General features: G+C 42.1%; 2 protein-coding genes and 1 long non-coding RNA gene across 5 annotated transcripts in view; 2 read left to right on the plus strand and 1 right to left on the minus strand.

Moving 5' to 3' along the window:
• Positions 1–11231, plus strand: part of nnt (nicotinamide nucleotide transhydrogenase) — a 21609-nt gene extending 10378 nt beyond the window's left edge. The window contains exons 13-22 of the mRNA XM_088281868.1: positions 1499–1644; positions 1836–2031; positions 2288–2521; positions 3017–3177; positions 3966–4145; positions 4426–4585; positions 7316–7397; positions 8711–8829; positions 9507–9622; positions 10778–11231. Of these exons, the coding sequence (XP_088137994.1) occupies positions 1499–1644; positions 1836–2031; positions 2288–2521; positions 3017–3177; positions 3966–4145; positions 4426–4585; positions 7316–7397; positions 8711–8829; positions 9507–9622; positions 10778–10921 (1538 nt within the window). The 3' untranslated portion in view covers positions 10922–11231. The remainder of the gene's footprint in view (positions 1–1498; positions 1645–1835; positions 2032–2287; positions 2522–3016; positions 3178–3965; positions 4146–4425; positions 4586–7315; positions 7398–8710; positions 8830–9506; positions 9623–10777) is intronic.
• Positions 11232–40563: 29332 nt separating this feature from the next.
• LOC148319284 (uncharacterized) lies at positions 40564–46994 on the plus strand. Of its 3 annotated transcripts, XR_015839702.1 has the most exons (5): positions 40564–40642; positions 43091–43194; positions 45765–45861; positions 46308–46410; positions 46532–46994. It is a non-coding gene; the product is annotated as an uncharacterized LOC148319284 (long non-coding RNA). The 3 variants fall into 3 exon arrangements; XR_015839704.1 differs by lacking the exons at positions 40564–40642; positions 43091–43194 and adding an exon at positions 45511–45554; XR_015839703.1 differs by lacking the exons at positions 40564–40642; positions 43091–43194 and adding an exon at positions 45578–45683.
• Positions 42704–56834, minus strand: fgf10a (fibroblast growth factor 10a). Its single transcript, XM_088280749.1, has 3 exons — positions 55644–56834; positions 46272–46375; positions 42704–43365 (listed from the first exon to the last, which is right to left on the minus strand). Exons 1-3 carry the CDS (start codon positions 56107–56109, stop codon positions 43165–43167), a joined length of 771 nt encoding a protein of 256 aa, XP_088136875.1. The 5' UTR covers positions 56110–56834; the 3' UTR covers positions 42704–43164.
• Between the last annotated feature and the right edge of the window lie 15037 nt (positions 56835–71871).

A 71871-nucleotide genomic window follows, 5' to 3' on the forward strand; every position in this document is an offset into this window, starting at 1 on the left:
ATTCCGTGGAAGTTGCAATCATCATATCGAATGTTGACCAATCACAAGATTTCGTTGGATATTTTGGGACCATTGACGATAAAAATGCCCAAAATAGTATCCAGTGTTCCCTTGTTGTGTCATGGTTCATCAACCACAACCCGACCATGTGGCCGATTTTATTGTGCAATGCGTTGTCATCCACTTGTTTACTACACACATCCTCGCTCTAAATACATAACTGTGGTTTAGGGCGAAGAGAGTAATTAATGCCATTTGTCACAAGTTTTGGAATAGAAAATACGTGCGCTGTCACGCTACGTACGAGATGCAGCCATGTCATTGTAAATAAGATTTGCTGATCACAACCATACCTTGGCCAACGCATGGAGCCGTGGAAATGTGGCTTTATTTACGAAAGGATGTTTCGCCTGCTTTGGGAAGCCCCCGCCCAGGCCCGACCCCCATAGTCCTGTTTGGGGAGTGTGGGAGATTTTCCAAATCTGGACGCTTTTGCCTCTGAGGCGTTCTTCTATTTTGACTTGAACCACTTTAGCGTGTTAAATACTCAAAAGTGGTGCATAGATACACTCGTTTACCCTTAAATTCATCAATGGTTACAAATGTACATCTTAAAGTGGTTTACCGCATGAGCCACAAACCTCAAGCAGCAGCAAAACTTGACCAATTCAGACGAGCTCTGTCGGTTGAATTTGCGCGCCTTTTTTTTGGACGACGGCACTTATTGTTCCTGCAGGGATGTAAGTCGGGCAACACGACGTCCAGTCAAACTTAAAAAATCCCAATGCAATTCAATGTACATTTTAAAGGGGAAGTCAAGTCACAAGTTCTTCACGATAATTTGTTCTACGCAACCCCACGAGTGTAAACGCAGTATCCTGGTTCATGGAAAATGAATTACGCTGCAAAATCTGCCCGTTTTAAATCCATCTCGGGGGTTGCTGTTGACTGAAAATGACATCACAGTTTTAAATGAAAAATTATTTGTGAAACTCACTTCCCTTTGAGTCGGCTACTGCCTGTTCAGTTGACATTTTTAGAAAGCAGTTACAAATATATATATTTTTTTTAAATTAGGCAACACTAGTTTTTTATTTTTGGTTTTGATTTTTTTTTCTTGTATCAACTGTATAAATTGAAATGTTTTTGTGTCCCGCTGACTATTCTATCACAAACTAATTTTTCATCAGGACTAACTCAGTCATTTTATTGTGTTTTTTGCCTAAATTGTCGGCGGTGAGTATCGGCACCTCCACGAGTACCTAATACCTTAAAATACGTCTAGTATCGGCCCGATACCGATACCTGGTATCGGTACTCACACATTCTTATTCGTACGGCATCAGCGCAAGCTTCAGTTAGCCTCCTAGATTGGCCAAACTCAGCGTTAACCTCACACACGTACGGATTTGTAATCTTATTTAAGCCCAATTATGGTTTCTGTGCATACCCTGCATGAGTTAATTTTTTTTTTTTTTTTTGTCTATTTTGCCAAAAGGTGGTTTCCTGGTGACTCAGAAGATGTTGGACATGTTCAAGCGTCCCACCGATCCCCCGGAGTACAACTACCTCTACCTGCTTCCGGCTGGTGTGTTCGTGGGCGGATACGCCGCAGCGCTACAGTCGGGCTACAACATTGAGCAGGTGGAGAATTTTGATCGTATAAAATGCTGCGTCCATTTTAAGAGTCCATCAAAGTTGCACACTGGCATGTGAAAGTTAGGTCATCATCCTTTTTATGTGGTCTTTGTTTGTCCAGATGTTGAACACAACCCGTCCATGTAAACAGTCCTATTTTTTTTTTTTAAGCATTATACATCCCCTCCTCTCACCAGATGATGTACTTGGGTTCCGGAATGTGCTGCGTCGGCGCCCTGGCTGGCCTGTCCAACCAATCCACAGCCCGCCTGGGTAACACCTTGGGTATCATGGGAGTCGCCGGGGGCATCGCCGCCACTCTGGGGGCGCTCAAGCCGAGTCCTGAGCTCCTGGCGCAGATGAGCGCCGCGATGGCTGTCGGCGGAACCGCCGGTGAGTCTGACGTGATGTGCCACGTGGGAGGTGTTTTGTTTGGATGTGCACTGTGTGTGTGTGTGTGTGTTTGTTGTGCGCGCGCGTTGTCGGCTTGGATAGATTAAGCGGCAGGTGTGTAGCGTGCGGAGGAGGTTTGTGATCGGCGCATCAAACGGAGTGTGCCTCATTTGTTGCGGGACTTGGAGGGTTGTGTGTGTGCGTGTGTGCGTGTGTGTGTGTGTGTGTATTTAATCATTTGTTTTGCCCTGTACAGGTCTGACCATTGCTAAGAGAATCCAGATCAGCGACCTGCCCCAGCTGGTGGCTGCCTTCCACAGTTTGGTGGGCTTGGCGGCCGTGCTGACGTGCGTGGCCGAATACATGGTGGAGTATCCTCACTTTGCCACCGATCCTGCGGCCAATCTCACAAAGATCGTGGCCTACCTGGGCACCTTCATTGGCGGAATCACTTTCAGCGGCTCGTTGGTGGCTTACGGCAAATTGCAAGGTTCGGGAAAAGTTCATGGTGGGCTTTTGGCTGAGTAGACATCACTATTCCCAAAAAGTTAGAGGTATAGTCTTATAACACAGTCTTTGTTATAAGTTTGGATAAACTATTGCAATATTTACCACAAACCAACATTCATACTCAACTTTTCTGTTTTTGTCGGATTCTTTTTTTTAATCCTGTCTAATGAGTTCTGAAATATTTGCATTTTCTGGTTTCTGCCAAATCGAAAAATCCGGTCATGCCACACTGAATTCGAGACGTCAACGCATTGCCTCTTTAAATTGGGCGGTAGCCTGAGCAAATAGCACACGACTGCCAACATTTCTCATTTAAGGGGGGGAAAAAAAAAAAGATAATTAATATGATAAATTATTGCCATGCCTGGCTCAAATAATAATGGTTGATTTTCAGTCTGGGTTTAAATAAACCATCCATCGTCAATCCAGCCGAAGTGATTCCATTTCCTCATTCTCTTTTTTTTTCATCGCCCAGGTATGCTGAACAGCGCCCCCCTGATTCTTCCCGCCCGCCACGCCCTGAACGCCTCTCTGATGGCCGGCAGCATCGGGGGGATGATCCCCTACATGCTGGACCCCAGCTACGTCACAGGCATCACATGCCTCGGCTCCGTCTCCGCTCTCTCGGCCATCATGGTACGAATCGCGTGCAAGCGTTTCTGGAGCGCGGTCGCGTGCGCACAGCGGAGCATTCATTTTAACGCCGACTGAATCGGGACGTGTTAACGCTGACGGACGGCGTATAGAAGAATGTTGATTTCGTAGTTTCATCAGGAGGGCGAGGCGGAGGGAGGCAAGTCAATAAGCGGCCGAGCAATCTGTTAATCGTCTGGCAACCATCGTGGCAAAAAAAACAAAACAAAAAAAAAAAGAACTTTGTGCAGCTTCCTTCTTGTACTTGAATATAATTAAAGTCAACTTCGCCACGGTAACGTTAACCTTTTGAAAAAATTCCCCGAGAGTTTCACACCATTGACCAGTACTTATGAATCGAAAGCTTTCCAGCTTTAAAATCCATCGTAAATAGCGGAGAAGGCCAACTAACGAAGCGGAACGCATATCAGTCATTCTAATAAAAAGATGTTCCATCGGCGGCTTTGCAAATGAGCTCTTAGCCAATCCGCACATCTGCAAGTAGCCCCAACGGATGAATCGGGGCCTCAGCTTGGCTGAATATCGAATCGTCTCCAATCAGGCTCTTATCGTCTCGTGCATCATCTTCGTTCGAGGAAGACCATGAATAATGGATGATGACGAGAAAGCTGCGGCCTTTTCGTTTTATTGCTTCTTTGCATTTTCTTTTAAGCGGCATCCAAGCTTAGCACTCTTTTGTTTCAATGCATTAAATCATCCCCTTTTTTTTTTTTTTTTTTCTGCGAATCGCAGGTGTCTTGGCCCTAACATATTTTTACATTTTCCTCCAGGGAGTAACCTTAACGGCGGCCATCGGTGGTGCCGACATGCCGGTGGTGATCACCGTGCTGAACAGCTACTCGGGATGGGCCTTGTGCGCCGAGGGCTTCCTGCTCAACAACAATCTCCTGACCATTGTTGGGGCGCTCATCGGTTCATCCGGTGCCATTTTGTCATACATCATGTGTGTGGTGAGTTGGGATGGTTTTAGATGAAATGCAAATGACGCATCTTCTGTCATGGCTTCGATTTGAGAAAAAGTTGAACTTGTTTAAGAATGTTGGTAAAATTGTTGTTCCTCTAACGTCCACTAGGAGGACCTCTCATGTTATCATAGTGGCTAAGTCGTTAAGGCGCTAAACCTTCAGGCCTCACATGTGTGCTGTTCACGACGATTTACCCTCGGTCCTGACAATAAATAAAGTTGACACATAATGAGACGATAACAATGAAAGCAACTTTTCCCGTCAGGCCATGAACCGCTCGCTGGCGAATGTGATCCTGGGAGGCTACGGCACGTCTTCCACCGGCACTGGGAAGCCCATGGAGATCACAGGGACGCACACCGAGGTCAACGTGGATCAGACGGTGGACATGATTAAGGAGTCCCAGAGCATTATTATCACTCCAGGTAACATACACACACTCCACAGAACTTGTACGCAAGTCAAAAAAAAAAAACAAAAAAAAAACACGGCACTTTGCCAGTCATCCCCTTTGAGGCTTTTGCAAAGTGTGTGTTCTGTTTATTTAACCCTTTCTTGACCCGTGTTACATCATCGTTTCGCTAGGCTAATTGACAAGGTTGGGCCCCCCCCCATACACACTTACAATGACAGGAGCACACATTCTTGGGCCCTTGTGTGGTCGTGTCTGGTAAAATTCTACAACGCACTGCGTGCTCTCATGTCATTGAAAGTGGCCGGAAAATTAGGTGTCATGCAAAATGTGCGAAAATAAAATTTTGCACGATTATTCTGTCGTATTTTCAGTAGGCTGCTTGATTGCTGAAATATTTGACAGCTGCAGCCCGACATTCTACTGCCCAATTATCTTGTCATGTTTTTATTGTTTAATAAAACCCTTTCTTGGGGGGGGGGGGTGTTACACATGTTCATCCAAATTGCTAATTTGCTCCTCAAATGAAGTCATTGATGAGTAAAATTGCTCATCAAAGAAATGTTATTTCATGCCTTGTGTTAAAATAGTTTTACCACCCGTTTGTCATTTCCAGCTGTAAGAAACTCCAACAGCACATTTAAGTGAACTTTTACAAAGTTCTGAATAGTTTGAGCCTGATGTGTGTGTATAACGTTGTGATACAATATTTGACTTTTGTGTAACTAATGGACGACATCGATGATCGTATCAGACAGCCTGACCAAAAAGGGGCCAAAATAAAGTCTGAGTTGGACGGAGTTGCGGGAAAAAATGGTTTCGATTTGTTTTTCTTCAACTTTTCAACAAATCGAAAAAGATAATTCCAGAAATATTTGTCAAAGTCAGCATTAGTCAAAATCGGAGAAATTCAGAATTATTTGAGCAAAGCCTATCAAAGAGAGTTGGACTGTCAAGAAAAAAAATAAAAAAGTCAAATGTTTTATTTACGGGTTTGGTCCAAGCAGCTTTAACTTTGATACGTTGACTGAAAGTATCCAGTGTTAAGGTTTTACTACTGCTGATGTCATCATTGCTGGAACACGGTGTAATCAAAACGGCTGATTATTTTCTCTACGGCAGTAATCAGCACTAGACTGCAGCGTGCCGCCCTTTTTCGTCCGTCCTCGTGTTTCCACTTGAACTATTTTCGACCAATTTCAGCCGTCTGTCACCTCACCTCATTGACATTTGGGGAAAACATTAAGAATTCAAAATGTTTTGCCTGCTTTGTCCGGCCCATCTCCCTTCAGCTTTCTTTTTTCTCTCCAAAATGTGGAATGTTGGGAAACAACTGTGCTGAATAATTTACGTGTTTCTTTTGCCTCCATTTTTTTTCCTCTACTGTTGGAAAATCTGGACCGTTTACTGCTAATTGGTGTAGCCGAGCAAGATGTTTTGTGATTGGTTGAGGTTTTCGTTGGCACCCACGTCATTCACTAGGCGTGGGTGCACCTATTAACTCATTTAATCCCAGAAATTTTCATTAGAGGAAACCCCTCAATTCCAGCGTTTTTCTGGATTTTAACTGATTTTGCGAGGCCAACAGAATTTTGTGTTCTAATGCTATAAAAACACAGAGTATTGGTGCAAAAAAAAACAACAAAAAAAATGTATAAATACGTCTTTGGGAGGCGGGGACTACGTTTTTGAAAACGTATGTTTGTCTTTATGGATTGAATGAGTTAATGGAAAGTCAAATTGCATCCAATTAATCAATGGGATGGTCCGTAGAATAATCAATTAAAAAAAAAAGTTTGCTCACTCTGGTCCTTGCTACTTGGTTACTGCACGTTAAATAGCAAAATGTGGGAAAATGTTGTCCGCTGGTGAATTGACGAAATGGATCATCGCAAATATAAAAATAACAACTACAGTTGCGGTCACTTGGTACACACGGCATTCTCACGTTTCAATTGTGCTTAAGGACACGATGCTTCACCACATCTAGACGAATACACATCGACGCCGGTGCCAGCATCCAACGTTTTATTGCTGATTTGGCAAAATGCGACCACTGGCAGTGGAGTTCTTTTGAAGTCGGCTGGTTCCCTTTTTTTTTTTTTTTCCTTTTTCTTTTTAAGTGTACGTGCTCGGGCACTCTAACTCGAGCACAACCGCATTAGCACGTTCTGTGGGCTCGTAAAACGCATTCACGGCGGGTTGTCTGCGAGCGGTTGAGGGGCGAGGAGGGTCAGCTGCAGACTGCACTTCAAAAACCATCCTGCCGTGTTCATGCCTGATCACGCTGGTGGGTTTTGAACTGCCAATCACGCTTCTGCTATAAATAGGCCGCGTACTTTCGTAATCATGATTTATATTTAAAAGGAGACTTTTCGGTTTCTAATATTTGTGGTGACCTCATTCCGTGTGTGCGTATGCAAATTTCAGGAAAACCAATTTAAACTAGATTAACAATAATAACCTCAATGAAATTATGAAATATAATTTAATTTTTGATGGAGCTCTTGTATTAGCTCCTCCTACTTGCATTAATAATTCTATTTTTTAATTTTATTTTATTTGACATTTTATATGAACATGCGTTTTTGATCATATTATTTAGCAGATGAATACCCGTCATGAGCAATTTTATTGTTTCATATTTATGAGTGATGAATAGCTATTGTTGCTCTGGCACCATTTCTGTCACAAAATAAATAATAATTATTTTTTTTTTCTTAATTAAATTTTTTTCTTGCAGGTTATGGTCTTTGCGCGGCGAAGGCACAGTACCCAATTGCCGAGTTGGTGAAGAATCTCAAAGATGCTGGCAAGGACGTCCGGTAAATTCCACACCCCCGAACTCCACCCCGGCCGTTCTTCTTCTCCAAGTTAACATTCTTTACTCCCAACGATGATTATCGTTTTTGGCACGTCACATGCACCACCCCTGTTGCGCTCTCCAATATAAACTCCATTAGAATAAACCGTCGAACAAACAAGCTAATGTTTGTCGTAATTGTGTGCTAAAGTGGATGATGGAACCCCGGGGCACTCGATACTTTTCAATGAATTCCAGTAAAACCTCCGTGTTCATGTGCCGCAAATGATGTCAATTAGCGAAAATTGCATCAAGGCCAACGAAAGAAGAAAGGGAGGAGGTTGCGACTTGTGTCGGTGGAAGGTCGTTGACCAAATGTCAGCGCAACAAGAAAGGACAAACACGAGAAGGATAAATGAGGAAAGGCTGAGCGGAAGCCCGTGTAATTGTCCCACCTCCGTTCTCCGCTGCTCGCGAGATATTTTGGCGCATTTGTACTTGATTAGAGAGAAAGCGGGTGGTCAGAGTTCAAGAAAAGGAAAGAGAGCATTTTCCCTTCGCTTTACTTTGCTCCGTTTTCTAATTCTTAATGACTGTAATCCCATTTAATCTTACATTCCAGGTGTGCTGTCTCCCACCCCCCCCAAAAAAAAAAATTCACTCTCACTTCCATCGCGTTGACCGCGTCCAAAGTGTCTTTTTTGAAGCCGCCGCTTAATATATCCCAGATGGCGCTGGCCGCCTGCTCTCTGCTCCTGCCTACAATCACCAAACTAATACGAGTTAATCCCAATCCAAACGGCGACTGACATTACACCACATGGTGGCTTTATTCTTGTTCCCCCAAACTAACAGTAGGAGAAATAATTATTTGAGCCTCTGCTGAATTTGTAAGATGTGACTTTAAGATGCTTCCTTTGGCTTTCGTCTTTTTCCGGTGGATTTGTCACACCGTTGCAGTTTTGGGCAGAGCTGCAGTCTTGTTCCTGACAATTCCCTGACAGCTCTTTAGTATATTCCGATTTTAACGTATGAAATGAATTCCGATGCCGAGTTATGATTACGGGTTATTGATATAGGTTGAATTTCCAAAACTGTGAGCCACGTGGGCATCAGCCAATCTGCGGGAGACAGAATTCCGCCTTGCGTTGTTGGGGGATCAAGTAGACAATTTACATTTGATAACTTTTATATTGAATATTTTGGACTGATATTTTGTCCATTACCATAATGAGTCAACAGGCATAAAATTGGAGACAAAAGAATTTATTTATTTATTTTTTAAAGGTTATGTTGATGGTTATCAAAAATAGTAATTGCATTATGTTGCTCCAGGTTTGGGATCCACCCCGTCGCCGGCCGTATGCCCGGTCAGCTCAACGTGCTGTTGGCCGAAGCCGGCGTCCCGTACGACATTGTCCTGGAGATGGACGAAATTAACGAAGACTTCCCTGGTAAGATGAGCTGCGTCATGCAAGTAGGAATGCGCAGAACAAAATGACATCCAATTATAGGACGTGTCCATCGTATCAGGGTTCTCGTAGTTTGATTTATTTAATTATATATTTATTTTAAATAGTCATTTTTTTTATTTTATATTCATTCAGTTAGCTTTTTATTATTTTTATGAGCAGGTTTGTTGGGTTGTATTCATTTGTATTTTTTTCAAAATACTTATTTTTAGTTTAATTTTCATTAGTTTTAACATTAGTTTTAGTTTTTAAAAAAAAATATATATATATATATATTGTATGCAAGATTTAAAAAAAAAAAAAAAAAAAGTTCACTAATGGTGTACAATTCTCCGACGACACTTTGACCTTCCTTCTATATGGACGTGCAGCAATACCAAAATAAATACATTTAAAATGTAGAAAATGAATTGACAAAGACAAAAACCAAGGCCATTTTATTTTGTTAAGTTTTCATGAACTATAATGATGTTGGTGCTCACAGACGTAAAGAATTTTACCTTGAAACTTGCAACCTTTGTCAGGCCACTGGAACTATGACGCAAATTTATTCCCAAGAAAGAAAGAAGATTGCACAACAACCACTAAACGTTCCCACTTGAACGTGGGAGTCATAAGGCGGTTCCTACTTAATTGAATATTCTCGTGTGTCCCATCAGAGACCGACCTGGTCCTGGTGATCGGCGCCAACGACACGGTGAACTCGGCCGCCCAAGAAGACCCCAACTCCATCATCGCCGGCATGCCTGTGCTGGAGGTCTGGAAGGCGAAGCAGGTGAGGCACATCTGGCACACGCTCGCTCCGTCGTAACATTTACGTCCTCGGGCCCGAATAGATAAAAGAGCAACAGATGAGTTGATGTTGCGAGAAACACACACGCATAGCCGGCGAGACGCTTCCAGCTCCAGGTGCAGTCCCATCCTGATCAAATTAGAGGTGACTGTGTCCCTGTGGAATGGCATCGCTCCGAGATCTGGGATTGATACCATTTGCCCACAGCGGTCTTAACGAAACGTTGCCATCGTAGGAACTGACCTAGATGAATTTGTTGAATTAAATTTGGCCTTTAACTTTTTCCATCTCACTGTCAGAATAATTATTTATTCTTAAAAATTTCGTTCCTATTTTTGAACATGGTTGCCTTTCTACTAAGTGAAGTGTCGCTATTGATGTGAGATGATGGGCGTGTATGTAAAAGATTTTCTATGTTATGAATAAGTTCACAAATATTTACATAAATTGAATTAAGATGTCTCTCACACACACACACACACACACGTGTACTACATCTATGTGTTGAATATGAATGACGTCAATATCTGCATTGACGTGGTTGCTCTGCATGTTAGCGTCTGCTCCATGCTCCTTGTGAGTATTGTCATTTCTATGTTTGGAATTTTATATATATATGTGTATGTATATAGATTTAAAAAAAATCAATACATAAACACCTTAAAAATACAATTCTGTCATAACCTGAGGACTGCCTCCACCCGAGGGAAATAGAATGAGGCGGTCCACTTAAACGCACACACACACACACACGCAGACTAACATGAGCATGCACTGTTTAGGAAAACGCTTTTAAACAGTCTGCAAAGTGAAGCTTGAATAAGCCATTTGGGAGGATAAACTTCCTGAACTTTTCCGCTCAAAACAGCAACAAAGTGTGTTTTTGGCACCGACGGGATTAAATTATCACCTGAAATGAAACAGGGGGGCGGAGGGAATTCATGCGGCAGATGTTAGCGAATCCTGGAGCGGCAAGGGCTTCGCAATTAGCATGCAGTGCTGCCGCGCGTCCCTTGACTTAGGAGTTCAATTTGTTCCGTGACCATGCTTGTAACTCAAATCACACGTCTCTCAGATTTACTGACACGTTTCAAATACGAAAAATAAATGTTTGTGTTCTCTCCCGTTTTGCCGCAGGTGGTGGTGATGAAACGCTCGCTGGGCGTGGGCTACGCCGCCGTGGACAACCCCATCTTCTACAAGCCCAACACGGCCATGTTGCTGGGCGACGCCAAGAAGACGTGCGACGCCCTGCAAGCCAAGGTCCGCGAGGCTCAGTGAGGCACGCGCCGCCCTCGCACAAAAAAAAAAAAAAAAGAAAAGGGAACCACTCCGAGGCTCCGGCGGCATCTTTGCACGTGTCCCGTCAAAAACGACTCTTCACAATTAGACAAATGGTAACGGATCTCGTACGTGTGGTATTTGTGCAGTTACAGATTTTTGTTTTAGCGTCTAGATGAAGGAAGATATGCGAAATGAAACTTTTAGTCAATAGATATTGAAAACGCAAGTTTATTTTCTTTTTAATAACCGAGAGAATGACATTTCTGAGAATCCATTCCTGTTTTTTTTTTGTTGTTTGTCATGTTTTCCGACAATCCCTTTTTAATGGTTCACATTTTCATTACTCGCTGGAAAACATAAGCAATATGATCCAAACAGTTTTGCAAAGGCCTTTCTTTGACAGTTTTATACTGTTGACAAATTTTTAAGGTTATTCATGCTTCTTGAATTATGATTTGGGCCTTGTAATGGACCTTTCAAATAACACTTTTTGACTGTCCAACAAAAAGACGTTTTCCAAGTTATTTCTTCATTTTGTAAAAACAACAACAAAAGATATATTTCAGCCTCAGATAAAGATGAAAAATGTCGCAACTTGCTTTTCATTGGACAGCGATGAGATCTTGCATTCGGATATTTAAAGCTGTATCTGATTTCGCCAAGTGTGTAATCTGGCATTTGTGTTATTGCCTCTTAAGGAAGTTTCACAGCGAGCTTGTTAAACAGGCCCCATTCGGTAGCTTGCGGGCCACGTCGAACCTTTTTCGGCTGGATTTACACTGCAGGTGCATGATTCGATTAAGTTGTGTATGAAATAAAAATGTGCCTCAAATGTTTCAAAATAAACACGTATGAAAGATTAAATTCAAAAGTTTTGAACTCAAGTAAAATACAACTGAACTGTACTTAATCAGTGATTCCTTTACTTGCCACTAGATGGAGTACTACAATTTGCGAAACGCGGCAAGCCAACCATTTTTTTTTTTTTTAATTACATTTATGCAAACTGATAGCAAAAAATGAGAATTGTCACTTGCGGTTTAAATCCAGCTCATAGCGCTTGGCGTTATTTTTCCCGGTTTGAGGAACAATAAAAGGGGTCACGCCATTTCAAGTCTTTTAAATGTTCTGTGAGACCCGCTGATGTGTACTAACCCCTGGGACCGTTCCGCCATGTTGACCACCGTTTTCGCTCTACCTCCTCTCACACACACACACACACGACCAATACCGTTTTCACGATATTTCCATCATTAATTTTTATGTGTCGTTGAACCACCTGACCTCATTTTGCCGAAGTCTTGTTTGAAGTTTTGCTAATACTTTGTGTACTTACATGGAATTGCATGAAAGCTTAATGGCGTTAACGCTGTGGGCGAAACATTTAGATCGACTCAATATTCGGAGCTTGTTTCCCTAAACTAAGAACCGCAATTTAGAAATTTCTCTGCCCCCACCGCCCCCCCCCCCCCTCCCATGGAAAATATTTTTGTAATGTGATATTTGTGAAGCACAGCTATTGGGATTTGAAACTTCATTGCGCCATGATAGGGAAATGTACTGTGAATGTTCTTTTCCGCTTTTGTTGATCATGGAGCGTCATCCCTAATAAATAAACTTGTATTTACACTAGATAGCAAACGTTGTGTGGTGGGGATTTTTTTTGTTTGTTTGTTTTTTTTTTGGGGTTGTTGTTTGTTCTGACTACTATCTGCTGGGACTTTTCCATGAAAGTCCATTTACAAACTAGTATCATATAGTGGAACATTTTTGTTCTGCTCCTAATAGTTCACAATTCGAACATCTGCTGCTGACTGTGTTGCACCTTAAAAGTCATCAGAATTTAGTCAGTCAAAAATTGCAATTCGGCATCATTAAGGCAGCATCTCTCTGAGTGGAGGAGACTTGCGGGAATGTTTTTTTTTTTTGGGGGGGGGGGGGAGTATGATCTGCGCTTTAATATTAGTGTAAATAATTTTTAATTCATAGGGAAATGTTTCTAGAATAATTGTAATAATTCTAATTCCCTTTATTTTTTCAAATGTTTTTTTCAATTTTATTTTAAAATAATTATCGTGTGTCCAAGACAATCTGATAAAATGACTGGAGTTAAAAAAATAAAATAATGTACCGTTAGTCATCACTTTTTTTTTTTAAGTATTTCTGAAATGTGAATTCATTTCTATAAGCAACTTAATGTAATTGTGAATTTAAAAAAATAATATTGCATTTACTTACCATAATAAAACTGTTACAATTTTGGTTACAATTTTGAAAGTCGGAAGTGCCTTAAATTATATTTTTTTTATTTCAAATCTTTGCAGATGCGAGTTTAAAGCTCTTTATGACAGCTTTGCAGAGTTGAAATAATGCTCCACTTGGATTTGTAGTGTGCTCACTTGGTGCTTAGGTAACTCTCGAACCCTCCAGCGTGTGTGTGTGTGTGTGTGTGTTTTGTGATACAAAGGGATTGCATGAGTGGGCCATGGGGGTTGCGTTACTACCTAAGATGTAAATACAAGTTTGTGTGACATCTTCACCTCGGAGCGCCACTTGATTTGCCATTCCTCATCGACGAACCGTCTGGTTCGGGCGGGTGCCCACAGAGATGAGACGATAGGACGATGAGTGCATGCGTGTGCCATGAGGGCGGCTTCATCCCGTAACAAGTAGCACTCAGACGTTCTCTTATCTGCGCTGAGGGTGCACAACATCTGAAAGGGAGCTGTCACTCGCCACAGTGGCGGTGAGATGCGGCGATAGGGATGGAAACATTTTTGCCCCAAAAGTTTCCGATTGTGAGATCGTCTATCGTCTTTAAGGGTCTGGCCGGTGTCAGTGTTAATGGTGAAGCGCCACTTTGTGATAACAGCTAAGGTGACAGCCTCCTGCCCCCCCCCCCCCCCCCCCCCCCGGTTGTCACTCTGCCACTATTTATCCTCAACTCAGATGGATAACCCGCATGCCTCTGCCACAATAAGCCTCCATCCTCCACTCTTTGGCCTGCGACTATGCGTGCACTTTGATGAGGATGCAAATTATTTGCGGCGAGTGTGTTTTGGGGAGGCAAGCGTTTGATCGTGAGTTTGGCTTCATATTTTGTCTGCTTGCTTATTAAAATACAGCATGTATTCTATTTTAAAGACGAGTCGCATTTGGCCGGGATTTTGCTTCGTCTTCTTAAAATATGACCCAAATGGTTCAAATAATTAACTTATTTCAATGAAAAGGAGTAAACGAACCTTTCAGTTCGCTTTCATAGATTTCATAGCAGCAAAGTGGGCAGTAGAATAAAAAAAAAAAAGAAAACAGTACCAGGAAAACATTTGAATTACTATACAAATATGCTCTATAAAAACAAAAGTGAAAACTGAAGGTTTCTGTCAAACTAAAAAGTTGAATCCGCAAGGTCTGCAAAAAAACGGATTATGATCTTGATCGTTACCTTAGCTTTCTTTTGTAAGTGTATTACGGAGCACTATATTTCCTCATTGAAAAATGCATTCATATTTTTTTGCTTGTTTATTTGTTTTCTTGGCCAAGCCCCCCCGATAAATAATAATTTAAAAAAAACGCTGGAACGGATTAAAGTCATTTCCATTGATTTCAATACTGAAAGATGACTTGAGACACAGCGCAAGAAACAGAAAAATAATCAATAATCAGCAGTCGTGTCTTTTTAAACACCATATTTTGTTGTATCTCTCGCTTCTGTTTTACGCCGCGTTATAAGTCGCCCCGGAGACGCACATTTTCTCCTTAGTAGGAGTACGAACATGACAGCGAGTCATGACAACAAGTCGTACACAAAAACATTGCGGTAAATGTTTGACACATTTTAAACAAATGCAGCAGAGGCGAGGCTTGCCGACGGGGGCCTCGTTACGCATGCTCCATTTCGATATGTTATCGCAATGTGTGTATATGAAGTAATCGTCGTTGAAAGGTGTGCCGATGAAATTGTGTTTTTCTTGGGATTTGTTGACAGGGAAGGCCTCCTTCTCCTCCTCCTTAGATCAAGTAGATTAGTGGTGTGTTTCTCAGCGTGTCCTAATCAAGACCAAGGATGAAGTCTCTCCAAAGTGTTTTCTTTTTTTAACCGGTGGGGAGGGGGGGGGGGGGGGGGGGCGGAGTCACATCTGTTCCACATGTCTTGCAACAAATGGTCAGTGTAAACATGCGCTATAAGCTGTATCTGCGACTTTAATGACTTGCAGCGTGGCCATGTGACCGCCACACGTCCCCCGAGGGCGACTGTCGTAAACAGGCGCAACTATGCTTTAAACTGGTGCAACCAACAGAAGGTGCATCATGCTCATCTCTCACGCCATGCATGAGAAGGTTGGGCGGGTGGGAGTCGTGGTTTTGTTTTGCTCTCGCTTGAACGTATGCACACACTCAATATTTGTTGAACTGTGTGTGCCTCACAGACAATTCTATCACCTCATAGGTGAGGTTCAAAACTGTGACTGGTAAAAAAACCTGAAAAGGACACGCTAATTCAGTGCTTGTCAAATAGTGGGACGGGCCCCCTGGGGGGTGGGGCGAGGCTGAAGGGGGCACGTGTGAACCTGTGGAACATGCTTTTTTTCCCCCACCATACTACAATAAAGTGTAATTGCACATCCACTCCAGTAGGTGGCAATGATGCTCTCCTTGTGCCCGAGTCCGGCTCTTGAGAACCTGGATCCAGCCCCGTTTTAGAAGTCTCATTTGAATTAAGGGTGTTGGAGGAGGGAGACATCTAAAACAGGCTGGATAGGGGCTCTCGAGGACCGGATTTGGGCAATCATTTCAATTCATTCCCACCTGTTTTGGAGTTTGGATTTCATTGCTAACAAAAACAGCAGCATGTAAGCAGTCTCGCACATTAATTAGCGATTCTTGCAGATTGTCGTCCAAGTAGACTCTGAAACTCCAAAAATGTGAGTCTTGGCATCAAGGACCTACGCCAACTATAATACCTCAATAGGTGATGCTAAATAAACGGCAAAGAAAATAACGACATTGACATTTGGATTACTTTTTTTTTTTTTGTTTGCTTTTTCTCTGTTGGCCAAATGACCCCTGACACTAAATAAGGCAATCAAGGGAGTTTCCACCAAAGCCTTTTTTCTTGCTCAAATCAATCTAATGAAATCTAAAGCGCTCATTTTGAAGTTAATGCTTGAAAGGAGTGGCTGCGGTACCGAGTCCGTCCTAAAAGCTCTCAGTCGGGCCTCGGGGATACATTGCACTTTCCGAAAGACATTTGCTCTATGACAGCGAGAGATAAATGTCAAAGCAACCTGGCCAGCGAGCAACACAAATGACCTTTTTACTGTTCAATTTCATCGCCGCTTCGGGCCGGCTAATGTAAACATTGCTGCAGTGAGTCTTTTAAGCTGCTTTTATTGTCCAGCTGCTCCTCAACCTCTGGATGTAAATTGTTGAGAGACGAGGATGGGAGGAGGAGAGACAAATGAAAGAAGAGGGACTGCTTAATGTCGGACTAAAAGGCGACGGGCCGACGTGTCGCTAAGGGCCTTTTAGTGCATAATTTGTCTCTAAAACAGAGGCAATAAAGTTTTCGGGAAACAAAATGTTTATTGAAATATCTTCCAGGACCACTTGGTAAGATTTTGCTATTGTCCTAGAGATGAGAATAACACTTTTTGAAAAAACTCCAGCTTTGCAAATCTCTTTTCGGAGTCCGAGGCAGTTGCTTGCCCAGGAACGGGTTTGGTCCTCGCAGTCCTTTAGAATACTACGGTACCAAAAGATCCAACTGGTTAGATTGTACCCCCGGATCGAACCAGTTCAAGCCGCATCGGTTCCAACCAGAATTTGCTCAGAGCATCCAACGGGTTAACTTGTCCCTAGAATCCACCAAATTAAAGGGCCATTGGATCCGACTAATAAGATACATTTAAGGGTATTTTCGATGAAACAAGTTAAAAGGCACGACAGGATGCACTCAGGTTAGAGGTCGGCGTGATCCCTTTACTGGGAGAACTTTCCATTGCGTCGGTTTAATTGTTTCGAATCCAACTGGTGGCTTCCATCAGGTTGAACAGTTTTAGATCGTTTGTAGGACTCAAGAGTTTAAAGCAGCAGTGGGCAAACTACGGCCCGGGGGCCACATGCGGCCCGTTAAATGTTTAAATCCGGCCCGCCGGACTTGAAAGAAATTAAATGAATAAACCTTGTGAATGTTTTATTTTCTAAACACTGTGGTTTTTCAAAGACATATATATTGTTGTAATTATTTTGTTCACTTTCAATTAAAATGTAATTTAATTAAAAAATTAATGAATTAAATATTTTTTTTTCTACAATGAAGTGAGGTTACCAAAACACTCCTCCCATCTGCTCCTTTTCCGGCCCATCCGTCAAATTTTAGAACCCATTGTGGTCCGCCAATCAAAAAGTTTGCCCACTCCTGGTTTAATAAAAGCCAACAATTTCTTGTCTATTAGGCCTAAGAGTTTCGATTCTTTGCTTTTATATTCTCAGCATTCCCAAACAGTGGTGGTGATATTCCCAATGTTTTCCTGATCTGGACTCCGTGGTGGGCTGTGGATGAATTGGAACCCTCTGAGTTTTGTCACTTTTGCAGCAGGTCAGGCCGGGACAGCTTCTCAAAAAGCAACCATGTCCATAAAGTTTGAGCAACCACAAGAAAAGATGCGGCAAACCTTGAACATAATCCTGACGTATTCATACGGCAACTGCAATGTACACACGGCGTGAGCGTTTGTAGCCCGCCACTCCATGTGTGGGGTCCCCAGACGAGTTAAACCACTTGAGGGTGAGTGAGATCAACCCATCTAGGCCCAACGCCCCTGACCACACAAGCCTCCTCTGCAAGCGAGAACACCCCGTTCTCTGTTGCAATAAAATAAAAACTCTGTGTTCAATTAAATACGGCCGAAAAATGTCGTCTTAACTCGGCAAACCCCAAAAACAAAAAAAAACGACAACTTTAATAGCCTTGTCGGGAAATGAAAGGAAGTTATGGAAAGGATGTGAGCGGGCCGTCAATGGGAGTCGGGTATCAACCGGATGACCTCTTTGGTGTCAAGGGGGCCTCATCAGCGCTGCACAAAAGAGTTGAGTGACAATGAAAGAGAGATGGAGTTTCAGAGCCCGAGCAGAAGAAAGGAAAACATCATATCTCTTCCAGCGCTATTCTCCATCTGTCTCGCTCACTTTCTGTCTCTTGCTCGGTGTTTGTCAAACTACAAAGGCAGAAACACCTGAGCCGTCCTTTCAGCCGGCACGATGTCATGGAGGGAATGTGTGTGTATGCGTGTGTGTGTGTGTGTGTGTGTGGCAGGTGGATGTTGGTGCCTCGGTCGCTGTTTTGGTGCAAAAGAAACAACAGCAGTCTACAAAGCCCGATGGCCGGTCTTTGAATGCACCACAGCTGCATGGTGGTATATTCATGGCTTATGGGTCATGTGATGGCATCTGATGAAACGTGGATTATTTGGCTTCTTACGTATTCCCGCAAATGCAATATTCATACAAATAGATTTTTTTACATGGACGTCCGCTTGAAGAGGAGCAAGACCACAAATTTCCAAACTCACTTGGAAACTTTTGGAAATTTCCACGAACAACCCTGTCTAAACTTCAAAACTTCTCTCTGTCGAGATACTTTTTTGACACCGATTCTTATTTCGACTGGACTTTGTCGGGATCTTAGTGTTCCGGAAAAAGAGCACAAAAATTGAGTATTGCTCATACAGTTTTCAACCAAATAGAGAAGATGAATTTGCGAATCGCAAACTGTGACCAGATGGGGAATTGCTCGACCATATCTCGTGTTATCGTGGATGTTCCACATCACTTCATATCCAAATTTCCTGTTTGCAAGTATCTTGTTAACTACATTTTCAATCAATTCATCAAATATCAGCGCAAGTCGGAATAACAGCAAATCCACAATTAACGCAAAGAGAATCACATTTGATAGCTATCCTAAGAGCACTCGGATGTGGGTTGCTGCTCGTGATGATGCTGTTGATGGCGGCCCGGGTGGAAGCTTGAAAGTGCCGAGATGCCCTCATACTCGCTGCATCCTTATCAGTCAGGTGTGGCCGCCACGCAAACAAGCGCTTGTTGTGGTTGCGTGCGCGTTTCAAGTCCATGCGTAAGGGACGGACAATGGATATGTCGTGCCACCAAAAGCCGATGGATTGCTGATGGAATTTCTCCAACACAACAAATGTGTTCTCCAGTTTAGCGGAGAAAATGGATGCTTGCTTTTTGCAGACAGTGAGGAACATACAAGAGGGGTGATAGATACAAACTCATTCACTACCAGTAAAAAAAAAAAAAAAAAAATGGATCTTTGACGTCATTATCCGTCAATGGCAGTAAATGAGTTGAGCATTTTTTTTTGTGTGTATTAGAGAGCGTACAGTTCATCATGGTGTCACATCTTCTACCAGGTTGACTGCTTTTATGCAAATACAACTTTATTTATACGGCGCATTTCACGATAGCTGCAGCTGTAATCTGTCATCTGCATAGCAATGGAAGCAAATTCCATCTTTTTGTAGGATGGAACCTAGGAGCCGCAAGTACAACAAAAACAGCAAGAGCCCCAAAGCAGAACCTTGTGGAACACCATATGACTGAAAAGAGCGGCCAAATAGGATCTAAACCACTGTGGGGCGCGACCACGAATGCCCACCTGATGCTGTAAACGTGCCAGAAGAATATTTTGGAACGAACGCTCCTGTTAGATCCAACAAGACAACTCACCTTTGTCTCCAGTGTCATTTACCAAAACCGATTCGCCGATACTCCTTCAAGAACTGAGGAGGGAAGGCGTCATACGGTGAGCTGGATATCTTAACTACAAACTACATCCTCCAAAGATGACAAGAAGATCTATTCTTTTAGGAACGCGACGAAAAACGAAACCCAAATACAAATGTCAGTTAGGTTTCAAACGAGAGAGTTGGAGCGAGGGAAGCCCTCGTTAGTGTGACAGTGTGATGAGTCAGCCATTGGAATGGCAATAAAAGCTTATTTTCGAGAGCTTTTTGTGAAACTGATGTGTTTTTGTAAAGAGGCCACACACTGCAGCTTGGAGCGTCTGCCAAGAGAACTCTCCAGAATAGCAACTAGTCATAATCCGACGCTGCCGACCGACCGGCCGGCCGGACTCTGCGCTCGTTGGAAAGTGTGGATTTATGACGGCTCCTCCGTTTCGACGTCCGCATGAGATGTTCCTCAGCTGCTCTAGTGGGAGCACGAGGTCATCGTCAAAGCGTTCGTAGTGATGGTGCGCATATCGAAGTGGGCTTTATTTCCACAATCATTGATGCAAAACAGAAAAGCGTCAAATGGACCTTGACGCAATAACTTGGAATTGTCTTGGAATTTGCTGAGAAGACGGCTGCTCGTGTGGTTTGTCTCTGTGCCTGAAATGATTTATTACGTCGACGGAATGATATAGTTCTTATTTGTACTTGGACAATCAACCCGCATGTTACAATCAGCGGTTTAATCTGCTTAAAAAGAGACAAATTTTCAGTTTACTATATTTGAATGCATAAATAAATGAATAAATAAATAAATAAATAAATAAATACATAAACCCATAAATAAATAAATGAATAAATAAATAAATAAATACATACATAAACCCATAAATAAATAAATAAATAAATAAATGAAGAAATAAATAAATAAATAAATAAATGAAGAAATAAATAAATAAATAAATAAATGAATAAATAAATAAATAAAACATCTTTTTGTAACTTTAGTAAAGGTTTGTATTGGGAATTGAATTTTCCTTTAGTGATATGTTCTACGCAACCCCACAAAGTAAATTCCATATTCCATTTGTGGACGATGACTTTAAGGGGAAGTCAACTCTCCAAAATGCTTTGCAATAAAATGTTCTCTGTGCCTTCACTCGTCATAACATTTCATCGTGATTCGAATGACCCTCGTGAGGGTGAACCCAAACGAAAATGGATGATGTAATATTAGTGTGCCAGTCTCCAAATGTAAAGGGATTATAAAAAGTCTACACACCCCTCATCAAATGACTTATAACCTGTGCAACTCGATTGAAAATAAAAATTCTTGTTCTCACTTTTCTGGCATTGAACCTTTTATGTCGTGGAATCACATATTTTATTGCAAATGATCTTGTGGAGCACCGCGCTACAGCAGGAGGGTCCCCACGCCGCCGTTTGGAGACCCGCCCGCAGTAGAGCCATCGCTCGCTCGCTCGCCCGACGCGTAAGTGCATTAGCGTGTTATCTTCATGTCAACAGTCCCTCTCAAATATTTACAAGAGCTCGGTCGGGAGGCGTCCAAGCCCACATCGGGATGATTCACCCTTTGTGCTAACACAGTCGCCCCCACCCAAAAAAGAACTCTGTATTACTCTGAAACATCCGCACGAGCACTGCGGCCAAAAAGTCTTCGAAACAATGTTTGCTCAACACGACCTCGCTGATCAGGCGTCACAGCGTAACGCTTGTGCTGAGAGATGACCACGATGACAAGAATCAGGCACACTTTCAATTTCATTTTGGAGTTTTACGAACCTCGTTTGGACTCAATTTGCAATTGTGGATCTTAACAACTGAGAGCTATTTTGAAAAATACAAAATACAGATCATATGGTGGCAAGTCTCAAAATATTCCGTGCGTTCCTCCGAAATAGTAGCCAGGGGAGTTTATTTACTCCACTGTAGCTAGAGGGGACGCATCCGACAGGGAGGCTAACTTTATTTTTGGCATCATATTAAACAAAGTTAGCAGCATGTTTACGCCAAGTGAGAGTTTATAACAACGGAGGAATATTATGGTGAAATGCAGAGCGAGGCGGAGGATCAAAGGAGGATGTGAAACATGCGAAGACCTTGCTTCTTTCTTTCATACGATGAACTGGTTCTGTGCCTTGAAAGGTGCTGCTGTTTTGGTTAGCGGTGGAGTTCAAATAAAAAAAAAGAAACGAGCCACCATTGACGTGTTAAAAACAAACACGCCATCCAGCAAATATTTCTCATAAATCGACACAAATTTACATACACCGTCACACAGAAATTCCGAGCGATGAACTTTTTTTTTTTTTCAAAGAGTATGTTCGTTTATTTGACAGGTCCTTAATGCGCTTTGCGGTGTCTTCTTTACTAGTGACCTCCAACCATATTTGTTTTACAGTCACGACGCTGTGGGGCAGACACACCTCCTGAAAGCGCATAAACACAAACACAGACGTTGCGTAAGGGAGACCTGTTTTCTTTTTCTTTCTTTGCTTATTTTTTACAATGTAAAACAGTTGCCAGGTGTCTTAATAACATGTCTGTGACACTTTTGTCAAAATCCCCCAAGGATCAAGAATTATAGGACACTTTATTATTTCTTGTCTCACTGTTTTAAGGGGCTGCCCTGGCTCATGAAAGTGAGCAGCCATATACTCCTGCACCAATGGGGGGGGGCGGGGGCGGTACAGCTTTCGTTACCTTGACGACCAGAGGCAGGACGAGAACAGAGTGTGTGTGTGTGTGGGGGGTGCTGCGGGCGAGCAAGCACCAATAAAGACATTCAGAGCATTTTTACTCTTGGAAGCAGCTGTCATGCACTTGATGGTGTGCAGGTGACGCATTGGCACATCACATCAACATTCTGTGCAGCTCTGCTTACCTTTTAGGTTTGTCTTGATAGCAGGGATGTTGCACCTGTGGGAGATGTGGACGATTCTTGGTGTGTCGGACAGTCTGACAGATTGCTTGAAAGTGGCTCTGGACATTTGACCCATCTGAGCTGATCGTGTCATGGCTCTTAAATAAATTAGTTAGATAACAACGGACATTATATTATATTATATTATATTATATTATATTATATTATATTATATTATATTATATTATATTATATTGTATTGTATTGTATTGTATTGTATTGTATTGTATTGTATTGTATTGTATTGTATTATATTATATTATATTATATTATATTATATTATATTATATTATATTATATTATATTATATTATATTATATTATATTATATTATATTATATTATATTATATTATATTATATTATTATATTATTATATTATTATATTATATTATATTATATTATATTATATTATATTATATTATATTATATTATATTATATTATATTATATTATATTATATTATATTATATTATATTAGCGATTTGATTTGGTTGTTGAATTTCACACTTGATGGGTGTCCAAGCCATTCAGGGAATCAACTTTGTATTCAAGGCATTAAAAGTAATTTTTTCTAAATATATTCTAAATATATATTTGAGTAAAGCAGAAGAGGGAGAAACAAGGCTGATGTTCGGAGATTTTTTTTCCCTCTTTTTTTGTACTGCTACAACACTAAGTCAACAGTTTAGTTTTACTAAATCCAATTTTATGGCCCTTGTAGTGAAACGCGATCACAAAAATAAGTTGATGTTATTGATTTTATTGATTTTATTTTTTTTTTAACTTGCTGGCTTAATTTAACACAGCGTTTGAATTATTACCAAACTTGTTGTCAACAAAGTATCGCCGGCTGCTAAAGTGCATGAGTGTGCAAGCACGTCATAAGTGTTCCAGGAATCAAAGTGTAATGGGGGCTTGAAGGGGAGGAGGGAGATCTAAAGTAGCCTTTCTATGCCTCAGAGGGCAAGTACCCCCCCCCCCCCCCCTTTAAGTCCCACAAACACGCACGTAAAAAAAAGAAAAAAGAAAAAGAAGAAACCTGTAAGTCAAAGGTGAAGTCCAAACTGTCAGAGGACAGAAAGGAGCAACCAGATGCCTCCAAAACAATATTTAAATGTGAATAAAAAGAAAAATATCAATTCATTTTGAAAACATTGAATTTATTATTTTTTTTCCTGTTTTAAGACACACACTTTTTTTTCAGATAACTTGATAAGCTTACGATTTACGCTTAATTTGCGGCTTTATAGTCAAGTACGATGAACGATAGATGAGTGGTGAGCACGTTTACCTCACGGTCGGGAGGACCGGTTTTGAATTTCATCTCGGGCCTTCCTTTGTGCAATTTCAATGTTTTCCGTGCGCTTATGTGGCTTTTTCTCCGAGTGGGACGTTCATTGGCAGGCCCAGAAATTCATTGGAGTGAATGCGATGGTGAACGCTTGACAATTGACAGTTGATGATACGCATCACAAGTTGAACAAGATCGCCTGGGAGAAAAATAAATGCTGAAATAGTGTGAAACGTTTGAAACAAACAAAAAAAGCACTTGACTTTGAGACTGTAACAAGTACATTCTGTTAAAAATGATTATTGTTACTGTAATAGTCATACATGACTAGTTCTTGAAACTTTATATTCACGCCTTCGTCGACTATATTGAAGATTTTCGCATGGCAGATATCATAAGCGTTGGCAAAATGACCGAAATGGAAGGCTCGAGTGCATTTGACAGGCGTTTAAGTTGCATAATGAGTGAAACAGCGAGAGAATGGCGTTTTCTTTTCTGGAAGTCGGTCGGTCATTAAATGCAACATCAAAGCGCCGTTTTGCGGACGACGGGGGAGGTCCGCCATGTCTGATTGGAGATGTCTGAGGTTTGTGTGCGAGCGTGTTTCAGAGTGGCAAATATGTGTTTGAAGGCGCGCTCGTGCGCGTGTGTTTTGGTCAAGGTAGGAAGGAGCGTGTGAGTCATCCTGCGTACAGCTGCGCTCCAGATGAACGAGGCCACCTGCCCCCCCCCCTCTTCCCGCTCCTTTACTCCATTTTCGTGTAGACATCCAAACAACAATCAGCTCGGTCAACACACACATTTAGCCGCGCACATTTGATACCTCGTCATACAATTCGGAATCCGAACTCCATTTTCAGGAAGAATAGAATCGAAGAGACTACTCAAAACGTGTTTTTTTATTGGACTTGAAATTCCCATTCTCAGATCAACATAGTTCCGCGGCATAAAAACGTCACCAGACGGCGCCAAGGCAATATTTTCTATTCAATATGGTTTGTAGTTCCTGGAATTAAGAAGTTCCAAACTGATGTGTTCAGCCAAGCCCACCCCAAAGGTTCCTGGACCTTTCTTAAGTACTCCTCACATGGCATGATCTCTTTTCAAATAAATTACGCCCAACTTGATTTCGGTCCCACGGTCCCGACACACGATTAGCCTGCTGTTTCACTCGTTCTTTTGTACAGTTTTGATCGCTTCATTTTTTTCTTTGTCATGTTTATTTTGGTTGTAATTCCAGTGTCAACCACTAGATGGCACCACACTATTTTGTTTGGCACAAATTTTGAAAGAAGATGAATTGAAACATTATTTCAATATGTATTTCAATTTTGGTTTGTTTTAAAATTGTCTTTGAAGATCTTTACCAAAAAAAAAATGGAGTGTTGTAAATGCTATGAAAGCATGCCTTGGGTGTATTTAAAAAGGCTATTTCGATTTCACTTCATTGCTGTATTCCAAATAGTGACCTACAAATTTGTAATAAACAATGCTGGGCACTTGACCCTTTTTTTGGCCAGTCAGTCCCCTGCCCTTGACCCTTCGGCCATATTCAACATATTCAAAAACTGTCGGCCCCCGACCCCATTCCACTGCAATATTTTGATGAGAAATTTGTCAAATAAATAAATAAATAAAAAAAGTCTCGTTACATGTGGCTTTGTGCAATTGTGTAATTTTCAGTCATGGCCTGGACCACATCAAGTGTCTGAGCAGGCGTGTGTGCGTGTGTGTGTGTGTTTTGAGCCCATAATAATCAAGCCATATCAAATGTGAAAGTCAGTAAGAGGCGTCGCTTTGTCGAATTACATCCACTCAAGCAGCCAATCACTGCAATCTGCTTCCTAATTGGTGGACAAAATGACATCGGAATTCATCGCAAGTGGGGAGAATACTTGTGTTTCGCCGCAGAGTTGGAGCTACTCGATCAGCTCCCAACTATTTGGCCTGTTTTTTATTAGCGCTTTTGTTTATATCATCGCCACAACCTGGGCAGTGACTTGACATGCGATTTTACTTTCCAGCATCTCATTTCTCATCTCAGCGTGTGTTTCGATTGGATCCAAAAGGATCAGTTCAATGCAAATCAGTCAGAAAAGTGGATTGTTTATCGCTTCGATATTTAATACTCTTATTGGGTTAGAAACGGAGCCCACACACTTCACTTTGAGGTCAAGAAATAATTTATCATAGGCAAAAAGTGAAGGATAATAATTGGAAATTCTGAATATATCCAATAGCGTTTTGGTCATATGCCCTTGTCGTGGAAAATATTTATTTTGGGAGGCAAAAAAAATTAATTGTAAATGTCACCTTTTTCCAAAACCAAATCTGATTTGAATACTTGCCTTTGGCAGTTACCCGTTGCCGCTGCTATTGTGTAATAATCATCTAATAAGCGCAAACTGCATCTTTGATGAAAGCCTCTCCCTTCGACTCCACATCCGCCGAGTTTGCTCCGACTGTTTCCGGAGCTCTCATCGCCCTCCCAGCTGGCCAATCAAAAGGTGGGAAGAAGGACCACCGAGCGGGAGGATGGCGAGACTATCCCTGGGCCGTCTTTGCCAATTTGTCCGTGATCTTTTGTCCATGTTTGCTGTTTCTTGCCTCTCCTCAAAGTCTTGATTGATTTGAGTGGCTGAGACGGACCAATTTGTTCCCCTGGCGTCTAAAATTTCAGGCCTGTCTGCTCACATGTGCGGGATTTCTTACTTGCCATCAGTGAGCGTAAAAAATCCAAATCAGCATTGTTTTATTTGTTCATTACATGACGTCTCCTTCCACTTATTTACTGACTAGGTGGCGTGAAATGCATGAAATAAATGGCAGTTTTCCAGGAACTTTTTCTCTTTCTAAATTTACAATCACAGAGATTACATCTCAATGGACATCTGTCAGACAATGTGCCTTTAGTTCCCCATCACAAAACGGCACAAGCCGTTACGATACCTTGGCATCAGAACCCGCCCATCCCTACCTCACAGTCTTGAAGCAACTGAAAAACTTGACACTGACGGATAATCTCGAAACTGTTGAATAAAAATGTTGACTGCGAGAGCCCCAAGAAGAAACACAACCAATGATGCTAATCAAACTCTTGCTAGCGCTTTAGCATAGCTGGACACTTGACACTTTTTTTGATAGTCAGTATTCTTCTATTTAGCTCCACAAGCACCTTACGTTGGATGCCATTGCAAACCAATATTATCGTTAATAATACCTGAAACTTTAAAGAACGTTGACTGAAAATTGGAGCCTCCCCCCCAAAAAAAAGAAACTCAACCAATGATGCTAATCCGAATTTCTAATTCTTTGCTAGCTCTTTCGCTACACAAACGGGCGTACATTGGATGTCCCGCAAAGCAATATTCTAGCTAATAATATCTAAAATGCTCAAGAATGATAATTTTAGAGACGGACGGATGAGAATAGGATGTAGAAGTGAGTCTGATCCCCGAGTGTTTCCGACTTTCTTCCAGCACCTGTTTCAGGCGCTCTCGTTTTCTCCTGCAAAGTAAACGAATGAAAACATACGTGGGATTCCTTTGTGCGTGCGGTTTGGCTTTATTGGGGGTATGGGGGGGGCTCTTTCTGCTTGCTCGGCATGTAATGATACACGCGCTGGATATCCAGATGGAATAACATTGGCCTGGTTCTCTGGACGGCATATTAGCGTTGGCTCCACGCAAAGCAGATATTTAGAGAGCGCCTTTTCAATATTGCTACTTTGCATGAAAATGCAAAGCCTTCCATTCTTTCGTCTGTGGTTCAGATCATTCTTTGGGTGAGGAATTCTGTTATTACAACTCATTCTTTGGATGGCCACTGCGGCTTTTCTTTGCCAGTGTGAACATGATTCCATCGACCGCAGTCTGAGGACGCTGCGGTGAAGTGTGATGAGCGGGCCTTCTGCGACGACGCCGACATGCTGTCATTATTCAGGTTGAGGTGAAAATTACGGTTTCGGGAACGTTCAAGATAGCCCTTTACGTGTGTGAGCGTATCTATGGGAAGTGTGATCCAGGCCGGACTATTTTCTAAAGTGTGCATATCAAAAATGTTTTTTTAAATCAAATGTTCAATTCATCCCTCCTAATTTAATAAACATGATATTGTGATTCATATTGCGTTTGTGGAATGTGAGTGAAGCTGCAAAGTCCACTCATTTTAGCCATCTCGGGCGGCGGCCATTTTGTCACTTGATGTCAACTGAAAATGCCGCTTGTAACGTCACATGATCAGAACCACAAACAGGTGAGACATGATGGTCGTTACCTGAGCAACGGTGATGTCATTCATTTCATACGCCACAGCAAGAGACAAAATGGCCGCCCTGAGATGGGTAAAAAAAAAAAAAAATTTGCTGTTGAGTTAATTTTCCACGGGCACAATATGAAGATTTCGGTCATCTTTACTGCTTTGAACGCAATGCGTGTGTGTGTGCGCGCGTGTGTGTGCGTGTGTGTTCTGAGCAGCTGCTGTGGATTTGGCCTCTTTAAGTATTCATGGCGAGGTGATTATTACGTTGTTTGTTGTGACTTTTACGCACGCAGCGAATGCCAACTGGGCTGGCGTGTCATCTTTTTTGGAGGGGTGGGCTGGTGGAAAACACAAAATTCTCTTTTGCCTTCCATCTGTTTCGATCTCTTCATATTTCTCTTTATCTCCACGAACTGTCTATCCATCCATCCGACCGTCCATTTTCTTTTTTTTTTTTCTTTCCCAAAAGTGTTTCCCTTTCATCACGTAAAACGGAAAAAAAATCAGACTTCTCCTTGACATGCGTTGTCTGTCACTTGCTTTCCTCGTGTGCGTCTGTTCCTTTCGCTCACCGCAATCGCGGCCCTCGGACACGTGCTCATTCACCTGCGACTCGTTTGCATTTGCCAGACTTTGTTTGGTCGTCATTGTCCTGTGAGAAGACGAAGCAGGTGAACAACGCGGTGCTGATCTCGCTCGACTCTGGTGGAGGTCGTTGCTCGACTGAGTGCCGCTGTGATCATTCTCCTGACCTCTTGACCTTTTTTCTGTATTTCATGCGCATCCAAGTCATTCTGTTGGTTCTGAGAAGTCAATGCCACGGGGGGGGATTCACACACGCACGCATTTACAGGGTCTGCCGTTATGACTTGCGACGTCTGCTTTCAATCAGTGTGAGCGACGTTTTGCTGTGGACAGCGATCATCTGAGCGCTGCGGTGCTTCAAAACGAGGTCGCGTCCAGGGAGGCGATTCCAGACCGCATGTATCGTGTCAATAGTGATTCGAGACGATGTCGACCAACATCCCGCCAAAACAGCTGTTGACTGCTCTCTTCTTCTTTTTGTCTTTTCGTCCGCCAGACGCACATGCGTCGTGACAGTGAGAGGCAGGTTTGTGTTTAGCTGACAGTGTTGCGCACAAAATTGCATTACCGATATTTGATATTATCCTTACATTCAAAAATGACAGTGAACTCATTCGCTGCCATAGATGTCAAAAAATACATTCATTTTTGCAGTGCTGGCAGTGAATGAGTGAACATTATCTTTAATATGCATAAATTAATACAATGACTGATAACATCGGGTCAATTTGTGGAGAAACTCAAACATCGCCTTTAATCTGCCGATTATCGTGGGTCTTTATGTCGGTCAAAATATGACTGTAACTAACCATATTCATATTTTTGGAATTGATTTTATTTATTGTATTTTATTTTCATTTGAAATTTGCATTGAAATGTGCTACTTCCGGTTTAGGCTAAATGCTTTTATTTTGAATGCAAACTTCCTGTTTAGTACAGTTCACCACACGTAAGGTAACTTAACAAAGAGTACGTCCAAGAGTTTTATATTGATCCTCAGAAAAACGAACATTTCTTTTACTAGCACCCCCTCCGAAGCAAAAGGTACGTAAATGATGCATCTATGTGTTTTGTGTTTGTAAATATTGACTGTTGAATGTAAAATATGTCAGCTAATCGTCTGCGTGCGTTTTGAAATGTGTTTCAGCTCTTACGGTGATTAGGTTTGAAGGTTACACGGTGACGGATAAATGTTGCTAAAAAAAAAAAGAAATCGCAAAATCATCAGTAAAGTCTCATCCTTGGTCGGATGGCATGCTACAATGACAAATTCAAATAAACGTACCAACAGAGAGTGCTGGAACTGCCCAATTGGAAAACATCTTGGGCTTTTTAACCAATTTGCTGCTGTAAATATGACGTCGATATTGTGGCAGTTATAATATTAAGATATTTGCCGATATCGTTACATGGCGAATTTCCAGTCACCTCAAGCGTTTCCGCTTTCACACCTAAATTGAATTTAGACGTTCTATTTCAACAATTTGTTGATAAAAACAATATTCACTGGACAGTGTTAAGAGAAATATTCTGAAACGCTTATGTACTTAGAACTGTAAGAGATTTCAAGAAACTCTGCATTGCGGTGACTCAAGTGAACCCATGAATGAGTTTGACTTGGGCCCCCAAATGACTCGCTTGAGCGTGCATTCGCACCCAACCGTTTGTTTCTTACAGCAATTAGTCAAGAGATGACCATGGCCTATGCCGCACACGCTGGACTCGAACGTGGCCTTTTTGTCGCATTCCACAAGAGTTCAACATCCTGGTCCAGAATTTTTTTGTTTTTTGTTTTTTTGTGACCGTAACCTTGACAATTTAGGTCCTCTCTAATCCAAGCTTTTGGCCGTCAAAGTGGCGTGATACAATTTAACGGCAATCGGGATGGCTTTGTTGTAACAATAACAGAAGACAGTGTCCGATGATGTCGTGCCACAACTGTCGTCATCGCACTCTTGCTTTTGTTTTCCTTTTCCACGTTGACTTCATCAAGGTTTTGTCAAAGCGCAGATGTCACAGGCTGCCTCAAATGCGGCTTCGCCATTGAAGACAGTAACCCTGTGCTTCTGTCTCACTGGGCGTCACGCTCGGCTTTTTCTTTCTCTTCTCCCTTCATCCTCGCGCTGCTTTCGTAGGTCAACATGTTCTGCATCAAGTCCACATTAATTGTTGTCCGTATCACGCAAGCATTCATTGCAGCTGCGACTCATTAGACCTGCTTGCCTGTGTGTGTGTGTGTGTGTGCGTGTGCGTGTGTGTTTGCGAGTGCAGCAGGCCGGGCCAATTTCCCTCTTTGCCTTTGATAAACGGGTTGGCTGAGCGCTGCGAGACGACTTTGAGAAGATGCTTCCCGCTTGTTGTTTGTATCTGTGAACACGTTTGTTTGTTTGTGTCCAACGGTCGCGTCTTCCTCGTCTCTTGTATGACGTCGTCCCATTTGATGGACCAAGTGTTTATTTCACAATATGTTGATTATCGTCGTTGAGAACTGTATTGACTCATTCAGAAAGTAAAATCGAATATTATCATGAAGTGCTTTCAGTTTGGACGCTTTCAATTTCAGTGAGCTCTCGATATTTTGGAATGAGGAATTTGGAACTGAATTCGCCACTGTACAAAAAGACTATTTGATATGTTTATACAATACGATGCATGAGGTGCGATACGATTTTTTTTTTTTTTTTTTTGCAAGTGGAACATTTCGGTTAAGTTCAGTAGCATTCCGATTTGCTATGGTACGACTAATACATTAATTTTCTCTTCATGAATGCAAAAAAAACACAATTTGACAACTTAATCCAGAATTATTAATGTCAGGTGCAGTTTTCCTTCATTATTGGTAATAACATTGGAAATGATATTTTTACATAAATCTTTAACTTTTCCCTAAATTTAGTCTGACAGGCATTTTTTGGTACCGAATCGAACTTTGGGAAACTTTCACCAAGAATCACCGCTAGGGCTTCGCACGATGGCCTTAAGATGGGAAATGGACATTAATGCTAGTTAATGTTGCAGCGTAGTTGAACTCCAACATGCCCTTGGCAGTCTGGACTCCAAAGCGCATGGCGGGAAGACCGTTTCTCGATACTCCTGGCGAGTACACAAGCTTGAGAATAACTCAGACTGAAATCCTTTGTCAAATATGCGCATGGACCTTGAGAGCGAAACGGGATGGAATTATGGAATTCCCCCGCTTGGGCTGCACCACAACAGTCCAAGTCGCAACATTGGAGCGAACGCGGCCTGATGGGGCGCATAAACAAAGCTGTGAAAAGTTAAAGTACGATTCATCCGTCAAGTGTTTTGCTCGTGTTCAAACGGAAATGACGTGATTGCGTTCCTCCTTTTTGAATGTTGTCACGTACATGAAACAAGTATGAGACGAAGCGCTACGCTCGCTCCAAGGATGACTGCTTTGGCACCTGTCAGCTTTTTGACAACATGTCTGCTTGGCTCATACGCTGTCTTGTGTGTCAGAAATGATTTACTTCCCTAATTCATCAGTGGGCTCAATGGAACTTTTTTCTTTTTCATTTCTAAGTCTTTAATCTCTCTCGATCACTTTTGCTGCTTTCTAACTCAGCCAGTGGTTGAAAAATAAAAAGATTAGTAAAAAAAATAAATAAATGCAGGCAAGAGATCTATAGCTTATATATCTAATAAATGGTCCACAGCCAAATTCTAATGCCGTGCTCACATCTCACTAAATTAAACACATTAAGAAAAATAAATAAATTAAAAGAAATTCTTTTCACCTTCACACTCCATTTTCTTCAGCACGTCCTCACGTCCTGACTCTTTTTAATCATGCCGGGGAGTTTTGAAAGCCTAGGAAAGAAAAACCTGGACGGTGCAGTAGATCTGGCCAAGAGAGTTGCGCTTGTTACGAGTAAGAAACGCAAAGCCAGGACGATGACGGGTCATTAACATATTGCTGGCAGAGCCAAACCAGCGAGACGGCAAAGTATGGAGAAGTAAATGGGCCATCTCGCAGTTCTTCTTGCAATCCTTATGTACTCCGATCTATTTGATATATTAAACCCTGAGTTTTTTTTTTTTTTTTTGCGCTTGTCTTCATCGGGGTCGCGTGTTAATTGGATTCTGTGTGGTCGCACAGCTCATCCTTTAATCGTCGCCAGCCAATCACGGGAAACATCCAGTGAATTTGAAAAGGTGACACAATCCCTCGATTGTGTGGAAAAAAAAAACAAGCATTCTCACCCATGGACAATTTCGACTTTTCATTGAAATCTTTCTCTTTTATTGAGTGGCAGGACTTGATCCTTCAGCGTGGCGAGTTTCGAAATTGTCCCTGTCCAGCGATTGGGCAGGAGAACATGTCGTTCTCCAACGCAGTTTGAAAACGGACAAATAAACACTGCAGGGACATTTGGGCGCTTACCAACGAGAGTCGGAGATAAGGAAATTGACGAGTCTGTTTCCTGTGTCTTAATTCGGATTGTTTTCTGTCCAAACAAGCAGCAGCACTGTGCTTAGGGGGCGTTTTTTTTTTCTTTTTTTTTTTTTTAACAAAGTGATCCAACAGGCCTTCTGGGACATGAGATACAATCTTTCACACAGATGATAACTAATTCTCTCCAAAATAACATCATCCAGCAGCTGCAGATGTAAAGCACTGCTGGAGGTCTCCAGACGCATTTAGTTTGGAGCTAAATCATGTGCGAGCTAAATCAACAGCCGTGACGAATGGTGCTCAAAACAAAATGCACACACCATGCAGAGGCAGCTCGTTTGACAGAACAGAAACAGACATCGGCATTGTGGAATTAGAAAAGTAAATTCTCCGAAAGATCATATTTCCTGCGTCTACAGAAAAATAGAAGCAAAAAATATCTTGTACTACGCCTTTGTCGACAGGCAGAAGACCCTCTCAAGATTTTAGCCTGCTTTGAGGACATTTTTTTGCAGGAACTTCGTTGGTTTGAGCAGTGGCAGCTCTGCTAAGTCACACTGAAAAAAAAAAAGGAAAAAAGGCAGAATAAACTAAAAAAATACTTCTAAAAATATAATAATAAAACTTTTTTTGTTCAAATGTTCATTTTACTGGCGACATGAAAAATCACTAAAACTGTCGGCGAACGTATTGCGAACATTTGCGACATTGAAAAAACTCGGACACGAACGCTGCCTTCGAAAACGCTGCTCGGTGGGATAGAGGCTTTTTGGACTTAATCTCACGTTTCTCAACGAATTATTGTATCGGTTCAACTTAGCAGCTTTGGCTAACATTAGCTTGTTTACATTGCTAATGCTAGCTTAGTATTCTGAGCCACTGTCATTTTGTTGAAGCTGAATTATTTCTCCCGACTGTGCATTTATAATCAAGCCATGTTTAAGAATCTGTTCGTGCTCGTTAGCTTTTTGTCAATGACTAAAAAAGGCGGCAATTATGTGAAGCAAGTCACGCTACAACCAAATCTTGCTAGCTGCTTCAACACTGCAAGCTGCTTTGTGATTTGTGAAAATGTGATTTTTCTTACGACTGTAAGATGGTCGTAAAATTGACATATTCACTGCCACGTGATTGTTCTTAAGGGCAAGCAAGCGTCTCATTTGACCTTGGGACGGGTATTGTCAATAAATAGATGAAATAAATGTGTTTTCGACAGTCATCATTGCTATTATCTGACGGCTGGAGTCGGGGACGTGGGGGCCAGAAGCTGTTTATTGCTTTCATATGGGGCCAACATGTGTTTCACATTTCCAAGGGAACATTTTTTTCACTGTAGGATGAACGGTGCGCTTACCTTGAGACCTCACCATCTGATAATAAGGCGTGGAAAATTGGTAAAAATGCCATTTTTGTTTTGCAGTCACTGCACACCAAGTTTTTGGGAAAGTTACTGTTTTTGAAAAATGTGCACATGAGTTGCTTAGAGTTTGAGATTGCTCGGGCATTCCCCAATTCATCATGAAATTAGTGGCACCGTTTAGTTATAATCATGGATTGTAATTTGAAGAAGAATATTAACAAAAATATGATTTACTTTTAACCATACGTTTTAGTTTTGCATTTTATTCAGTTTCAATTTCAAAGTATCGTATGACTCAACACAATTTACAGTAAGTAATATGTAATGGGCAATTTATCAAAGAAAAAGTGACTTCAAGATTCATAATAACACTCCCAAGTTTACCGTCAAAATAAAATTCAACAAATAGAATTCCTCTTTGTGTATTTAAAACAGCCAAACAACTTCCTAAAGAAAGGCCCCACTAGCTTAATGCTAATGCTAATTCGCATCTGAGTTGCATTGAGCGGTTTGAACACAAACGGTTCAGCGACAGAATGGAGGGCAACAACAGCATTCACAGTCATAGGGTGGTCATCCTCTGCGTAGAATGACTAAAATTAGTGTCGCACTGATGAGATTAGAGTGGAGTTCAAACGTTAGGAATTTCAGTGCGTTACGACAATTAAATTGCAGCTGGGATCATACGTTACGAGTCTCTAGTGTCACTTTATCAAGGTGTTGATTTTATTGGCTTCACGTCCTACGAAATGGACCTGATTCAAGAATGAGCTTTATTATTGCAACAGCCACTGGCCAGACATTCGAAAAAAGTGAATATCAGCACTTTTGAATTTAATACCTACTTGTCACCAAGACAACATGGAGGGATACTCTTATTTTTGGTAACACAATTGAATATCCATTGTGACATTTTACACTTCTACTGAGTTGTCTTGTTAATAACAAGAAGTTCAGCGTCTGTACACTGTCCTTTTTGTCCTTTTTCGTTTCTGGTATAATTCGCTCTGATGTGCGGCCATCAGCATTTGACAGGCTTTGCAGTTGATGTTTCCTCAACTGGTACTCGCGGCTTGGACAAGGTTGAGGGAACTCTAAACCGTTCCAAATACCAGTCAGTCGTAGCACAAAACCTTCATGCTTTTGCTTGAAAGCAAAAAAAAAAAAAAAAACGTGACTTTATTTGGGGTCAATTGAATAGTGGCAGGTGTGTGCGGCCTCCCGTTTCAATGGGACTGGTTCATTCTGAACGCAGCCACGTGCCAAGTTGCACGCAACCGCAATATCTCACTTGTTTATTTTTATTTCCCCTCTTGAAAAGATTTCATTTGCTTTGAATTGATTTGTACAGGTTGCAGGTCACGATGTGTGCTCGTTTTCATTAACGTCTCAAAAACCTAGAGCAGGGGTGTGTAAACTTTTAATATCCACTGTGGGTTAGGGTGTTGTATTTCATGCAAAATGTTGTCAAATGCAATTTAATTTAATCGGGCAAATATGTTGATAGGCTGTACCTTGCAGGTGCCATCCTGACAATGCAGCAAATTTACAGACCTTGTGTACCATCATCTCATTTGAGAAGGTGATGTCATGTTGGCTCACGGCAGGGATGTTTAAATGTATTTAAATCACCCTGAAAAAAAACTCTGAAGTTATGTCCAATTAAGAAAGCACCCAGAGTGGAGTTCAATTCTCCATTTGACACTTTGCAATGTGAAAATCGCCTCAAATCTATAGCAGATGGTCCAAGCATTCGTAGCAGCTTTGAGGGTGTTGTCGCCCCCCCTCCTCAACACCCATTTTAACCTCAGAATATCTTGAAGTGTTTTTTAAATGCATTTTCCATCATTCCTTTCTGGGTTGGATCCTATTTTCCCTTTACAGTACAGTACGGAAAGACTCACTGGCCACAGGATTTTGGACACCTGCACAAGAAGATTAAAATTCAAAATTGAATGACACCCAAAAATGACAACATAGACAACCTCTGTACTATGTATCGCATTAAGCCTAACTATTTTAAAAATATGCAATCTTTATAAAGATGACATAGTACGGACAATGTATCCCGCAAGGTTTTCTCCAACTGTTTCTGATACTGAGTGTGTATGTTCATATGTGCACCATCAAAGTGTTTTTTTTTAAAAAAAAAAACAAAAAAAAAAACAGCTGTTATTATTTTGCAGGTGTACCTAATATTTTGTCCGGTGAGCATAAACACTGCACGTACTGTTGTGACATCACTGTATCCAGGGTCGTCCGTAAAACAGCTGATCCATCTCGTCTATCTTGTAATCTGATCCCTTCGTGTATTCATCCCCGAATATTTAATTAAACCATAAAAGGAAACGGTAAATGCATCGTTCGTCCGGACGGGCAGCCGATAAATTAGTCTTTATTTCATCCCGTGTCAGTTCCTAATGCGCCGCATGTTGCCCCTGCTGTCATGCGGGTCCGCTGATCAAGGACTAATAGAGGCTTTCTGCTTCCAACGGACTCGGGGTCTTGGCCTCAATCACGCCGGCCGAGTGGGAGCCAAGAAGGCCAAGCAAAACAACAAATATATTTTCATTTGAGCGGCAGGCATATTTTTTTGGAGAGAGTCGAGGGGACGGGATGGGGGGGGGGGGGGGGAATGGGTGGTTCATGTATGGAAGAGGTGAGGAAAGGAGGAAGAGGAGGAGGGGTCCAGGCAGAAAAGAGCCAGATATGAGAGATGAAGGGCGGGGAAAAAAAGGTGCACAGCAGAAGAGATTCATTTGCAAATGTTGGCACCATTGCTGGAAAATGTTTAATAGGTTTATCAAAGCAGATGAAAAATATTAGTACAAAATGAATGGGCACACACACACACACACATATATATATATATATATATATATATATATATATATATATATACATTTTTTATTAATTTTTTTTTTAATTATTGTTAGATTTTTATTGATTTTTTTATATAGACTTTGCCTACCATGTGATTAAAGTCACCAAAGGCCCAATTAACAGCTGACTTGAAGACTATCTCGAGTTATTTTTATGTGGTGTATGCTAGGTGGGATTTTCTTTTTCTTTTCCCCCCTCAGAAAATGTCGGAGCTCAACATTATTTCCGATGGTAAACCGTATATAAGATTTGGGCATTGCAAATGTGTGAACGACAGCAAATTGGGATATGACCTGACGCTCACGTCATTCATCACCATAAAAACGAGGCGGAGACATATTGGCAATCGCAATGATGTTAGCACGCAAGTTCATCTTTCGCTGAGCTTCGTCTATTTCTTATTCTTAGTATTTTTCAGTAGTCTTGCTGTCCTGTGGCACCACGTCGCCTCTCACAGGTCAGTCTTAGTACTACAACAGACATTGTTGAGTATTTGAGTACGGCAGACACTATAAAGCGATTTTTTTTTAACATCATGTGCTCATTAAAAAGAGTCGAAGATGGGGAAAAAAAATGGATGAAGCAAACTGAAAGTGGAGAGGTGCTGTCACATCAACTCTCCAACTCTTGGATTTATGGTTTTCTTTCCTTCACTTTTTGCTTCCTCTCCTCACCTTTTTTTTCCCCCCGAATCGCTAAACAGAACGTCGGCTCAGCAGCGGCCAAGGCAAATGTTTGAGCCACCTGTTGCAGGAAACTTGAAGCTCTCGGGAGATGTGAAGATGGAGAGTAAAAGGCTCTTCTCCGGACCCGCCCCAACCTCTGGACTGGACTTAAAATGTTCATGAAGTTAGGATAAACCAATATTACTGACAGCTAATTTGACAAACCTAAGGCAACCGTTGATAACAGTCAACATTTTGTCTCGGGCGGTGCTGATAAATGGAGCAATGAGTGTGATGCATTGAGCTTCCACGCCGTAATTACTTGCGTGCATGATGACTGTTCATGTTGGCCACTTGGAGCGCAAAAAGCTCCAACACAAACATGACACGCAGCCACGGCGCATAATTGCTTATTAAAAAAAAAAAAAAAAACGCTGATGTGAGCAAACAGTTTGCTGGCTCGCCAAGTAACATTTCTGAAACTTTGGTCAAAGTGGACGAGGACAAAAAGACGTTAAGTTGAGGGGTTGTCTTTGGGGCAGGACAACCGGTGATTTACGTCCTGGTGCTTCCAGGAACTCCCTTGGTCAGCTTCCAATGAATGCCCCCAAAGCCTCTTTAGAGTCGCCCCACCTCCCTGGCCCAAAACCTGGCAAGTTCTTTAATAGCTCCCATCACCCCGTCTGCTTCTCAAATACCCCGCCCCCCTCGCCCCCCCCCCTCACCCTTTGGCATCAAGTCCATACCGCTGCCCCCTCAGCTAACATTTACCGTCCTCAAACTCACTTTCTTTGGCGTGCCCCCGCCTCAACTGAGAACTCCCTCAGGACTGTGGTTCTTTCAGTACATAAACCTCCAAACCACAAATCTCAAACCGCTCTTTTATGTTACATTTTTAATGGAAGAAAATGGGGGCACATAGATACAGGAAACCGACAGGACGTGCAGGAACTTTGTCCATTTTTCCTCAAGAATCATTTTTTGTCCTGCATATTTTTCCAAATCCGCAAAAAAAAAAAAAAAAAGGATAAGAAGAATATTTTAGGCCTACTCATGTTTTAATATAGAGCAGTATAAAACAACAAAGTGGTCGCTGCCATCTAGTGGCGATTGGTGATATTACAACATAATGTTACAGTTGACTGTGCATATTCGCAGTCCGGTGTTGGTACTAGATGTGGGGAATAGGAGGAAGTGAAGTTGGACCTGCTACGCCAATATGACAGAAATGCATTTTTTTTATTTCATTTTTTTATTTAGCGAATTAAAATGTGCAAATAGAACAGCCAGGAGTAAAAAAAAAATTTTTTTAAAAAACCCACAGAGGCAAAGAAATATATTTGAGAAATACGTGATTAAAGTGTGACGTCATCAGCAGCACCGAAAGACCTCCATCATATTTTTGGAAGAACCATTTTGTTTTGTGAAAATCAATCAAATAAATAAAAAGAAAGATTTTATTTTCTTTCCTTTTGGTGAATTAAGCAAGGGGCCATTCAGAATGTAGCACGAGGGCCGCCAGTTGCCCATCCCTGCCGTAAAAAACGAAAGCCAACCAATAAAGTGCTTCGTAAAGTTCGAAGGTCCTCTCTTCATCTTTGACTTTCTTTCGGTAGGAAGTCAAATATTCACAGCTGCCTCTGTGGTCGGCCGGCGCAGCCGCAGGACTCCGAGGGCAAACAGAGCAGCCGCGAACACGCAAGGCCGCCGGTGTACGTTTCATTGGCGCTGCGACACAGACCCGATAGATGGTGGTGCCGTCAAAACACAAACCGCATACTGAACCTCGCCGCACGCCTCAACAAACCAAACACAACCCGAGCAGTACGCCGCAAAACTGACATTGGCACAGGGATTCCAGAAACACATCTCCAGAGTGGATGACGCGCGCATTTGCAACTCACCAGTCGGCGGGGAACATCTGCGTCAAATAAATGTGGAAAGCGAGGCCTTGTTGTGCATTACGCTTCAACGCAAGAGCACATAAAGTCGTTTTGCTCTCGCAATAAAACTGCACTGATCTTTCCAAAAAGTCCACACGTGGGACACCATGCGGCTTACTCGAGTCGCATTCTAAGCGCTCCCTCAATTAACAAGTGGAACAGCTTGCACCGAATACTGTCGTCTGAGTCCAAATAAGGACCACTTTTAAGGGATGTTTACTCAATTCGAGGTCTTCAGTTTGCCGACTTGCAATATTTTAAGGTTACAAACAGCAGCCCATAAACTGTGTCTGTACAAATATGTCGTCATGCGGCAAAAAAAAAAAAGACCTGCACAATTATTACTTAGCGTTTAGTTTATATGGCCCCAATTAGCAGAATGTCTTTCTCCGGCTTTTAGTAGAACCGGAAATGTCGCGTCATGTGTCATCATAAATTGCTGTTGGTGTGCTTTGGTTTTGTTACATTTTAGAAGTGGTCAAATGTGTTTTTGCTTTTTCATTTCTCATTTTCGCAGTGTTCAACCTGTGATACGGCTCGTCTGTGCGGAAGTGGCCAAATGTTGGTTCTGGGTGCTGCAAATATGATTTTCCGGACTACAAGCCGCACCAGGTTATAAGCCGCAGTTTTCTATATTGAAAAAAAATTTGTTGTTTCGTGCATGTGCCGAATGACTTTGTACTGTGAATGCACATAAAGGTACATAAAGCGATTGTTAAAACAGTGCCTTTTAACACGGCAACAACTTTGCCAATAAAAACAGAACAGACCAAAGAGAGAGAAAATTGACATTTATTTAGCGTATTTTCAGAAAAAAAGAAAGAAAAATCCACAGAAAAGCCGCACCATTGTATTAGCCGCATGGTTCAAAATCGAGGAAACAGTCGTTTCCTTAATCCTTCACCGTTAAAGCAAGTTTTGGGAACAGTTCGCTTTGGACGACAAATCACAACAATTTTTGTATGGTTTCCTTTGGGAAATACTGCTTCAACCGAAACTCTTTTAGTTTTTAAACACACACAGGTAAAAAAAAAAAAAAATAGTGGCTCATGTGGTGCACATGTGTATGCATTTCCTTTAGAACGTAACATCGCCAACGACTTGCCTGCCATGCGTTTTCCATGATTTCCAATCACAATTTTTTTTTGCAGCAGCAGAATATTTTTCACGTCATGTAAACGTAACCGTAACTTATTAATGTGTACCTTGGCTTCGGACTGCTTGCCCTTGAACTTTATAATGGTGGGAACGGGGTGTGGGTGGCTCGGTGTCTTGAACTCATTTCAGAGTAATTGTACTTGATATGTCGTTTATGGAACACCCAAGTAATCATGTAAACAAAGAGCCGCTTTCCTCATGGGGATAAAAGGAAATTCGAAGCGCCCCCTCCGACATATCAGACTTAACTCACATTCGGACATGAGCACAGATTCCGAAGCACACAACCTGAATCCTCCCATCTTTTTTTTTTTCCCCAGTCACAGACACAGCAGGATGAGTTCACTTCCATTGCACACTCACGCGCACACACACGCACACGTAGAGAGAGCGACAGAGAGAGGCGAACAGATGGCACACAGTTGAAAAGTGATGGATGCAAATTACAACAACTGCCGCCCTGGGCAGAAGAAGGCTGCAAGTTTGTGTAATAATAATAACCTCGCTCCAGGTCTGATTGTTGAAAATTCGTCCGAGCCTCACTAAGGCATGACAAGAATCATGGAGGGTGGTGGGGGGGGGGGGGGGGTGGAGGGGGGGTGTAAACGAGAGAAATGGCAGGACCCGGACAGCAACCACATGACACGGACGGCTCGAAGAACTTGACAGAAGATTAAGAAAACATGACATCATAGTTAATTAGAATCAGGCGATAAACAAGAGGGTGATATTTACGTTACGCCATATGCCCTGCTGTCTCGGGGGGGGGGGCAACAGGTTTCAGACAAGTAAGGTCAAGGAGGAGGCTTTTTTTTTTCCAGCTGCTAGACCACACTGATGCACACGCACTCGCGCGCGCACGCGTGTGCTACAACTTGCCCGCGTGCGTGTGTGTGCGTGCTTTTGTCGATTTGTCAGGAAAGAAGACGTGTATACGATTGTTCCATCCAAATTGAGTCAAAAATTGCACAAATTGGAGCATGTGGCTGCAGATTGGTGTCAGTTATGAGGAGCACATTTTTGGAATGATATGAACTCATTTACTGCCATTGACGGCTAAAGACGTCAAAGATCCATATCGCGACTTTGTGACATGTTATATTTGCTATATACGGTTTGGACAGGACGGACATGGTCATGCTCCGCCCACCTTGGCGCAAGCGCTTGTCAATTTGGCCGCTCGTCATCAGTCCACTGTATGTCCTTGCTACCGATTGGAGCTCATTTGGGTGAATTCCCTCATAGCATGAGCATCTGGCTGCTTCAAACCAAAATGGCCAACTTCCTGTTCAATTTTCTGGAAGAGTCTTTGAGACTTTTTGGTGTGTCTTGGTATGATTGACATGTCTGGCAAATTTTGCATCGATCACTGAAACTCGCGGAGATTTTTTTTTTTTAACATTCTAATGAATTCTGATGTGTTCGGAATCGATGAAACCTGATTCATGTTCGCTAGGATACAAAATTTGGTGGGATTTCACAAATACAAATTACTCGATGAAAGTTAAACACAAATATATTTATATATTTATTCAGGTTTAAAATGAGGAGTATTAAAAAAAAAGAAAAAGAAAAGCATAAATGATTAAAAAAAAAAGACATTCAATTGTCTTTTTAGCATGTATTTGTTCTTTCTGTTAAATATTCCACAAAATAAATAAATTCAAAGAAATGTTTGCTTCGCTTCTCTCTCAACCGCTCACCTCCCACTTTTCACCTCCTCGCGTTTTTCCTCCATCAAGTTGCTGATCACATTATTTAATATTCCCATATTTCCTACTGTGCCAGCGTGTTTTTTTTTTATAAGTTAGACCCCAAAAATATTATACACATTGTATAGCAATATATCTTTCTTTAAAAAATAGAAGTGTCCTCATCCGACTGATGCGGAATGTCTTTTAGATTTCCCTCCAAACAAAGTCCTTCCCCGGATGCTCAGCAGTCTGCAGGTTGAAGCTTGGATGCGTCGTGTCCCGTCACCGAGGATGCACCACAATGGGCAGGAAGTGAGTGGTTGTGTTTTTCCTCCTGGTCTTCTTGCCCCTCACGGCTTTGCCGTTGGCGTTGAGTCCCACAAACATGTGCTTCCTCTTGTTGCGCCACTCCGCCGAAGCGTATGTGTTGTACTTGTTCTCCTCGATGCGCTCGATCAGGCGGCAGTCCGGCCCAAAGTCCCTCTGTGGAAGAGAGGCACAGGTGTGAAGGTGGAAAGGATGCGCCATCGCGTCACATTTCTCAGTGGCTGTCATTTGGAATAGTTTTCTGTACATTTTGTCATTTGTCATTTGTCATATTATTTTTTTTTTTTTTTTTGGTAAATGAGCATAATTGCTTTGAAATTGTGCTCACTCTTTGACTGGCCTTTCCTCACATATTTTGTGTGATTGTTACTGACAGAGATGCAACTTCAATGACTAATATGAAAGGAAAACATTACAATTTATATCATTTAATGACAGAAGGAAAACAGTTCTCGAAAGAAAACAAACATTTCATAATGTGCAGCCAAAGAGTAAGTAAACGTTTTGGGGGGCACTCTATATAAAGATGTATCTCACACAAAATAATTGCACAGTAAATTTGAAATAGAAACGACAATTATTTCTGGTTCATTATTTTATTGATAATTTTACTTTTTAATTTGCCCATATGGCTTTATTTATTTAAATTTTTTAGTTTGGAAAAACCCGTGAAGCACAGAAACTGCAAAACGTGAAACACGAAATAACGAGGGACCACTGTGCCTTATTTTGGCTCTCAAATCAAAGGAAATTCACCAAACTGCAAATAAACAGTTTTTAGCCATTAATCACTAAAAAGCATGCAGACTGCCGGAAGCTGTTTTACCACATCTGAAAATCACATAATTTGACAACATAAGAGATAAAACATGTAAGATGCAAAAATACGCTTATCTTGATGCACCTCATACAACAAATTTGTTTATCAATTCAAATTGTGCGTGCAGGATGATAGCAAGTGACGTGAAATGAAGACGATGGCTCACGTTGGCTTCATCAAGCATTGTTTACGGCAGGTTTTCAGTGACAATAGAAGTGCAACCATGCCGAACTCTAAGATCCTAATTGCGTGTGTTAATCTGGCAATAGAATTAAACAATGATTTCATTGGATGCCTTTCGGATAAAGAAGTCAGTGTTGCAGAGCCATCGAGTGTAATCAAATGCCATCCCTTCAGGCCTGTGCGAGTGCGGCTTGTGTTGCAGCCGAGCACCAGACCACGTCATGGGAATTTGGTTTGGGGGAAGGGGAGGGGAGGGAGGGGGGGCGTACAACAGAATGCCTCTTTTTCTATTCTAGCGGGTGTCATTTCATCTGCGCCGCCGCCACTGCTCCGCAGAGACACGCTGAGAGTTGCCTCTTGTTATCGTGAGGGAGGGAGAATGAGCGGAGGAGAAAAGAGATGAAACAAGGCATACAACCCCCCTTCCCCCCAAAGGAACTGAGGGAAGAATAGAGAAGGTGGAGGATTGTGTTTCCTGTGAAAGGAGACAACTCACATTGACTAACTTGACTTCCTGTTGCGGGCCCATTGAATAAAAAAAAAATGTTTTGGCACTAGACATAAAACAACGAGCCGTAATATTGGGTAGACCGGCAAAATGTCACGGTTTCAAGATCAACCATCTTTCTTTATGGAGTGTACGCACATATCCATAATTGGTTTGATTTTTTTCTTTCTTTCTCTTCTAATTCTGAGTCAGCAAAAGCCTAATTGTCGCCAATATGATTTTTCCCGGCCTTTATTGAGTCAAAGTGAATATTCCACAATAGAAATCTAAAAGTCTAACAATTTTACGCCCACAAATATATTTACCGTATTCTGAAATGATGACAATCTTGTTTCAGTTTACTCATAAATTACAAATTAGTGTTTGTGGGCCTGCTTAGTTGAACATGAAGCGACAATTCTGTTACAAGAATGGTAGTAGCTGAATATACAAGTGAATTATCTATTTTCCGGCTATTTTATATTGACGGCTAAAATGCAGGTGCTTCAAGCAGAACCATGACAAACAAAAGAACAAACTGTGGCAGGGTTTTGACCTGTCAGGTACGAGGCTTTTGCATTTTACCCGTTGATGTCTCAAATAAATAAAGAAATACATCATACATTAATGTAACATCATTAAAATGCTTTCATTTATTTGATTGAGCTCTTGTATGAATCTACGGTTGACCTTTTTCTTTTCATTAACATTCATCTAATCAGGTCTCTAAAATTCTGTTCTAAAGTTGACGCTTCTCATTCACTTTTATTTTGAAATTCTTTCACAACAGTCAAAGCGTTTCCTAATTTATTTTGAAATTCTCCTTTGAAAGCGGAAATGATCGTGGAACGAAAGGTAAAGGTCTTGCTGCAACCTATGTCAAATACGAAATATGTTTGTGATGTTTAAACGATTATTTTACGCGCGTGTTTCTACACTGTTGCGTGGAAATGTATTTTTTTTTGCCAACGTTTGGGCACACAAGTAAGACCACAAACAACTGTCTCATGTAAATGAACTTTCATGAGCAGTAGTTTTGCTAACACACTTTCCACATTTGCCCAGATGAGGATTTGAGCGAGGGGCTTGCTTCTAAACTAAATTCCAGTGTGCACAAACGGAGGAGGAATTCATCATCATGCCACGACAACTTGGCTTTAAGGTAAAATTTCTTATTTTTGTTGACATGGTTGGTATGACGAGTTCATTGGGGTTGTAATTGAAATGTTCCGAGTCCACTGATTCTGATTTGTTTGTGACATTATCACCAAGCAATTTGTCGCTTTTTCATTAATTGCAGCTTTGACTAAAGTTGATTTTAGTTCAAAACTCCTAAACCACACCAATTATATGTTATTTTCCTGTCAATGATTTAGAGGCTTGTTTAAAATAAACACCTTTTGGTTTTTCTTATTTTGAAAATTAATCATATTGCATATAAAGAGATAAAGAGACGAAGCAGAAAAGGGAAATTAATCCGGGTCACCTTGCGGGCTGTGCACTTTGGAGTATTCACGTGGGCCAAATATGATATTTAATTTTGAAAGAGGGCTTTTTAGGCTCGAAACTCACCGCGCCGTACAACTCTCCCTTCTTGCTGATGGCCAGATAGTAGTTGCTGCTGAGGCCCCTGATGGCCACAACTCCCACGTCCACCGACTTGATTTCCAGAATACCTGGTGGACAGAAAGCCAGTCAGATGACGACACAGGTTTTTAAAAATAATTTCTTATTCCAAAATATTGCTTTTCAATGAGATTAAAAAGTGATGCCTTTATAAAATATGCAGATTTTAGTCGCCATATGAACCTTGCTTTTTTTTTGTGATGCAGAAAACTTTCCGAGGAACTACACAGCGACACGACATGCTCATGAACGTAGTTACGCAAATTGCCGGGACTTGACCATTTTCCTTCCTCTTAAACCTTCCCCTCATGTCAAATTCCTTAACCTAATATATTTTTTCACTTTCTAATGAATCAGGTCCGAACAATCTATTGAGCACGACGTGTCCTTGCGTGTTTTGTCCGTCACTTGAACAGTCGAGAAATTGTAGCACAAGCTAGATGCGTTAGGAACCGTTTGTGTTGATATGCTCGAACTGAAAACGGGCTCTGCGATGTCCGGACTGTGAGGACTGTTTTGTCTTTACTTGTGGTACTTGTGGCGTGTTTCGATGCATGTGTACGTTTCGCTGGCCCAAAGTCGTGGTTCTCGAACCTTTCACAGCAAATACCTCCTCCAAATAAAATAGTTGACTCTCTAAGTCGCACCATCATCACCAACAGCGGCGTCGTAAGCCATAGTGTTCAGAAAGTACATTTAATATTGATGCTGAGGCACTGTAACATTATTCAGAAATTTCAATTAAAATGTACTTCACTTGAAATTCAATGTACTTAAATAAAAGTTGACAAAAGAAGCAGTGCAAATGTATTTTTTAAAAAAAAAGTTAAATACAACTGAACTGTCGCGTGCCACCTTCGTTACTCGCAAAGAAAAACTCAATGTCACTCCAACCTTTGAAGAGGGAGGTGAAAGCCAAATGCCTTCCAATTCATTTTTGGCATTTGTACAATCTCCATGGCAGGCTTCTATGATTCCAAAAAATGTTGCAAAAACCTTCAGACTCTGTGCCTCAAAAAAAAAAAATCACCTAACTTTCTTCCTCACAAGTGAGCCCCAGTCTCGCGACGGTCTCGAGCTTGGCTCTCGATGTTACAGTCGGACTTCAGAGCGGCCTCTTGCGCCCTTGCTCATTCGCCGCTTTGCTCGCTGGCTGCGCACCCTGGGACCGAGGTGTAGGCCAGGAAAAAACATTTTTCCGTCTTATGTTTGTTTTTCTGGCCAGGGGAGCGCATGTCGGCAGGCAAGCACATGAACGGCGCTCCGGCTGCCAGGCTGGGAAGAGGTCATCGCGTGCGTATCAGTTTTCAAGCCTGAGCCAATAATTGCTTGAAGCAGTGGTCAGCGGCGCCTTCTTCTCTCATCCTAAAGTCGGTTACACCATGCCATAAAGCTAACGGGGCTTTCTGGGGATTAACTGGGGGGGGGGGCTGTAGGAAGCAACATTACAGGCAAACCATAGTGAGCAGGGGGGAACTGGAGTAAAAAAAAAATTTTTTTAAAAATGCGGCTTCGATGGAAATAAAAAGTACAGAATAAAACTAAATAAGTGATTTATTTTTTTTTTCGGGTTCCAATGCTCTTTGCCAAGATCAAACGTCAAAAACAGATTCCGTCAGTCACTTCGTTCGACCCGTTGCTACGGTGATGATGTAACCGTTTACGAGGAATAAAAATCACAGTAATTATTCTCATTGTAGCAAATAGAAGAGGTTTTTCAAGAATATTAAAACGAGCGATGAGGCGCGTGACAACACGTTGACATGACGGAGCACGCTGGTTCAAGCACTCAATGGTATAGCAATAACATTTTTATTCAGGTCTATCTGAAAGTGTTTCTGAAGTTCTCATAGCGCCATGAGTGTGTGAAAGAAATAAGATTGCTGTGACGAATACTCGTGTCATACGTCAAGTAATTGATTTTTGTCGCGGTTAAGCTCCTTGTCAGCATTGTGAACATTCTCACAAAAAAAAGGAAAAGGGGAGATCAATTTCTAGTTTATTGACATGATTGGATTTGGGGTTTTGAAAGAAACTGAATGAGTACGCCAATCAGTATTTTTTATTGATTTGTTTTTTTTAATGTAAGTGTGAACTGGTAGTATTGTGAACGTCTACCGAAGAATACAACTCTGGCCTTTTTGTCGTTGTTTGAAAGAACAAGAGAAAGTCAGATAAAACCGAGTGTAACAAGAATCGGTTTTCAATTCAAAACCGTTTTGCTAAGTCAAATGTGCGTTTTTACGTGCATCTTCCCCAGATGCCTATTTCGTATCTTTCTACTCCTTTTTTTTTTTTAGACAGTAATTTGTATCCTTCAGTCTGGATGATTTGTGTGATGGCAACAAGTTAATAAATTCCGCTCTGAAACTTCAGGAAAAAATTTGCACCCCCTGCCCCCCCGCCATGTTGATGATTTTCGACAAACTATGTTTGAATGTACGTATTTCAAATACTAACTGGGATGTCGGTGATAAGAAGAGAACATATGTCAACTATTATTCCGGCTTGCTTTAGTTAATCACCGTCCCCAAAGTGTCTTGACACCGGTCCAATCCTTATATCGCCATCTATAAAAGTGTATCTTTGTCGATCCAAAAAAACATCGTCGGCTTGCACGGTGAGCCCATTCGTCAAAGTGACGTGCGAGGTAAAGACCACAAAACATTTCATCCTTCAGCCTTGAAATGTTCGGAAGTGCCAAAGCACGGCAGACATTTGTATGACGTGTCAAAATCGGGTCCGTGTGTGTGAGGCGCTAAAGACTGCTCCACCTGTTCTAGCGCCCGCCCACTCCGTTTGATGTGGTTTGGAGAGGACCAAAGAACAGGACTCTTTTATGAGCCTGTCACCAGGAGCAGCATTCAAAATCCAGGTCGTAACGAAAAGGCTTGGATTGCAACGGCACTCTTGACGCCACATGTGAAACACGTACGCAAAATATTTTTGCAATTTAAAAAAAAAAAAAAAAAAAAAAATTATTTTGTGGCCCAGTCAACATTGTGTCTTTTTGACATACTTAGTTATGTGGTCTTATTTCTGAAAGGGGCCATGAACTCCCTCCATGTGTCCTCTGGATCACAGCCCGGCTTTTTAATTATCGGTGTTTTTACAGGCGAAGAAAAAGCACAACTAGCTCAAGGTTCACCTAATAGAAAAAGCATGGCAAGACATCTTCCACTAAATACACACCGCTTGCTACCATGAAAAGGAGCTGGAGGCTTCCACTTGTTGCCAACCACATCAAATATCTGACATGAACTGAGATTTATTAGCAGAGTAACATTTTATTGGACTTTTTTGTTTGTGATATGGCACAATTACTCAAGTATTCAAATTCATAGCTAATGTAGTCGGTGTCTTGAGAATGAGTAATATGTTTCAAGACCGCAAACGGAGAAAAAGTCATTTGAAGGTACCCTGAAGACTTGATTGGTTCATTCATAATTTTCGATTTTCGTTGCAGCAATCGGGTTATATAATTGAAAGAAAAAAATAAATAAATTAAAAAAAAAAAAAAAAATATATATATATATATATATTTTTTTTTTTTTTTTTTTTAAAGGAGTTTGTAAGAATGCAAAACCCATTTCAGCAAAACAATGCCAAACACACCTCATAATACATGAACATGCCATGTGCGTCGTTGGGTCTCAAATCCAACTTTGCAGTTCGATGTACGTTAAACAGTTGATTGATTTTCTGATGCTGAAGATCGTTTTTCGTGCCGACCATTCTTGTATTTGACACACAATATGCCACGATTCATTGTTGGCCGCTTCAGTTGTTTCATTTTTTTTCCCATGTTTTGTGGGATTCTGAATCTGTCGGCGGTAAGTAAAGAAAAACAAAGTGCGGTTGCTCCACAACCACACAAAACAAAATCATATGAGCAAAATGCCTCGCTTTGAAATTCCAGACGTTGCTGGTCAAAAGCAATTGGTAGTTGGATTGCAAAATTTGAGTGTCTAAATTCCGATCACCTTCCTGCCAGTTATGTCACATACAGAACATGTTAAAGCACTTGGGAGAAACACAACATAAGTCCACTTCTGTTCATAGAGAATTGATAGTGAAGAGAAGTGAGAGGGTTCAAGGAGAAAAAAAAAAAGTGACCACCGGAGGAATTGCCAGTCCTGTGCCACAGTTGACTTTGTAACATGATAAAGAGCCAAAGCTGCCAGTTTCTGTCCAAACATTTCGCAGGCTTTCCACGGCAGGAGTTATGTTTTTAGCTAATGTGCTGTGACGGTCATCTGCATTTCACACATTTTTCATTCGCCCCTCAAATGCCTCTTGCGGTAAGAGGTGTTGGCACTAAGCTCACAGCTGCAGAAATCTGGTCATTTTACACCACAAATCTGACGAACCAGCAACTTTCTGGCCGAGTATATACGTTTCCGCAAATGTTAACATTATTCCCCCCACGCTGCCTGTTTGGAAAAAGCTAATTTATCAGATCTTATACAGGCCGACTCGGAAAATGTATTACTGGTAAATTATATAAATTTGGGCACTTGACCCTTTTTTGCCGTTCAGTCCCCCGCCCTCTGGCCGCGATCTCGGTACAGTTCCGGCCTCGACCCTCCGGCCTTATTCATAAAAATTGTCGGCACCTGACCCCGTTCCGACACAATGCCCCATTATTATTTTTTTACAGTTCTGGTTAAACTGTTATTACTTTAACGTGGATGCTAATCTTTAAGGGTCTGCCGTTTCTCAGCTTGAATTTGCACATTTTTGACATCAAAGCTCTCGCAGCCTGAACAGGAAAAAAAAAAATAAAAATCAAGCATTAGAATGTAAATGAAACACATGCTGAATAAATAATTTGACACTGGCTTTGTGCATTTCAACAAAATTGACATGTTAAAAAAAAAAAAAAAAGTCATTAAACATGGCCAGTGTTCACATCCAGTGTAGATGTGAGACAGGTTAATTAGCTGGCATTCCTGGTCGCTCTGTTCTTCCAGGCCGGTTGTCCAGATGCTTCCCTGGACTTAACTCGGAGCCCTCAGCGCTAACTTTGATGACTCCATTAAGAGGCTCACTTTCATGAGGCGGGGGCGTTCCGACGGTGAGGGAATGTCGGAGAGTGGGAAGCACATGGTGTCTGTATGGCAGCAGCCCTGGATGTGATCCATCACAGATGCTGTTCTTCGCCTCCCGCTGCTTTACTGGCCATTAATTGTGCCGCTTCACATACTCCACTTTGTAACCCAACAATGACACTTTCGGTGTTACTCTCTCAATGCGGTGAGACAGACAAGTGGGCAAGTCGAAGCTTCTGCAAGGCGTGGCACGTTAGCGTATACAAATTTAGTCGGAATTGCCACCACGAGTAATGGAATGGTAAAAGGATTACGCTCGTTTAGAACTGTGGTTATGTTCCGAGTCACTGTATAAATTGTACATTTTCCCCAATCTCTTTGACTTCTTGTTGCCAAAGTGGATGATCTGTTTTTCTGACAATGTTAAATTTTGAGATTGTCGAGGCTTTGTCATGAGAGGCCAAGAATCCAAAAGGGCGCCGTTTATAAATCGACTCAACGGGCCTGTAAAACATCAGGAATGAGAACCTGCGCATGCTACTGCGCTCCGAAATCCAACGGACCCGTCAAATAACCGGTGAAATACACCATTCCAGTCCTAAAACCCGATTTGAAGATCCGTTTTTTTTTCTTTTTTGGTGGGGGCTTAATATCAGATGTCTCCTCCCAATCCTGTCTGTTGACATTATGATGATAGTCTGCAAGAATCTTGAGCATAATATAAACAATAAAACGACTTCCCACCAACTCAACATTGTTTGGCATAATAATCTACTTCTGCTTCTATCTGAGTCTCGTCCTCAGTACTCCTCAACAGCGCCTCAGAATTTTCTTCTTCTTTTTTTTTTTTTGGGCTGCCTGCAGCATTGAAAGTCAGATGCACTTTAAACCATCCTGACCAGACAAGAGTTTTTAGGCAATTGATGCATTATTAAGCACAAAACTCATCATTTGATATCTTTTCCAAATGAGGCGAATTTAAAAGCCATCCTTCATTTTTTTACTCGGCGGTCTTAAGCAAAGCGTCTGCACGTTAGTTTCTGTAAAACCACAAAACCTTCTTACTCGAATGGGCGATCAGTGTTGTGCAGCTTTTTTTTTTTTTTTTTCGCGGCGCATATTAAATGGTGATTGTTTAGTGGGTTCCAGTAAAAGAAAAGAGGTCATGAAGTGGCATAATTTGATCCAGACATCAGCTCTGCTTCAAAGCAAGTACCGCATGTTATAAGCTTTGTAACGTGTTTAATTTGGTTTCCACTTTCAGGTGAAAACTGTCAGATGGATGATTAGACTGATCCATGCCAAATACTTTCCTGTATGTTTCTGTTGTTACCGCCAAAAAAAGAATACCATTTTTCCCCCCCCCCATTGTTTCTTTTAAGATTAACTCAATCAATAACCATTGATAGAATTCTTATCAATCAATCATCTCATCGATTATGGTGCACATTTCAAGTCAGTGTTTGTCTCTCAGCACTCTATTAACTTGACTAATGTGCTGCACATCGTCGGTAACATAAAAGTCAATATTCCGTAAGCCTCCTGGTTGGTTTCAGAGGAGCAAATGTTGGAGGAAGCGTGCAGGTAGTTTCGGTTTAGCGCGTGTTTCCAGAGCGCAGCTGAAGGTAATTGTTGACTTTGGCAGCTTTTGAACGACTCTGATGGTTTCAGTATTTTCAGAGCGGGCTTGTCCGTGACGTTTGCGCACCACTTTAATTTACTGAGAGGGGAGTCCATGAAGATGTCAAAGTAACTTTGAAGCAAAAGCAACGCTGACACTAACCTCGGCGGCGTCCCGTAGCTCCTCATAACTCTTCTTTATGGGACGCACTGATACGTTTTCCCACGAGAACCCTAAACGCTCGTCAAGTGGAGAGAAGGCCGAAGTGGGCCGGCGTTGTAACGGAATAAAAATGTAGAAGAGGGACAACTGGGACTCATTTCAGGAAGATGGACAATGTAGGATGTTTTTTTTTTTTTTTTTTTATGAATTTCTGAATGGATTTTATTGTATTCGATTGAATGTCATTTTGACATTCTCACATTATGCATATTGTAAAATTAGCATTTGCTTCAAAAGTGATGCGACACATGGCGCGACTTTGCCATTAACACATCTTCCTGACTGCGGGTCAATAGCTAAGGGTCAACCCGGGTGGAGGTGGGGGCGGGGCGTTAGGGGGCATAATGGTGTAATTAGTGTCGAGCTGGAAAAACATCCGCTAAAGGGCAACATAAGAGCCTCCACTATTTAAGCTGTCTTTTAATTACTTCCCACCAGTGGTCTTAATACATCTGAGCCATGACTGCAAGTTTTCAGCCTCGCCGGCAATCACCCAGTCAGTGCTGACTCTTGTTTTGAAATAATTTCATCACAATGGTCGCATGTTTAGAAGACGCCGGAGTGATGTCATTATCTTCACTGTGACATGATTAGGAAAAAAAAATAAAAAATGCAGCCTTGGAGGAGATTCGTGACCCTTGAGCTTAAAACGTCTTCATCACCTCTGACTCCGTCTAATGACGCCCATTTGCAAGCCGACCCGGCTGAACATTGCCAGACTACGAGAGCTTGATAACCGCACTGAAAAAGAAAGGGAAAAAAAAAACCAAACTCCAAATAAGCACTTGGCTCCACTTGTGGAGGCTCAACACCTGAGATGCGGTACGGTGCATGACCGTGCGTGTGTGTGTGATCGCTTGCCTCGCGCCGCCTCACCCGGCCATGTGTTTCTAATGAGCACAAATCGGATTCAAAAGAACACATTTTTGCATTTACAGTTACACGCGGACTTTTGAAGCACTTGGCAGCGGCGGCCGCATCGCTTGTTACTTACATATATGCATATATACATAGTATCTCTATTTCTTTTCCCAAACAAGCTAATTGACAACATAGTCCGGATGTGCGCGCACGTCAAGAAAAGGTCACGTGCTGAATGATCATGTGAAACATCACCACAATATCAGTGTTCTCACTCGGGGGATATACTGTACCGGCGTTTTTTTTTTTTTTTGATTTGTTTGGAGCGCCTGCTAAATAGCTTGAGGTGGTGCATTAGCATAAACATACATCGCAAGCTTGTGCGCAGATGTGCAAACATGTCAAAGCATGATTCATCCCGGAGAGATTCCTCCCTGATCGCCAAATCATTCCCACTTGTAGAACGTGAGGTTACAACGTTATATATCGGTGATCATGCTGCGATAAGATCTGATTTATCTTGTACTTTTCTATCTGGCCTGAAAACAAACTACATGATGGATTGGGTCTCTTAATTCCGTGACCTGATGCTGTTCTGGCATCAGTGACTTGTTGCACGCATCGAGCACGCTTTGCGCGCGTGCGTGCGTACGACTGCAGGCAAGAAGGGGTGGAAAAGACGCTAATTGAAATTCCTTCAGCCATGTCTGGCAGAGGGTTGGTGTCTGAGTGGCACACGCACACGTGCACACACGCGCACGTTCACACTGGTCCAGGCCCTAATAAAAGTCGACTTGGCCATATGGAGGCCATGTGCCAGACTGGCCTCCCTGTGCCCGCGTGTATCTGCAAGTGTGTGCGTGTGTGTGTCCGCGTGCTCAGCAGGAGAAGCTTGTACAACGCCGCAGACGGATTCATTAAACAATGCGATGTGTGTGACTAATGTGAAGACACACACCCACCCCGCCGTCCCCCCGTTACCATGTTGGATACAGACACGCAGTACCGTGATGTTCACTTTCGGTCTTGTGGTTTATCTACTGCTTAAAATTTGGCCTGAGTCGAGCACGTGCTCAGGAAGCCCCCCCCCCGCGTTCCTCCAAAATCACAAGTTATGTAAAGCAATCTGCTCATAAAAGGAGCATTTTGGCCTCGTCACGTTACGTTTAGCTTCGAATGAGCCACAATTTGGGGCTTCCTGTCGATCAGCAACAAATCGAGCACCTCAAGAATTGTCCGCCTGCTACATGTCTGAAAATTGGTCATTTGAGTCAAAAGTTTCAATGCGCTATTATCCTACAAACATAACGGACACATTTACTCAATGGAGGGAATGAACCACTGCGAAAGATGGCGGAATGGAAAAAAAAAAAATCAATGTCTCTCATGAAGGAAATGATGATCGTTGTGTTTAAGATGTTTCCTCAAAGATGGATGACTTCCTTTTTAATTGGATCCAGTGGATTATCTCAACGTCTTCCTGCTTTTATTTATACCCGCTTCTTTGGTCGTGTGCTTGGACTTCATTGAAAAAGTTATTTTAAAACAACCGAGATAACTTACTGTAAGGGTCGTCCTCACTTTTGGTGCCGTTGACTTTCCCTTTCTTGTCAATACGGAGGAAGAACTTCTGGTAGGAGAACAGTTTCCGCCGGCGCACGTCTCCCTGCAGATGGTTGTAGCTGCTGCGCACGTGGCGGCCCGCCACGGCGGCAGAAGACGACGACGATGACAGGTTGGTCGCCCGTGGCAACCTGGCGGAGGAGGCGTGCACAGGTGCTGGTGAGGAGGACGGCGGTGAGGATGCCTGCCGGGCCAAAGGCCGAGGGGGGCTCCCTCCTCCGCCGTGATGACTTTGGCCCAACCTCGGGGGTGCGGGAGAAGACAGCGGCGAGGACGAGCACGGTCCGAGCAGGAGCAGCAGGAGGAGGAAGACGAGGGAGAGGAGGTGCGGCGGGGTTGCATGGCGGCGGCGGCGGGAGGAGAGCCAGGCGACCGGTGCACCTTGTGTCACTGTCCATCTACACATGGTAGTGGAGCTGGCGGAGCTGTGGAGGTGCTCGGGGGCTGGGGCATGCTGAGCTGGGGGGCAGGGAGAGGGTACAAGAGCGGGGAGAGGCCCCCCTCCCGTGCTTACCAATCTCCTCTTTCGGGGGCGCCCGCAACCTCCGACTCACGGTGTTTAAATCTCAAGAAGCTGTACGATGTAACGGGACCAGAATGTTGGACTTGCTTCGCTGTTTATTCCTCACGAGCTCTGTCGGAATGTTTGGACGTCCATAAGTGAAATCATGCGCAGCCTGCACAACTTTGCTCCGTCTTCTCGTCCAATACTTTCCCCCAGGTCCCCCTCCTCCCTCCCCTCACCCAATAAAATCCTTGTTAATACGCAGAAAGTTCTATCTTGAGGGTTTTAAACTCTGGTCCACACACGTGGTGCACTCTCCTCTCGTTCCACAAGATGGATACGATGTAGTCAAACGATGCTCTCGACTTTGTCTGTGTCACATTTGAGGGGCGCAAAAATGGCTCTTGTGAAATGTCCTCCGAAATGCCAAACAAAGTTGGGTAGTGAGGTGAAAGAATCCAAATTTCTTCACAAAGTGACTTGAGCGCCTCTCGTGCTCGAGTGTGAGCGCTCCGAGCGGCGCGTTGCTTCTCTTCTGTCGCTCGCTCTCTCTCTCTCTCTCTCTCTGTTTTTTTTTCTTTTTCTGGGCCTTCTCCTCCTCCCCCTCGCTCGCTCTCTCGCTCTCTACCCGTCTCTATCAGCTGTGCGGACTTGAGCCCCGTCTCTGCTTTCACCTTATTTATTTGTTGCTCCCGAAACCCCCCAGACCCTCTTCCACACTCACACTCACAAACGCACACACACGCACACGCGCGTCATCTCTTAGTGTGATTGGATGTCTATGGAGACCACTCGGCTTTGAAGAACTGTGTGCGTCTGGTTGTGTGTGTGTGTGTGTGTGTGTGTGTGTGTGAATGGTGCTGGTGGGGAGGGGGGCGGGTCTGGAGAACTGACACACCCCTCTTTCTCTTTCCCTCCCACTCATTTTTCTGTCCCCTCCCCTCACCCGCCGCCCGAAGCTCCCAAGCTGAGCATGAAGGGTCAGCTCCGCTCTTTCCTGTTAATATTAGTTTTCACTTATTTTAAAATGTGTTGAAAAGTGTTCTGGAAACTTCGTTCGTGTCGAAAAATGTGAAAAGCCAAAAGACACTGTAGGTGTATGAGCTGTTATCAAGTTCCTCTCATCTTCTCTCGATTTCTTTACCTGGATCATCAGAAGCTTTAAAATGTCAAGATCAACATCTGCCCGAGGCGCTTCTAACTTTGAGTCGTCGCATTTCGCCGTTCAAGAATCCAGGTGTTCTGTCTGGTTTCGGCTTTGTTTAATTTCCTTTTCACATTGTCAGACAATATCGCTTTCTTCTCATCTTTTCAAACGTATCCGCCTCCCCCTTTTTTTTTCCAAGTGAATTGTGATGCAGCTGATAGATGAATAGGTCAGACTTGCTGTGTTTTCTCCAGTCTTAATCCATCGTGTTAGTCTCTCTTCTGTTTTTAATATCATTTATTGGGTTGTGTATGGTGTAAATCTGCACTGCATCATAGTGACAGGCATTTTAATTTGTTTAGTGACATGAGAGAATCAAAATATTAGAACCAGCTCTTGGTATGATGCAGTGCTACACCACCGCAAAACGACGACTGTAATAATAAACATATGTTAAGTGAATCTCTCGGTGTCAATCAAAAATAAATATTATTACGCTTGTGAAGGCCGAATATTTGATGCAGGTGAGATTTTGTGCTTGTGAGCTCGTAGAATACGTTGAATTCATTCGGGTAATTATATCCATTTGGTGTGAAAGCGAAAAGTTTTCTTGTTGATTAATTGAATTGGCTTTTTTTTTTTTTATTTTATTTTTCAATTTTTTGGGGAGGAAATTAACATTAAAAACTACTTGACATTTTTCATTCAACGATGAAAAATGAAAATATTTCTCTTCGCTGTCTTACGCCGATTCAGAAAGGAGCCGGCGAACTACCAAACGGACTGACAAACACGAAAACCCGTCCGCTCGATACGTTTTCATTTTCATTTTTTAGGAATTGAAATTCTCTTTTTGCCGTTTGACCGACATTGCGACGCGACATTGCGCCACTAATTACATCAAAGTTGCACATCAGGGACCACTTGGGGCGATACGCTTCAGCACCACGGACAGCACTTTCCGACGCACTTCAACATGCCGCGCATAGTTGAAGTCCTTCCGCTATGACATCACGACTGCCCTTTCGTGTCAAGTCGTTTGTTATATTTCAGGTCCGGCGTGTGGAGCTGCTCCGGCGCATTTGTGAGGAGACGTTGCCGAGAGAAATGTCAATCGAAAGTCCGACCTGTGGTCAACGGCTCGGAGACGCGTGATTGGACAACGCAATCGCGGTTTCAAATGCGATTGTTTTATCATTCTGCGTTCTTGTAAAAAGCAAATGACTGTTGTTGTGTTATCAGTTAGCGATCGTTGATGCACGCCGCGGCCCCCGCGTATTTGTGTGCAGGCAGCCTAACGCGATTCAGATGTTGCATGTTGCTCGTCCGTGAGGGGAAGAAATGTTTCGTCGCAGCAGAAAACAATTTGTTGGATGCAGCCAAGCAGCGCACATTCTCCTTCCTTTATACCCCCCCCCCTCTCCTGCCCCCGCCCCACTCCTCTAAACTACTTAGGAAGGCTGTAGGGGTTTCCCCTCTTTGTAAAAGATTTTCAGCCAAATGTTGTTTGCATTTCAGGGAGTTACACAATTCAAAGTTGATTTACGTTATTTAAAGTGGCCTCCTGCGAAAATTTCAAGTGAAAACATATTACCGCGACACCAATTATTCATAATGACCGGCCAGGTTTTTGACCATGACCAGGTTTAACTTTTTAAGAAAAATGTTGTGAGACACGTCTCTTGCTCACTTTTGTATTCCAACCTGTGGACGTCATTATTAAAGCTTAGCCATTTTTTTTTTTTTTTTTTTTTTTGGTACATTTATTATTTCCACTGGTTCATTTCTATTCACACTTGAATCATTAAAACACAGCCAATTGTTTTTTTTTTTTATTTCCATTTCAATCAGTGAGAAAATGGTTGTCGGTATCAACGGACATTTCCGCTCATTTATTGAATTTGAACTTTTCAGAACATTTTACCATGTTCAGATTGGCTGCGGTTGGCGGGTAATCCCCCTCCCCCCCTTTACCTCCACATTACTGGTGGTGGTGGTGGTGGCGGCCCAATTTCCAGCCACTTGACGATTGAGGTAGCAAGAGTCAGGGAAGTGGCCATTAAACCCGTAGGCTTGCCCTTTCGATTTATTAAATTTGGCGGAAATATTATGACCTACAAATGTTGAGCTGCGGTCCCGTTTTCTTTCATCCCCGTCGAGTCTACACGCCTTGCGGTTTGGTCTTAAATCAGCCAGCCTCCAGATCAGCAAATGTTGGGGACTCCACCGACACGGGTTGCCTCTGGCTCCGTTGCTCATACCTTTAAATGAGGCTTGATTGCTCATGCCTGGAAGGAAGGCATCATTAGGAACCAGCAGTTTGGCTCAGTGATTCTAATTGTTTCATTGCGTTTTGGGCCGGCGGCTTTGAGCACATTACAGTCCTCAAATCACTTCTGCACAAATGGACTTGGCGGTTAAGTTTAAGTAAAGACACATTAAACCTCTTTGAGACACATGGGGGGGGGGGCAGTGTCAAATAAATACATTGTAGATTCTTTTTAAATCACATTTTTATTCCTGTTAACCACGGCAAACATCGTTTGGAATGTTCTGCTCTTTGAGTGGAAACAAACACGGATCAAGTGAGTCTACTGTGGCGATCAGACCGAGAGAGACGTAAACACCTCTGTCGGGCAAGCGTCTGAAGGTGAGCCAGCCTTCTTCAGCCTTCAGATCTTGTAAACAAAGATGTTCGAGGATTATGACATGGACTAATGCTTCGCCATGAGAGAGTTTATGAGTCACGCCGTATCATGTTTGTTCAAAAAAAAAAAAAATCATAATCGTGTTTCTGTTCATTTTTATGCATTACTGCGCTTATGTTGATCTTCACTTCTGTAATCCGAGTGCATCCGTCACTGACTATTGAGCGTAAATATCATAAATCATAAATATAAGGGTTGCACTTGAGGAGGACCTTCGCAGGTTGCCGATGTTTGGCTTTATGTTGCAATCCAGATGATTGTATCCCAAGCTGTCTTTCATCCGCTTGACTCCTCGTGATCCATCAGTACAAACGCACCTATGAAGGTCAGAGGGCTACAGTGTCATTTCCAACGGAGACAACACAGAACCGTCTGGCGCGGGGCGGCTGTTCTTCTTCAGCCGCCACTGTCCTCTAAAAATCGACACCGAGGACAGATAGTTTATTTCTTAGGGCCATGCGGAATGAAGCTTCTGACCCGATATGAAGTCATAACAAGGCCTAATTATACATTCAAAAGGAAAGCGATGCCATAGTAGGACATGTCCGGTTTTTTTTTTTTTTTTTTGCATCACACCACCTTGCATCTGCAAAGCAGACATCTCCCCTTGACATTTGCCTTAAAGAAACATCCCCTCTCGGACGCCCGCCCCACTTAAGGCCCGATGACCCCTGTTGTGACGATACTTGAGAGCTCAAAATTGTTTTTTTCTTCAATTTTGTGCAAGAAATGATCTTTTCATTCTCATCGATAGAATAAACTTTGGGCTTTCACTTTTCTACCACTACTTGACACGGAGACTTTTTTTTTTTTTTTTTTGTCATTCTGATTGAAATCTTTCCGAATGATGATCTCAGGTCACCTGTTTACATGTGACGTGATATTTTCCGACCCGCCGGGTACTTGCTCCACCCTTTTAAACAGATCAGCCGTGTGACTCTCGGAGATCGATGCAAACATCACGTGGTAAAGCCCGCCCCGCTTTTTGAGAAGCGCTGCACTAAAGGAATATATATATCTGTTGCGTGTCAATATTTAGTTTCTTTTTCTTTTTTTTCTACATTCCCCAATGGTCCATCCTGCAACATAGCTCATGTTTCTTGTGATGTGAAGTACCTTGTGAATGACTGTACTGTAAGCACATCATATATAAAATCTGCTTAGGTGCAGCTGCAAGAATATGAATTTTATGGTCCGTGGTGATCAATCATGTTGGCCCATCGTGACGCACACGCGAATTGCTGCACTTTGGCTGCCTTCGGCTATATTGGCAGACTTTTTAGTGTTCATGAAATGAACTCGGTGACCTGAACAAGCTAATGAAAATCAAAATTAAACAAGAATTGTGTGAAGTTACTTCATTATTCTGTCGGTGATCAAATTTCCTATAAACGATTGATGTTTAAAAAAATAAATAAGTAGTTTCCAGCTCAGTTTTGCCGAGCTCCGCAAAAAGCAAAATAAAAAAAAAAAAGCCACGCAGCTTGCCAACAGCTCCTAAAAGAGTTTAGGCAAAGCCCAGTGGAGCTGAATGCCTTCACTGAAATATTGATCGGTCCACTGGGGTGTTAATTCTGGGTGAATAATGCAACAGAAAGATTAGTTCTGGTTTCAGAGAAAGCAGATAAATTAATGATTATTCAGCCAGCAAACAGGTATGCTTAACACTGAAACTTGGGTAATGAGTTGTATAAAAAAAAACAAAAAAAAAAAACAATAAAACTTTTTTTTTCCAGGGCTTCGCTAGTTTAGGAAGTAGGAAGAAAATTGCGTGCAAAACCTGCACGAATATTTGACATTGTTCCCGGATTATACAACGTGAAAGTAAATTCAGTGTCGTCGTGACAAAAAATAAATAAATAAATAAAAATAAAAAAATTTGGATTCCATCCTCCTGATTTTTGCGCCCATTATTTGGAGCTCAACATTTTAGCATTCTCTATAGTTTCAGATATTTCTGGCAATAGGAAATGAAATGAAATAGTTTTATGACAGAAAGTTTTAATCGGTTCACGGTCCAATTTCCTGCTTTGCTTATACGCCAGAATTCGGCGTTATAGCATAAGCCAAGAAGAAAAAAAAAAAATAACATTAAAATTTTGAATCTGATGGAGGATTTTATTTCCAATCGGTTCTTTTCCTTTTATTACAGTTGGCAACCCCTTGGTAACATGCATTGCATAACTGGGCCTGCAACAACATCAACTTGTGATGCTTGTTAATCGAAGAGCATTTCTGCATAACCCGCCGTTTCCTTTTTTTCATTCAAAGTATTACTCGCCACCGAGCTAAGAGGAATGAATCGATAATTAGTTTGGCCTCGCTGGAGATATGCACATTCGAATTTGAATTGTATTTTGTCACACGCATCTTCGGGATCGGGAAAACAAAAATGTGGTTTCCATCCTTGCCAGTGGACGAGCATGAAATGAGTCATGAGGTTTTAGTCTTCTTTAATTATACCGCCACCAAATACTTTTAAAAACCGAGCATCATTTGTTTCAACTGGCCCTAAACGGAGCACGTCCCGCATGAGCATAATAAAGTTTGACATTCGACATAAACTGGCACATCTGTCACAGTCCAGGCATGTTGGTTGTTAAAGAGAGACAAACAAACGGTACACAAAATGGGCGTGCTGGTGGTGGTTTTGAGGGGGGGGGGTGTCTGGTTCGGGCTCGGGTCAGCCAGCCAGAGAGCGAGAGACAGAGAGGTAATTGTCTGTGATGATTGATGATTCTCATGGCATACTTGTTTATTTCATCAGGCAGGAAGTAGAAAGCGGAGTACGCCTGTGACCAATCAGTGGTCATCATTAAAAGTGCGAGACAAGCGCCAAAACCAATGGCAGGCGGGTTCATTTGGACGTGCAACAAGAGAAAAAGGTTGTTGAGTAGAAGATGCAAAAGTTGTTGCTCGGCAGTTTTGTGCCGTCTTTGAATGTTACTTATTATGCGAGAGAGTTTAGAAACGTATTATGAAAACGTATTCCGAGCGCGTATTTTGTCCATATTCAAAGTGGCATTTTTGTCACGCATCTTTTGAAGTTCGCTTGTCAGGACTTGGTGGGGGTCAGGTGAGGGTCAGAGGTCAGCGTGTGATAGCATTATGTGCACACTCACCAGACCGTCATTGTCTTGCATTTCTTTGGAACGCGACACCTGCAGTGTTCCATGCAACCGGCTTGGATTTCAAGTGTCAGGTTCAAGTGAGCTGTATGGCCTCCAACGTACATTTACGTTTGCACGCGGCCGAGCAACAAGAACTGAAAGGCAATTTAGTCGATACTTTGATGGGAGAACAAACGGCGGCACACAAACGTGTGCGTGTGTGATGTGGTGAAGCCAGTCAACCATCCCCAAAGTATGCAAAAGGCTGGCGAAATAAGCTGTCTAGACACACACAAAGCAAAGACGCACTCAATACACGCTGCAGGAGACACAATGAAAAAGGGATTGTGCTGAAAAGCCTTTGAAAGTAATGGCGCTCTGATGAAATTCACTTTACAAATAAGTCATGGGAGGTTGTGTATGTCTCGCTTGAAAAATTGCTCTAATCCCGCCAAGAAACAAAGACGTCTAAGTTTTCAATCTTGCATCATCCCTAAATTGTTTGCATACGTCCGCAGTGCACAATGAGATTGTCGTAACAGAATGCTGCGGTAGACGACTGCTGATCGGGCAAAACGCTACAACTCTTGTGCACTAAAAACGAGTTTATTGTCGTCCATCCACATTTTTTGCCGATCTTTAATCTAATTTATTAAAGGCAATAAGACAGAGACACGCCTCTCGTCTTCATGGGGATTATAAAAATGATCGGTTGTGGGTATAATAGTCGATTCATTGTTCAGAATCATGTTCATTTCATGAAATATATTCTTGATTCATCGTGATGCAATTGAGGCATAATTGAGTGCACTACTCATCTACCGCCAGCAGAGGTGCTGTTGTCAGCAAGTTCTACTGCCAAAGTCGATTATTAAATCAGCTGAAGAATGAGACCTCCACGATGTCACAACTTGTCAAAGCAGCGTTAGTCTGCTTATTTACAACATCAGTGGATACAGAATTTAATATTCAAAACATTTGGGGCTCTTTTAAAGGGGTATTGCATCACGCCCACGAGTGCCGGGAAGGCCGAAACAAATGAATCTGCATTTTTTTCCAGGGGGATCAGTTTTCAGCGAGTTCGACTTCAGCTGTTGCAAAATCTCCCTTTTTTTTCCCAAGTTTCTTTGCAGAAAATGGGGGGGGGGGTTTGTTACCACTAGCAACAGATGCACAAGTTGTTTGCTAGATAATATTGTTGTTTTATTACTTGTTTGCATGGCCTAGAAGTGTTACTCATAATTTGCCCTTGCATTAAGTGAGCATGAAACACTTGGATCGTGTGCGTGAGCTGGTTCGTATTAAACGCTCACGAGCACTCCAAATGTTTCATCGAACATTCTACGAAGCACTGCTACCGGACGTGCCACAAAACATTCATGACACAGATACAAAACCGCAGAAGAGCGCACTCTGGGATAATGCGACTCTTGTTGTTGTTTTTTGTTTTTTTTGTGGCCATCGGAGAGTGTGCGACGAGGGGGCTGCCACGTTTTATCACGACGGTGGTCTGTTGAAAGTTGAAAAATAATTTTAGCTGCTCATTGGACTTTAGGCAGTCCTTTCGCCTCTGAATACTTCAAATCTTGAGATTATTAAACGTCACCAACTCGACTTCATAATAATAAATACTAAAACTTAAGTGCCTTGAATGAATCATCGGCATTTTATTGCAAGCCATTTATTTGCTGTGGATGACTTCATTACCTGTTACCAGCGTTTGTGTCACAGTGCTCGCTTGCCAAAAAAAAAAAAAGTTGGACAGCGCTGCGAGATTGTGCACCCAAACAGATTTCTTGTTGCTTTTACAGCACTTTTTCAAAAACAGGCCACTTATCGAGAATTGCTCATTGTTGAACTTGACACTTGATGGGTGGGCAGGCGCTTCAGACACCCACGTCGTTGTATACAAATATTAAAAAGTCCGTAGATCTTAGGAAAGCCGAATTTCCTTCGTTGCGCTGCTAGCCTGGTGAAATGGGAATGTGGAGCATGTGGAAAACAGCACTTACGTCCTCCGTGTTGTATGGAGTGACGGCCTAAGACAGCTGAGGCTTGTACAAAATTAAACAATGTCACAAGAGACGCATTAACCACCTGCCACTGTTCAGGGACGGACGGGTTACTTCACAACAACAAGCAGTCCAAATTTCCCGTCAGAACAGCTCAGCTGACTCCCAAACTGATAAAGTTCTTTTTGACCACACTTCGGAATTTGCCCCGACAATTTTTTGGGTAAAAATAACATCTGGACCGGAATTGAAAATCATCTGCCATTTGATTTTCCTAATCTGATTACATTTATGAAATGCGATGATGTCAAAGCTTCAATTAAATTTCAAAAGGGTCATGTGACTTAAGTTATTGGCCAGCGTGACAAATTTGAGTTGCCTTTTGTGGTCAAATTGATGGACAGAAAAAAAAACAACAAAAAAAAAAACATGAGTGTATTTGACAAAATGATTCATTAAGGGAAAGGGAAATTCTACGATAGGAAAATTACATTTATTTGGATTCTGTATTTAAGGAAAAAAAGAACCCTCACCAGTTTAACACAGGCAATAAAAATGACGGTAATAGTAATCCCGGTTTAGAAAAACAACAAAACAAAATAAAATATTTCCTTTGTTTTTTTTTTTTATTTATTTATTTATTTTTTTATTTATTTTATGGATTTACCTAGAAAATAAATAATCAACTTTTAGGTGAAATGCTCCGATGCTACCTTCGTAGCGACCAAGTGAACCCAATGAAAACTAAAAAAAAAAAATAAAACCTCACTCCTCTTCACCTTCAAAACCACCGACAGCAGAGGTAGAAGGCGCAAAATCAAAATCGATAAATTTGCGAGATTTATTTTCGATTATCCACACAGTCCAACAGTGTGTGCGTCAAGGTTGTGTTCCGCTGTCCTCAACAGGCTTCTCTGTGCTAACGTTCGCTCAGCAGACGCCATCGTCCTCGCCGTGATAAATCCATCCGTTATATATGCTACGTCTTACTCACACATCCAACGTCTCCCAGCAGTGGTGTGCAATCATTGGGGGTCTACTTGATGAAGAGGATGCCCGAGATTCAAAATACAGTACTTGGGATTATCGCCAGCGGCGTTTTTAGCCCTGGAAGGAAAAAAGAAAAAAAAAAAGAAAAGTTTGGCTGAGAGCTTTTTTAACCTAAGTTGTTCATCATCGTGTACAGTTAGATAAGATAACAGTGTGGGGTAAACTAAGAAATGAGCCAAAGCTTTTAGGGGTGATGGATTTTTACGGAGATGTGTGTGCGCGCGTGCGTGTGCGTGTGTGTTCAACAGGGCAGTGTTGAGACGTGCGGGTGGGCTGTGTGATGTCATTGGGCCGATAAGGACAAATTGTGCTTTTTATCCCAGATTGATGGAAGACGATGAACAGGTTATTATCCTTTATGATCGAGGCAAGGAAAAAAAAAAAAAGATTTGATTTCAAAATATATGGATAGATTTGTGCACACATTGAGGAACTATTTTTTTTTTCCCCATTAGGAAACAATTTAATTTAAAATAAAGGTTTTAACTCTCATTATCAGAAAGCCTTTAACTCGACAGGCAGTGATTTAAGTAACTATTATTATTTTTATTTATTTTAAATTTTTTATAGTATTTTTAACGCTCTTAAAAAAAAAAAAAAGGACAAATCGTGTTAATATTACACATTCTACCTTAACTTGAATTGATTTTGACTCACCTTTCTGAAGCATTTTATTCAATTATTAGCAATTTATTCATTTTATTCAACTCATCGAAACATTCCGGTCACACAAGGATGAATAAACAATTGGCCATCATGCATGATATTGAATTTTGCCACACTTGGAGAATTCCATCTCTCTGCCAAAATATTTATATTTCTCAAGTTATGACATTTTTTTCATTGTCATCTTTTTAATGTGATCATGTTTCAAACCATTTGGGGTATTTTATTTGTTGACGCTACATACCGTACATATTACTATCACTTGTAGGATGTGTGGTGGGTCTCGTTGCGGTTGTTGAAGTCTCCACCGCGCACGCACACACACACAGCAATGCGGATAAAAGCGACTGAAGTTTCTTGGGTTCTGCCCCTCGTTTTAATGAGCTATGTCCCAGATGCTGCTAATCAAAAAATGCTCATATAAGCTTTCGCAAAAAGTGTTTCTCTCTTTTCTAAGCATTAGCGACAGTCCAACAGCTGGCGGCCTCGGCCAAGCTACGGCTAGTGCAGTGCTTATAAATTATTTTCTGTTACAAGCAAGACGAAAACAATTTGCGCTACCACCCCCCGCCCTCCCCACCCAAAATCCACCGCAACTTCAAATAATCACTTTTTTGTTGCAAAACAAACCGACACCGTCGAGTTAATACTCGCTGCGCACCAAGGGCAAGAAGAGCGCCACTGCCACCTACTGGAGTGGATGTGCAATTACACTTAATTACACTGCAGTATGGCGGGAAAAAAGCATGTTCCCTAGGTTCTCTTGCGCCCCCCCCCGCATCGTTATTTTTTTTTTCTATCCAGGATGACTCTCTCGACTCTTTTGCAACCCCTGCGCTCTCCTTTCTTTGTCACTCCCTCGCAGAGCCGAAGTCTTGTAAAAATCCAGCTGTGAAGACAAACTCCAGAACTTCCAGGAAAAACGCTATCAGACACCCTGAGCCCGGCTAACTTTGTTGATTAATTCTTTACTAACGGGCTCTGACGTTGCTGAACACGAGAGATGTGAAAACGAGCGGCATTACTCACGTCTGCTTGAGGTTTCTGGTCAGAGTCACGCTTGTACAAAAACACATTGGGAGGAGCAAAACATTTTTTTTTTTTTTTTGTGTTTGGAACTCCAACACAGTTCCAACAGGTGACATAAAAATGAAGAACAGCGTGGAAGAGATCTTGATTTCAGTTGTTTGGCGGTTGTATTTATCCCCCCCACCCCAAAAAAAAAAAAATAAAAAAATTAACCCTAGCCAGATAAACTGAGATTATTTGAACAGATCAGAAACACATGCGAGGGCCTGATGAGAAGCAAAAGTGAGGGCCAGATCCTCTCTGTCTCATTCATTACCGTGAGGACCCTGAGAGTTTGGGCCTGGTTGACGTCGGCCGATCAAAGCCGCATCAGCAGATTGGATTACCAAACATACACTAATGATAATTGCTTTTTACAGCAAGACGAAGAGTAAAGAGCCGCGGCGAGAGTGAGAAGATGAAACGGGGAGAATGTGATATCTAGCCCTCGGTAATATTGTTTTGTTTTTTTTTTTTGCGCCATGACGTTATTCTCATGGCCGTCTCGTTACGGTAAAGCAGAACATATGCATTTGGTGTTGCTTGTTTAGTTCTCATAATTAAAGATCCTCTCGTCTGTTGCGCGATAAAACTAAATGAGTCGTTTTAATTATTCTCATACGAATTCTGCGAGGGAGTACCTCAGTCTTAGATGAGAGTTTCATGTAACATGGGTTTAGTTTTGCTTTTTTGTGAGTCATGTACGCTAATTAGTTAAAGCAGCGAGGCTTCGGGTAGGGGTGTTGAAAAAAAAACAAAAAAAAAAAAAAACAGACCAGACAGAGGACTGACTAATTACAACAACAAACATATTTAGGAAAGATGAAACAATTTGGGGTTCAAGATTCAAATTGATTCATTAAATTGTATTTTCATTTATTTGCTGCCGAGATTCGATTAACCTGGTGGAAAAACGAGAGAGCAATCAGTGTCAGGTGAAACGAGGAATCAGTTGAGGAAAAGATTAAGTAACTGTTTTGGAAATATTAAGCAATACTTTGGACGGCTCTGGTCAATGAAGTTTAACCTTGATTATTGTAGTCTTTTTTTTTGTTTTTTTTTTGTGCTGTTCTGTCGATTACAACACCCCAAAGCTACAAACAACACTGACTTTCTAATAGCATGTACAATTATTTATTAATTATTCTTTTTTTCTCCACACACCTCAACATGCTTGTAACCTCCGCCATGCTAAAAATGAGCGGTTATGTTTCCTTCCTTTTTTTTTTTTTATTTATTTTTTTCCTGACACACTTAAATCGAGACAAATGCGTGCAAAAATCAAATACAGTGCAGCGTCTGATCATCTTCGGGTCCCTCCGATGTGCCGTTTTTCCATTTCGGTGAACGCGAGTCTGTTTCAAGTCTCCAATGACTCTGAAATGTTTAGTCTGCGTGCGCCACTTCGCCATCTGCTTTACAGCTGCCTTCCTAGAAGGTAATGAGAATAAGGAGAATACGGTAATTTGCTAACAAGTACGGCAACCGATGAAGAAGAAACGAGCGATGGAGGCCATTAAGATGAGCGGCGAATGTCTTACGCTTGACTAACGACTCGAAAGAGAGCATTTACTTTTAAAATGTGAATACAAATGTGTCTTCAAATGAGTTTTAAAAGAGGACGGAAAGGGGGCGGGGCTTGCCGAACTGCTCGACTCCTCCCTAATTTTTAGGCTCTAGGCAACACCCTCGATAAGGTTTTGTTGAAATGTGCGGGAAAAACAATTGCAATTGTCCACAAATACAACAATGATCTGAAGTTTAGAAATATTAAAAAAAAAAAAAAAACGGAACAGGTTCATCGGCTCAAGTATGACCAGAATGTTTTTTTATCCGTATCGACGTAGGTGTCAGCTTTACCAGCCGAGCTGTTGAGGGGAAACGGGTAATGCGTCGGTTTTCAGCGCATTCAACTCAAGAGATTTGTGAGCCGTGAAGCCATGAATTGCAGTCAAGCAATCATGCGGCGCACTTTTCTCATCGGGGCTATCAGGATCTTTATCTGGAGGTCATCGGCGTGCGAGTGGGATGAGATGCTTTCCATAATTCCATAAGAGGAAGCATGTACAGCACCAAAAAGGACGGGCCCCAAGACCGACCCTTGTCTTTGTAAAGTCCGAGAATTTGGGATGACGCTCTTGTATTTGGATCTCATTAGCGTGCGCAGGTGTTCCTAATGTTGTGGCCGCCGAGTGTTTTACAATGTTGAAAAGTTCTAAAGATGGATGGCGCATGTCGTAAATATTTCCTGTAGCTTCTTTGGTCTCTTGTTTTGCGCTCCATCGATGCTGCTAATTTGTCCCACACATCCTTCCTGTGTCGGTCCCTCTCATGTGGTCTCGATCGTCCATTTTCATCGCCGGTGGAGCCCCGCGACGGGCTTCCCCTGAGCCTTCATCATCGCTATCTTTTTCGTTCATCCTTCTTCGCCACTCCCGTGTGCCCCTCAGCTCTGACTCGGGCCTCGCTTTGAAGTGCACTTTTAAGAGCACCATGAACCCCCTCCTCCAGACACCGCACTCACTTCTCACCTTTTTAATAAGGCACTCGGAGACAAGTATCGCTCCTTTTTTGTTTTGTTTTTTTTGTGCTCACTCACACTCGGAGTCCTTATCACATGGCTGTAAATTGTTTGTCACCTGCCTGCCAATTTCGTGCGTGACTCCTTCCTCCGGTACTGTATCCATATGTGCATGCTTTTGTTTGCGTGTATTTGCGAGAATTAGCGAAGACCAAAGAAAGGCCGAGTGTCTTCCGGTGCTTTGACTCACTGTGAATGTTGCTTCCGTGACTTTGATGCAAAGTGAATCATAGGTGAGCATGCGGGGGGGGCAGCGGGTGGGGAGGCGAGCAGCGGGGGTGTAAAGGAAGCCGTGAGGGGAGTAGACCACCTAACTGTCGCTCAGATTGCGGCGCTCGTCTTTGTCTGATCTGCGGGAGTCAATATAAATCTTTTTTTTTTTCTTTTTCTTTTCCAGCAGTTTATACAAATAGATGTGTTTTTTTTTTTTTACACTTTAACGTAGTTTTACAATTTTCCTTTTATGTAGTAAAAATACATTTGAATTCTTTGACCTTGACAGAATCCTTGTTTCTGAATTGGGATTTTGAGTCACACATTTAAAGTTTTCATCTATTGGGTTCTGAAATCTCATTTAAACATGAGTGCCCCCCCCCCCCAAAAAAAAAAAAAAAGTCAGAGAGGCTAACCTTGCATTGACTGAAGCAAATAAAGCCCATTTCTTCTATCAACCAGAAGAACGTTAAGCTTTTATAAGCCGAGCGACATGCGGCTCAGCCTCTCGAGACTCTTCCAAATTCAAACCCGGACATACGACATTCTCTTCATAACTTCCTCAGAAGCAGCTCAGCTTTTGAGAAGGGACCGATTTCCTTTCCCTTTGTCTGCATTTTAGTCATTAATAACACAATATTGTCTAATGTGTCCGGGGAGCTCGCGTGGAGCCACATGGTTCCCGTTAGCCTCATCAGAACCTGATGTCGAGAGGCCACGCTGAGCGAGCGAGGGACGGCAACTAGAACTGCTTGGGAGCCCGCTAATTAAATCACAAGGCCGTCCACAGGTACATTGCTGCGAGACGTCCGCGTGCTGTGATGTGATTTCCTAACGTATTTGTGAAATTAAAGTGGCCAAAGAAATTGTTTCTGGAACATCTTTCGTTCTCTTTCTTCAATTTTGATGCTTGCAGCGTATTCATATTTGAAATTCAAACCCGGCAAGCACCATTAGGATGATCAGCGGCCCTTTCTGAGGTCCAACTTCAATCACGCTGACCTCACAACAATTCCTGCAGACACACGCCAAAAACGCAGGCTACACACGTTCCGATAATTGTGGTAAATTTGAACTCGTGTGACACCGTGCTGCCTTTGGGCTTGGA

This window comes from Idiotropiscis lumnitzeri, chromosome 18 (genome assembly GCF_059441095.1).
Source record: "Idiotropiscis lumnitzeri isolate Australia: NSW breed Sydney's pygmy pipehorse chromosome 18, RoL_Ilum_1.0, whole genome shotgun sequence".
Classification (NCBI taxonomy): Eukaryota; Metazoa; Chordata; class Actinopteri; order Syngnathiformes; family Syngnathidae; genus Idiotropiscis; species Idiotropiscis lumnitzeri.

What these genes read in the sequence shown, in the direction of transcription:
- fgf10a (XM_088280749.1), bottom strand. Translation starts at nt 56,109, where the DNA reads ATGTGTAGATGGACAGTGACACAAGGTGCACCGGTCGCCTGGCTCTCC. An exon ending in AAGTGAGGACGACCCTTACA is followed by an intron (nt 46,376 to 55,643) that starts GTAAGTTATCTC and finishes TCTGTCCACCAG; the next exon opens with GTATTCTGGAAATCAAGTCG. An exon ending in AGGGAGAGTTGTACGGCGCG is followed by an intron (nt 43,366 to 46,271) that starts GTGAGTTTCGAG and finishes TCTCTTCCACAG; the next exon opens with AGGGACTTTGGGCCGGACTG.